The sequence below is a fragment of the Nicotiana tabacum genome, chromosome 7 (assembly GCF_000715075.1).
Source record: "Nicotiana tabacum cultivar K326 chromosome 7, ASM71507v2, whole genome shotgun sequence".
In the NCBI taxonomy this organism is placed as follows: domain Eukaryota; kingdom Viridiplantae; phylum Streptophyta; class Magnoliopsida; order Solanales; family Solanaceae; genus Nicotiana; species Nicotiana tabacum.
Genome location: NC_134086.1, coordinates 52,960,818 through 53,032,906, shown reverse-complemented (window position 1 = coordinate 53,032,906; position 72,089 = coordinate 52,960,818).

Genomic DNA, 72,089 nt, shown 5'->3' with positions numbered 1-72,089 from the left:
AATTGGGATGATGCCAACTGACCTTTGTACCCTCGAAGTTATTTTAGAACCGATAACTGTGGCTAGGTGCATTGCACATAAAGTGAGATTATCTTATATTAAATTCCCTAATGCTAACGTGTTGGCTTCATTTTGTTATATTCATAGCAGAAGGGTGGTTGGTTTGTGGTTTTAAAGTGGTAACTCTTCTCTGCAACATAAAGTCAAAAGGTAATGGCAGACAACAACAGAACTGAGTTGGTTGATATCGGCACTCGAAAGCAGTTGGTTGAACAGGACAATGAGTTGGTTGAAGAGGTAAATTTGTTAAAACAACACATGGCTGACATGTATCAGGCTTGGATGACTGGGAAGGCGCCACCCCCGCCACCACCTAGCTTCCTAGATGCTGCCCTTACCCAAACTCCGGACACAATGCCAGATGATCCTCCATACTCTCCAGATCCACCTGCTTATCTCCAAGTTCATGATACCCAGTATTACCCCTCAGAGGTTGCCCCCAAGGTTCCCTACTCATACAAACAGGGCCCAAGGGATGAGCCTCATATTGAAAATGAAAGGTTCACAGGAAGAAAAGGAAAAAATGGGGCACCCAGGAGGTTGAAAGGCATAGAACAGTCCTTAAAGAACAAGCAAGGAATGGGAGACTAGGGAAGCATGGCTTACAAAGAACTGTCTGTATCCCCTGACGTTCGCCTGCCCCCGGGGTTTAAAGTGCCAAAATTTAACTTGTATGATGGGTGTGGGGATCCGGTAGCCCACCTGAAGGTTTATTGTAGTGAAATGAGAGGTGTTGGAGAGAAAGATGACTTGATGATGGCGTATTTCAGTGAGAGCCTGACTAGGGCAGCTTTGGACTGGCATGCTCGTCAAGATGTTGGTAAGTGGCCTACATTGGGTGACATGGCTCAAGATTTTGTTCAATACTTTCAATACAAATCATGTGTTACCCCAGATCGCTCCTCCATATATAGAATGGGAAAGAAGCCGGAGGAAAGCTTTAGAGAGTTTGGACTCAGATGGAGGGAGCAGGCTGCTCGAGTCAATACCCCGATTGGCGAAGAAGAAATGGTTGAGCTTTTCCTACAAGCCCAAGGGCCCACCTACTTCAGTCATTTGATCCCGGCCCTGGGGAAGCCCTTCAATGATGTGTTAAAAATGGGGGAGCTAGTAGAAGATGGAATCAAGTCAGGCAAAATCATGAGTTGTTCGAAAAATATTCAGAACATCCCAGTAAGCTTGGGTGGAAGAAGGAGAAACAGAGAAGATGATCCAATGGGCTTTCCCGATCAACACTTCCAGCCTCGACATCGTCCCCGTGGATATCCTTATGCACCATATGATCCTCCCCAATGCCACTTCTCTCCACAGAACTCCCAAAGTCGTACATCACTCTCCCAGTACCCAGCTCCACAAAATGCCTATCTACCCCCACGAGCCTACCGAAAACCCCCTGGATTAGGTTTCTGGCCTAATCAAGCCTTTAAGAATGAGAGGTTATGGAAGAAGAAGACCTTCACTCCATTGGGAGAGTCATATGTCAGTCCGTTCCAGAGGTTACGGAAATTGGACATTGTAGTTTGCACTTGGCATGTTTTGGAGATTGGAATGACGAATGAATTTTGTTCTGCTATCTAAACACTTTATCCTTTGCTACCCCTTTGAGCCTTACTTATTTTCTTTCATACCCCTCTTTCAGAATCAGTAGCAAAGATCAGAAACGCAAGCGTGAAAGATGAGTAAAGGAAAAAGAGAAAAGAAAAAGAATGAAAAGAGAGAGTAGAAAAAGAAGAAGAAAGAGAAAAGAAAAAAGAAAAAAAAGAAAAAAAAGAAGAAAAACAACAACAAAAAGAAAAAGAAGGAAAGAAGAGAAAAGAAAAAGAAATGAAAAATTACAACAAACAAAGTAATTCTTATAACATGAACTATGTTTGACCTGATTCCTTTTAAGGATACGTAGGCAGCCTCACGGTTCGGCCCCATCAAAATAAAAATCCAAAAGTCCCCAAGCAAGAAACTGGGGCAGAAGTTGTGGTTGTTGTAAAAAATCTGATTCTGAAAGTTGTAATGTTGAGCCAATGTGAATTGTTTTGAGCCTTTGATATCCTTTCTTTTTAACCCTATCCAAAAGCCCACGTTACGGTACAAAAAAAGACCTTCCGATCAGTCTTCGAGAGAAGCCAAGTCAAGCAAGGAGAGGTAATTCATATCAGGGACAACACTCTGGTCCAAACGGAAAAATAATGAAAACGAGAGAGTCTTATTGGTGAAAACCCTCACGGGTACCGTAAGGCGACGGGAGTTGAGAGAAATAAAAATGAGAGAGTTTTATTGGTGAAAACCCTCGCGGGCACCGTAAGGAGACAGTAAGTTGAGAGAAAGAACAAAATGAGAGAGACTTGATGGTGAAAACCCTTCGGGCACTACAGGTCGAATAAGGATTGTGAATCAGATTGGATAATTGGAGCATTGAAGCCCAGTTTCACAGTTTAGGGGTATAACACGAGTTGAACATCAGACTTGCTCAATAGAATAGGCCACGTGTGCATGTCATGGTCATTAGAGTTGGTATCCACATCTGATAGGTTTCTACTTTGTAGTTTTCTTGTTAGGGATCATCTCTTTCCTTTGTTCTTTACTCTGTTCCTTTTGTCTTGTTTACTTCCTCTTCTTGAGTTTGTTCAGTCAAAATAAGTGAGAAATGACTTCAAAATTTGCCACCAGTTTTCCAATTTCACAAAACAGGATCTGGCCAGCACATCAAAGTAGCATAATTTAGGAAAGAACGACGTGCACACTGAGTTTGTAACAATCAACATGCTTTAGGATTCATGTGAAATACAAAAGTTTTGGTATATATCAATCATGAACAATGCAACAGATGGAGGGTGTAGGGTAAACGGATCAAAGGTATTTTCTGTGATAAGATTGACAAAGAAAGTAGTTAACCAGGTACAAGCAAGGTCTTCCAAGCAGAAATCAAAGTTATCATGGAAAGTAAAGGAGCAATAGACCTCAAGGCCAAGGCCAGTGGTTTAAGTCAAGAAAGAACAGCATACGCAGTAAGTGGGTGGCAATTGAAGTGCTTTGGGATTCATGTGAGACAAAAATGGTTGGTAAATGTCAGTGCATGAGCAATGCAACAGATAAAGGGTATTGGGTCTGAATGGGGAAGAGGTATTTTATATGATAAAGGTGACGAAGAAAGTGGTCAGTCAATAAACAAGCAAGGTATTTGAGTGGAAATCAAAGTTATCATGGGAAGTGAAGGAGCAATCGCCCTCAAAGTCGAGGCCACAAACCAACCACCATATTTTTAAACTGACAAAATTTTTCTTTGATTTGAAACAGGGGCAGAAAATTTCGATTGTTTCGGAGGAACCCTCCGTAAGGAAAGGCAAGCACCAAACAGGTTTGGCAGTAAATTTTTAGGACCCTACTGGAAAATGGGATCTAGTTTAAAATTCAAAACAATCATGATTAGCAAGATCTAGCATAAGTGCACCCCAAAGGAATATAAGTAGGCTTCAAAGTTTGCATGTTTGAGATAGGATTCAATTAAGAGTTTTCAGGACCCTCCTGAATAATGGGGCCTAGCTTTAGGATTTCCATTGGATAACAAGGTTTAGAGTAAGTTCTGTTGTAGGGTAATATAATTTAGCCGTAAAATTGTCACTTTTAAGATAATACTTGATTTTTGATTTTCAGGACCCTCCTGAATAATGGGACTTAGTTTTAAGATTTCAATTGGATAACAACATTTAGCGTAAGTTCTGCTGTAGGGTAGTATAATTTAGCCGCAAAAGTTGTCACTCTTAAGATAGGACTTGATGTTTGATTTCAGGACCCTCTTGGATAATGGGATGTAGTTTTAAGACCTTCTTAGACAACAAGATTCAGCGGGAGTCACACCTTCAGAAGATATAATTTAGAATTTTAAGCCATCATTTAACTAGAAGTTTTTAGGACCCTCCTGGATAATGGGATTTATCTTTCAAATTCATAGAAATATTTGGTAAGATGATTCAATTAACACTCACAGATGCGCCCAGCACCAAACTGGGGCAGAAGTTTTCTTTGTTTTTGTCTATTTTATGGCAATCAGGCGCTCACCTAAAAAATAAGGGAATACATTTCAAGTTCAGCAATCAGGCGCCCACCTGAAAAATAAGGGAATACATTTCAAGTTCAGCAATCAGGCGCCTACCTGGACAGGGGAATACATTTCAAATTTTTGGCAATCAGGCGCCCACATGGAGAACAATGGAATACATTTCAAGTTCAGCAATCAGGCGCCCACCTGGAGAACAAGGGAATACATTTCAAATTCAGCAATCAGGCGCCCACCTAGAGAACAAAGGAATACATTTCAAGTTCAGCAATCAGGCGCCCACCTGGAGAACAAGGGAATACATTTCAAGTTTCAGCAATCAGGCGCCCACTTGGAGAACAAGGGAATACATTTTTCAAGTTTTGGTATTCAGGCATCCACCTGGAGAACAAGGGAATATATTTCAAGTTTTGGTAATCAGGCGCCCACCTGTAAAACAAGGGAATACATTTCAAGTTTGGTAATCAGGCACCCACCTTGAGAATAAGGGAATACATTTCAAGTTTGGTAATCAGGCGCCAACCTGGAGAATAAGGGAATACATTTTTTCAAGTTTTGGTAATCAGGCGCCCACATGGAAAACAAGGGAATACATTTCAAATTCAACAACCAGGCGCCCACCTGGAGAACATGGGAATACATTCAAGTTTCAGCAAACGGGTGTCCACCTGGAGAAAGGGAAACATCTCAGATTACAATTCAAGGCGGCAACAAGGGGATGCCACAAGGATAATACAAGTCAACAAGGCAACAGGAACCACAAGGGCAAGTGTGAAGATATAGATAGGATTTGTACTGCATAGATCATAGTCTAGGCTAGTTTTTATTTATTTTATCATGGTGTAATAAGGGGGTTCAGTAAGCAGTAGCAGCAGCAACAACAGTGAAATCACAGCTTCATGGTTGTCCCAGCTACCAGACATTCCTGAACTATACTGACCTGATTCCTTTCTAGCCAGGGATATGTAGGCAACCTCGGAAGCAGGGTGCGGTCAACTCTTTCAAAAATGCTTCCTACGGAGTATTCAAATGGGCAAAAATCGCTCGTATCCGCTAACTTTATCTTTTCCCGAAAACTCTGCATGTTTCCGAGTAAAGAGGGGCAACCATGAGCACATGATTTTTGCCCTATATGAACTACTCCCATAATTTCAAAACAAAATAATTTCTTTTCATTATTTGCAATTTTATGGATTTTCATGGCATTTTATGTTAAATGTTTGCATCTGTCTGTGCATGTCTATTTTATTTAACTAATGAAAAATACAAAAATACGTACATTGGCATTTAGGATTTAGTTTGACATTTTGGGATTAATTAATTAATTAAGTTGCTTTATAAAAAAAGAAAATCACAAAAATAGTTTATTTTGCGCATTTGAATTTCGTCGCTTGCTTTAATTCGGGAATTAAATAGTTGTGATAATTATTTAGAGTTAATTAATTTAATTTGATAAGGATTATTTGATTAGGGATTACTTTAGTTTTTATTTTTAAATTTTAATTTAAAAAGAATTTTGGAAATTTGAATTGAAAAGGAAAAAAGGGAATAAAATAAGACAAGAATCAGATCTGGGCCATTAATTCGAAGCCCAAAACGATACCCATCACCCTTACTCGGCCCAAAACCACCTGGACCCGGTCCAGGCTCCCCCTTAAATCAAAACGACGTTGTTTCGTTAAGCTTTGATCTGAGCCGTTGATCGTTCCTAATCCAACGGATGGGAACTGGGTTCCCGTTAATATTTATAGGTCCAAATCTCCCCCCTAGCTAAGTCATCTCTCTCACAACCGGAGACCAAACCTAAACCTAATAGCCACCACCCTTTCCCACCGTCCTCCGGTGGTGGCGCCATCTCCAAACACCACCAAAATCATACCCTATAGCCTCCTCACTCCCCTCTTTCCAAATTCATACGCCATTACCCTCGAATATTGCCCTAGTTCCTCGAATCTTAGATCAGAAACGAATCTCAGAAATCCCAAGTCAAGCTTTGGCAAAATTTCGTGTCGAATTCGATTTTATTCGTTTGTTATTCGTAAGAGCGCACGATTAACATCAGATTTGGTCGGAAAATCCGAGGATTTGAAGACCCAGGCCCCCTCTTTCATTTTCTGAGCTTTTTTTTAGGTATTCTTCTTTTCTTCTTTTGGTTTAATTTGTTCTTCGTTTGTTTTTCGATTTTCTATTTCTTCTCCTCTTCTTGAATCATTCTTCATTTGTTCCGGAGTTTATTTATTGATTTATGAGTAATTGGAGTTTTTTTCTTAATTAGTATAGTTAGGCTGTAATTAGATTAGTTTTAAAAATGTTAGTTTGGTTAAGTGCAGTTAGTAAATCATTTAGGCTAAAGTTTTAATTGTCCTGTGTTATTTGGTGTTTACAACTTGTTAATTAGATAATTGCTAGTTGGGACGAATAGATTTTTGATCTTGAGGGTTGGGTTTTAGGTCTATTCCGGCTCATTTGGGGCTGAACAGTGGGGTCAAATTGACCCATGGCCCATTCGGTCTGTCTAGTATATTAACAGGGGTTCAGGGGCAACTTGGGAAGTCTAGGTGGGGGTAGTCTGGGTAATTGGCATAGAGAATCTTTTGGTAACTGCTTTAGAAGCTTCTAGAAAGCTGGGTGGGGGGTTTAAGTTTATTTTCAGATGTTTAACTAAGGCTATCTAGGCAAAAAAAAAATTGGAAAAGGGCCTAATGGCAAAGCTGAACTTTTCTAGGCTGACCTACTTCCTTGCCTATAAGGGCATGTTTCCTTGCCTTTCAAGGCAGAGTGATTTGAGGAGTTGAAAATTCAGAAAACAAAAACAGCTAAAAATTCCAATATAATCACCGTTCCATTGCATTTCATTTGTGAATGTTAAAGTCCTCAATTTTTTTGAAACAAATTCTGATTCACCTGGGGTTGGAATTGGCTTGAGTTTAATTTAAAAGTTTGGTTCAAAGTCTTCTAGACTCTCGTTCAATTGAAATTATTTTCTCTGGAGTACTGCACAACATTTATGGGTTGGAAACTGGTTCACTAGTTATTTCTGCTGCTGCCTTATACCAAATTACTGCTGATCCTTCACCTTCTGTTTCTTTCCATCTTGAGGTACATGTTTCTACACTTTACTTAATGTAGAATTTGGACTTGGGAATTAAAAATGGAAATCAAGGGCTGTGATTCATAGCCATAACATCTGTGGTCATAGTTAGCTCTTTTGGTTTTATCTTCAAATTCTGTCTCTTGTTTTTTAAATATGTAACTGGAAAATTGATATTCAGTGCATCATATGTTGGTTGCCAAATTGGATGAAGCCTTTGGGATGCAGTCATTATGTGTTGCTCATTTTTGTTTAAGATTTGGATTCAAAAATGTATAAATATGGCGTGATTCAGGCTGTTCTGGATTTTTTAAATGTGTATTAAATGAGTTATCAAGTCTGTTGTAATATGGATCTCTTATGCAAGTCGGGCTGAGGGACAATACTATAGTGTCTGAACTTGATTCGTATGCATGGCTGCTCGCCTACATCAGGAATTTGGACATGTTTCTTGGTTTTCTTTAAGATCCAGTTTAAGTTTGTCTTCAGGCTTAGCTTAGTTTTTGTTTTAGAACCTGAGTTTTTTATATCTTGGTCTGCCATCTTCAGTCAATGTTTTGAGATAGTTAAGGTCTATTTCTAATCTGAGTTTTTATATCTTAGTCTTTCATCACTTGTTTTGGAATTCAAGGGATGCATTTGTGTTCTTGAAGAACTATGATTCAAACAGTGAGTTTATGGTTTGACAAGTTACAAATCTCTCTAAGCTATGTAAAGTTTTTATTGTCGTTGGCAAGGTCATAATTGGGATTCGAACTTCATGTAGTATGTTTATAATTTATCCTATTTGAAATTGGGATGTGAATTCTTATCCTTGTTCAGTATTTAGTCTTTTCTTTTAGAAAATAATGATCATTTGGGTGTGCTGCATTTCTTGGTTCTATGTATACCAACTAGTCATCTACCAATCAGGTTGTTGGGCCCAGTTGACTTTTGGGCCTGGTCCTTGTTAAGATTTTGTTGTTTAATTATTGATATTAATGTTCACAAGCAGGGGCGATCCAACTCCTGAAATCCCAACACCCCTTTCCCTTCCTCTAGTTATCACGTGTCTCGGCCTTTAATCATATTAATTAAATTAGTTGTCGTAATTAATTTGAGATAAGCCATACTAGATAACACAAATAGCTTTTGGCCCTCTAAAATTTAGTCTGAATTTCCCTTATTAAAATTGGAATTGAGGTGCACCATGCCGGATAAAACCATAAAATAACAAATTCTTGTGAGGTAAATTTCCGTCTATTAGTTCTTGTGATTTAGATGTAAATAACAAATGTTTGTAGTTTGCTTTAGGCCCATTTAATATACCACCGTGATTGTGTATACGTTCGCGTAACGTAATTACGATTTTAAAAAGACTAATTCGGAGTATGCATTCGCGCAACTTCGACTAAATTTTCTTAATATTAATAAAGTGTCATTAATTGTGAACACGTTCGTGTGACATAATTTTTGACACGCCAAACAAACGGGTACACGTACGCATGCCTTGTTTCAAGATGTTTTCTTAATTAAAAGAGGTAAAAGCACATAGGTTCTAAATCGAGTAATTAGACAATTTAATAAGCCTAGTATGATCAAAGCGACCGTGCTAGAACCACAGAACTCGGGAGTGCCTAACACCTTCTCCCGGGTTAACAGAATTCCTTACCCAGATTTCTGTGTTCGCAGACCGTAATTAGAGTCAATTTCCTCGATTTGGGATTTTAATCGGTGACTTAGAACACCATAAATTATTCCAAGTGGCGACTCTGATTTTGATAAAAATGATCCCGTTTCGATTGTCACTTAAATTGGAAAAACTCCCTTATACCCCTTTTACGGGGTGTAGGAAAAAGGAGGTGTGACCATGTTCTTCGACGGAGCTGCAAATTTCAAAGGAGTGGGTATTGGAGCGATTTTGGTATCAGAAACAGGTCGACACTACCATGTATCTGTGAAGCTCAGGTTTCCATGCACCAATAACATGGCGGAATATGAGGCTTGCATCATGAGGCTCAATCTGGCCATCGATATGAATATACAATAACTGCTGGTAATCGGTTATTCGGATCTTCTGGTACATCAGGTTCAAGGAGAATGAGCTACAAAGAACACCAAAATACTACTATACTAGCATCACGCACAGGAATTGATGAAAAGATTCACAAAGATAGAATTCAAACATGTGCCCAAAATTCAAATTGAGTTCGCAGATGCACTGACCAATTTGGCATCAATGTATATACGGTGAAATCAGAGGAATCAATTTCTTGCTGATAAGGCATCCTAGAAGATCGCTTCGATGGCTCGAGACCACGGGCTGAGTACCCTCTCTCGAGGTCCATCAACACCCGACCTAGGGATAACGTGGTCATGACCCCAACAGATATATGGAGTTCCCAAAGAGTGCAGTCAGGACCGGCAAAATCTGTCAGGATAGTCTGAAGCTAGTCTGAGCCTGCATCATTAAGTTAGCCATCTGTCCCATCCCGATTTATTTATCATTAATGTATTTTGTACTATGTTGAGATTCCCCTACTATAAAAAGGGGATCCTTGACACTTTGTAGGGGTTCGACTGTTGCTCCATCCGCTTTATAAGAAATATAGAAGAACATTCTCTTTTCTCTCTCATACACTCTCTTGATATTATTGCTTTCATTTACTGTCTTCATATTTGTTCATCATTTATTGCTTATCATTGGCCATAAAGAGCCCTCTTTAATTACCTCATAACTGTTAGCCCTACCATGATTACTCTCAACAGCCCGTGGCCGAGCCCCGGGATCGACCTCGAGGCCCAGAATCGACAAGCCCGAGGTCCTAAGTAACTGGCCTATTAGTTTGGTTATAGCTCCGTCCTTAACTTTGTTTCGTCTCTAAATCTCATATACTTAGCATCAACTGCTTAACAAACTAGCATAAAAATAGATCACATATTTTTAGAGTCCCATCAACAAATTTAATTGTTACTACCATTTTTACGGTAAATAGTTTGGCACCCACCATGAGGCTAAAAGTAATAGTTATTTTCTTGTTGGTTTTACTACATAACGCGAGTTATCTTTAATGCTTTTTCTTGTCCAAGATCTTCGATTTCAGGTCAAAATGTCTAGCTCGGTAAACAGAGATGAAAACAACAATCTTGAGGACTATGGGGAAAATGGTATGGCTGTTCCAGGTGTTGGTGTGCCGCCACAAAACCCTAGGAATGCACTAGAGCCAGTCCCCATGGACGCAATCTCACGCGACGCCCAACAGGTCGATATAAGCTCGCATACCGATAGAAGTGTGCATCAAGGATATCCACAAGAAGCTCAGAAAACCCCCACTAGGGAAGAACGTGAGGTTAGCCTTCATGTTATTTTTGAAATGTTGCAGGCACAACAACTAGCTATTGCTCAACTGCAAAGTCACCAGAAAACTCCCAGCACGGTAGCACTAGGGACGGCTCTTCTAGCCGAATAGGTGCCGGAGAGATTGAGAAATAACAGGCCGATGACCGATCCCGCCATCAGAAAAATGCTTAAGGACCTCACCAAAAGGATCGAATCGGGCTAGAAAATGATAGAAGCCAACGATAAGAAGGTCGACACCTACAACTCCAGGGCCGACCAAATTCCGGGTGCACCACCAGTCCTGAAAGGCGTGGATTCGAAAAAGTTCATACAAAGACCGTTCCTCGAGGAAGCGGCCCCGAAACCTATTCCAAAGAAGTTCAGAATGCCGGAACTCCCAAAATACAACGGGACCTCAGATCCCAATGAGCACGTTACTACATACACTTGTGTAGTAAAGGGCAACGATATAAGGGATGACGAGATTGAGTCCGTCTTACTAAAGAAGTTCGGGGAAACACTCTCGAAGGAGGCCATGATGTGGTATCATAACCTAGCTCCTAACTCCATAGATTCATTTGCTATGCTAGCAGACTCCTTCATAAAAGCACAAGCCGGTGCCATCAAAGTAGCAACGAGGAAATCCAACATGTTCCAAATCAAGCAGAGAGAGAACGAAATGCTGCGAGAGTTTGTATCTCGCATCCAAATGGAATAGATGGAGCTACTGCCAGTCTCCGACGACTGGGCAGTGCAGGCTTTCACTCAAGGTCTGAACAAATGAAGCTCGGCGGATTCAAAACAGTTGAAACAGAATTTGATCGAATATCCCGCTGTGACCTGGTCGGACGTCCACAATCGATACCAGTCGAAGATCAAGGCCGAAGATGACCAGCTGGGAGCCCCCTCGGGCTCAGTATATCCAAGCAGGTTTCCGACGAAGGAACCAAAGCCGAACAAAGAAGGTACCAGCCATACACCGAATACAGGAGGAATGCCCCGAGGCACAATCCACCTCGCAATGACCAAAGGATAGACCGAGGACAAGATCCTCGGGGACCCATCAGCAAAGCCAGATTTGATAGGAATGCGGGGCCAATAGGGGCATCTCACTTATCAGAATACAACTTCAACATTGATGTATCGGACATAATGTTCGCAATCAGTAAAATCAGAGATGCCAGGTGGCCCAAGCCTGTACAATCAGACCCTTCACAAAGGAATCATAACTTAGTGTACGAGTTTCACAACACGCACGGCCACAGGACCAAGGATTGCCACCAACTCCGAGAGGAGGTAGCTCGACTACTTAACAAAGGTCACCTCCGGGAATTCCTCAGCGATTGAGCCAAAAATCAGTTCCAAGAAAGAGAGGCAGACAAGAAGAATCAAATAAATGAGTCACGACATGTCATCCACATGATCTTGGGAGGTGTCGATGCCCCCAGGAAACCGTGATGAGAAGGACAAAAATATCCATCACCAGAGAAAAGAGAACCCGGGGGTACATACCCGATGATGCCCTCACTTTCAGTGAAGAGGACACCGAGACCTTGTCTCATCCTCACAATGACACACTGGTAATCTCTTTCTTTGTAAATTCTTTTCGATTAAAACGTGTACGCGTGGATCCAGGTAGCTCGACCAACATCATCAGGTCGAGGGTGATAGAGAAGCTCAGACTGCTTGAACAAATCATGCCCGCCACTCGAGTCCTCAACGGATTCAACATGGCAAGTGAAATGACGAAAGGAGAAATCACCCTCCCAGTCACCGTGGCTGGCACAACCCAAAAAGCTAAATTCCATGTCACCGAAGGAGACATGAGGTACAACGCCTTGCGCGGACGGCCGTAGATACACTGCATGAGAGCATTACCATCCACTATCCACCAAATGATGAAATTCCAAACAAAGGATGGAATTAGAACCGTCTACGGGGAAGAACATGCGGCAAGGGAAATGTTCGCGGTGCACAATGTGGTACCAACATCAATACCTCCGCTCGCAAAAGAGCCAAAGGGTAATCAAGGCACACCTTCGATTAAACCCAATCGAACAAAGTAAAGGACCATACCGTGTCCTCATATCGAGTAATTAGGACATGTCGGTCCTCGAAACATCGCCGACACATCCCACACTAAGGTATAACTATCTACCTTTTTATTTCATATTTTAGACTAACCCTTATGCAAGCGCCCGATCGAAGTAGTCAGAGCGCTAACCTAGCTCGAACACCTTAAGGTTTTAAAGCATCCGTTGCACTCTTTTCCTTCGACCGAGTTTTTATCCCAAAAAGGGTTTTACCGACAAGGTTTTTAACGAGGCAACATCTGCATGCTACCTAAGGGAAACTCAACAAGTGTCCGAGGCTTCCTTTGCAATCAACCTCGAACATTGAGGGGCATACCCCTACCCCCCCTCCCGAAGGTCATCCATTCAAAAAAGCTAAGAAGCACCAAAAGGGGTCCCAGTAGGAAAACGTGTACCGGGCCAAACTCAAACGAACCATGTCCGTATAGCCGGAGCCCCCGACGAAGAATACATGTGCACTTTGTACCAAATAATTGAAGAATATCTTCTATCAAGGCATCTCACACTCCAAAGGAACCTCAACACCTTCGTAACTTCTCCGCTAAAAACGTCCCGAACACTCGGGGACTGGCGTCAACAATTCAACACCTGAACGACCCCAGGGTCGGGATCTCCAAACCATAAGCCCTCGATGAGGTAATACATAATCTACAAATAATGGCTCCCGAGTCGAGAAACCCTCGATGACTCAGGGACTGCCTTCAAGCGTCATCTCCATCGACTTATCAAAACCTGAGGTCATAAGACCTCGAGAGGGCAGACTCGGTTTTGTAAGACCTACATAAGGCAGCACCTAAACCTGTAAGACCTCAAAGGCATGTAAAACTGTAAGACCTCAATGGCATGTAAAACCTATAAGACCTTAACGGTATGTAAAACTATAAGACCTCAATGGCATGTAAAACTTGTTAGACCTCACTAAAGGCATAGATCCGATCCCAAAGTTTTGGTTGTATATTGTACTTTTAAGACCCTTAAAAAGGCATACCCTCAATATAGATGCCGAAACTACTTCACTTGGGACTCAAAGGCTCCGGCCAAACACAAGTGACTCCGGTCACACGGCTGTACCAGCTGAACTAACGTGACTCGGGGATGCCCGACCATCGCTACAAGGCGTAAGAGCCATTGTCGCCAGCCCACACAAGCCTTCAAATTACTCCGAATCTACTTCGGAAAGAACTGGTTAAACAGGCTACCCTCGGTATAGACAAAAGAGATTCAACCATGTCAGCTCCAAATCATAGGCTTCGAGCTACTTAGCCTCCAAGCCAAACATCCCGAGGTGCTCGAACATCGCCGCAAGTTACTCGAAATCGAGGTTCTTCCCGAACCGATGATGAGTAAGGCAAAAATTACTTCAAAAGTCCTTAACGAGAGGAAAATAAAACCTACATAAATGGTCGCATAGACCAAGCGCATAAAGGCCATTGTTGCTAGCCTAATGAGCCTCAGGGCCTTACACACAAAAGGACGCATCGACCTAAATCATAAGAGCAACTATCGCCAGCTTGAAATTGAAAACTTGAGGATCATAATGAGCTCGAGTCATAACCCAATTCGGAGACCGGACCCAAAATAGTTAACTAAATATGCCTGAGAGCAAGGCGTAAAAGCCATTGTCGCCAGCCCACATACATTAGAAGGTCACATCGGCCTAAGGCATAAGAGCCATTGTCGCCAGCCCACATACACTAGAAGGTCGCATCGGTCCACGATGTAGGAGCCATTGTCACCAGCCTTCATTAAAAGGTCATATCAACCAAAAGCGTAAGAGCCATTGTTGCCAGCCTAAAGTTCGGCCATTCGAAGACCAAATAAGCTCGAGTCGATGCCCGACTCAAGGACTGCGCCCAAAGCAAATGGCCTAATTATGCCTAAGAGCGAAAGTGCATAAGAGCCTACGGGCCAGTCCAATGTGCCCCAGGGCCATATCATGACTCTAAGGATTCCTACCAACTCGAAGACCAGCCCGATGGCCATATTCAAGATAGTAAGTGATACAAAGGAAATAAAGCTGCAAGGTTTTCTTTTATACACATGTGCGAAAAAGCGCAATCTCCATCTACAAACATGCTTCGAAAATGCTACATACAGATGGAAAAATCTATGCCCCCGAGGGCTATGGCCTACCGGCCTCATCTTCTCTTTCTTCGGCATCGGGAAAAAGCAACCGAGCATCACGCTCGTCCGCCCTTGCTAGCGCCTATTCCTCCGAGAGGGCAAATCCCCTAGCACAGATCTCTTCGAGGGTCTTTCTTCGAAATTTGCAGCGAACATATTCTTCAACCCTCTATTCATGGTTGCAGATCCTTCTCGGCTCATCTTGAGAATCAGCAAAGTCCTTTGAATAGATCTCCATCTCTCGGTCAGCCTTAGTCCGGCTCATCGCAGCTTCTGCCCGAGCATCAACGATCTCAGCCTTGACCTTCGAAAGCTCGGACTCAAGCTTCGCAATCATATCTGTCTGAACCGAAGCATTGTCACAGGCTAAGCGGAGTTGAGCTTCAAAAGTAGGAACTTTAGCCAGGGCATCCTTCCCCTCTAAAGCCTGAGCTCTCAGCTCATCATATTCACGCCTGGCCCGACCAACTTCATCTCGATGGCGCTCTAGGGCCTCCGTCTTTTTTTTTTGCAACTGAAATAAACTAAGTATTAGCCTCAGGAACCAGGAGGCGAGGTGCACACTCACCCAGGAAAGAAAATTACCTGCTCCTTCAGACAGTTCTCGTAGTTGAAGCTCCGACCCACCTCATACTGCAAGTGCACCAACTCAACTTCCTTTTCCTTACAAAGGAGCCTAAGGGATCTCTCCTCATCCAGAGCTTTCCGTAGCCTGGCTTCATAATGAAGTAGCCTAGACTTAAGCTTGTCGAACACCTACAAAAGAAAGCCCAATAAGAAAGGAAAGGCGCGAAGCTTGAGAGACCTATGCAGAAACTCACCATAAAGTGAAGCCGTTGGGCTTCCTTGAAGGCCGAGCGCACACCTGCCAAGCCAGTTCCTTTATCCCTGAAAGAGTCAACTCCGGTCGAAGCACGATTGCTCGGTGTACGCGACCTTAGGTTTTTAGTATCTCTCGAAGTATTATCGATGGAAAACGAAGGCGACAGCGACGGAGAAACCCTCTTTCCAGAACCGGGAGTCGCGGACATGATAGGCTTGGATGATGCTTCTGTTCCGAAGCCCCGATCTCGCTCTGCCTTACTTTGAGCGCCATCTCCCTGTGAAAGAACCTCTTGTTCATTGATACTGTTCTTCAGCCCGAATGTAGGCAACCCTTCCACGTCTTCGAAGGAGCATGACCTTGCCTCGAAAGGTTCTCCAATGACTACAATAGTAAGATTAATACGCGTAAAGGGGATATGCTTCTCCACATGAAATAAGGGAAAGGAAAGAATATCATATCACTCACCATGGTATTTTGCTTCCCATTTGCCCCGGGACAAAGCTTGCCACTTGCTCTCCTCACAGGTTGAGTAGGTCACCAATTCTCGGACCCAATCCAGCAGATCAGGAACGTCGCTCGACGCCCATAAAATCGCTGCGTTAAAAGAAAAGAAGACACAGTTACGAAACCGGGCTTTCATCATAGATAGAACTGAGAAAGCATGAGATGTACCACTTACGATTATAATTCCATTCCTCAGAGAATGGCATAAGCTCCACGAGGATAATGTCAGTGGTCCGCACTCTGACAAAATGAATCATCCATCCCTGATCTCCATCTTCCTCATCATTAACGATAAAGGGCGTGGTTGATCGACATTGCAAGGTTAGCATACCTCGATGGTAAAAGTGCCAGTACCACCTAATAAGATGACTGAGCGAAAATTCAAGCCCCGTAAAAAATCTCACCATCAACATCGTTCGCCAAAACGATAGATGGGCCTGTGCCAAGGTAACCCGATACTCTAAGCAAAAGTTGAGCACAACCCTATCAAGGGTGCCCAGTGTGAAAGGGTACGTGTACACATTCAAGAACCCATCGGTATGATCCGTGATGCCCTCACCCGGGAAAAATGCCTGTAACATCACTTTCTCCCCCCATCCACAGTCTTTTTAATTAACTCAATATGCTCTTCTCCTATCAATAAAGTGGTCTTCAAGGCGCACTCTCATTGGTCCTGAAGGCCGTAGGCGTAGCTCTCCCCTTCCTTTCGAGCAGACACCGACATAGCAACCATGGCGGTGACTAAATTAGAGAACTAAAAAGCAGGAATATGTGCAGACGCGTTAGTGATGAAGTGTCGAAAGGATGGCGCAGAAAAAGAAGGGCAACTTCTTAAAATGGTGGAATACCTGAAAAAGAAGAAACAACTCTATTTATATATGGGAAAAACGACAACGATTCGCCTGCCACAAAGTCGGTTAAGAACATTGACCAATAACACCTCCTCAAGTCCCGAGGTGGTACCCAATCTCGAGGACCTCCATCAGAACAAGGTTAGGCTCCAAGAAGCCAGTAACACCTTTTCCAGTCCCGAGGTGGTACCCGACCTCCAGGACCCTCATCAAACAGAAGTCAGGCTTTAAGAAGACGACGACATTATCGCCAATCCTGAGGTGGTACCCGATCTCGAGGACCTTCATCAAGAAGAAGTTAGGCTCCAGGAAGCCGATGACGCCTTCGCCAACACCGAGGTGGTACCCGACCTCGAGGATCTCCATCAAAGGAAAGTTAAGCTCCAAGGAGCCGACAACATCGCCAGTCCCGAGGTGGTACCTGACCTCGAGGACCTATATCAGGACAAGGCTAGGCTCCAGGAAGTCGATGACGCCTTTTCTAGCACCGAGGTGGTACCCAACCTCGAGGATCTCCATCAAAGGGAAGGTTAGGCTCTAGGAAGCCAATGGCATCATTACGAGACTCGAGGTGGTACCCAACCTTGGGGGGTGGTTTGTCAAAAGGGAATCAGGCTCCAAAGAAATAAGCATTTAAACTCCACCTGTATAGGCTTGGCCCCCGGGTACCGTCTAAGATCGGAAAAACCCTCTTTGAAGATCTATCTACTCTGCCTTAAGGCTATTTACACTAACCCCAAAGCGAGTTTCTAAGTGGAGTGAATTTGAACGAACCTCCACTCGGGGAATGCCCTTGAGAGATCAAAGGCAGTCCCTGTCCACAAGTCTCCAAGCAAATTTCTTCTCAAAGGTTACCATGGACTTTAAGTAATATATCATGGTTTCAAGGCCTAAAACGTTACTTTCATTCTATTCGAAGTCAAGGTCCCAGCGACTCGAGTTCATCGGCCCAATCCAGGTTCGATCCAAGGGATCACAAAAGGTTCCACGCAAGGCCATATTAATTGACTGAAGGCCAGAAAGAATACTCACACCCGGGTTTGATATTGGCAACATCAGACAGAGTCATGCATTCGGAGTCTCCGCAAACATAAAAGAATATAGCAAGCATTGAAGACAAATTGGAGAAATATCTTTGTATTCATGAACATTCGATTACAAAAGCCCATGAAGGGTACTTACATATGATTACAAAAGCCCACGAAGGGTCCTTACATAGAAACAAAGAAGCAGGAAGGTGTACATATAGTGAAAGCCTAGGGGCCTAGACTGTTCTCAAAGGTGTGTCCTCAACAACAACATTTTCGGGCATCATCTCCTCAGTGACGCGTCCTCAAAGACAATATCTTCCAAGCACAATCACCTGAATAGTTTTATCTCGGTTCCCCAGAATGGCATCTTCAAAAGGGTAGACAGCGAAGAGGAAAGCGATGGAGAAGAGCAAAGTGACGCGGAAGAGGCATGAAGAAACGAAGAAGTGATTGGGTAAAAAATCTGGCTAGTATGGATTTTTCTAGGCTATTATTGTAAATCCACTTCTCGAGATGTTGCCCCGGTGCGGGATGCAATAGTTAGTAGGTGGTACCACCTCACCCCATGGAAAGCAGAGGGAGTGAGGCACCACACCAGGCACCGCGGTGTATAATCCGAGCCCCCTCTTGAGAAGCGGTGTATAATCCAAATATTTCATCGGGTCAGAGGAAATTGTCCCTCTCCTTTGTAAAAGTACCGCCATACAATCTTGAGGCCATGGGCCTCAAACATGTGAACAACAAAGAATAAAGATAACGAGAAATGAGGAAAGGATAGGTATGGGAAGATACTTGGGTAAAAGGTTGATCCTAGGAGGCCCCCATTTATAGAAAGGGGGCAACCGATAACGACATTATCGCCCTCGAAAAATGTAATGACAGGTGCATTCAATGTATCCCTAGGAGCTGAATCGACAGTAATATTATGGCCCTAAAGAATGAGAAAACGCAACACGTTGAATGGTCCTGGAAAAGCCAAACGACGAAAAATTTCGGTAATCATGGAGGCTTGCATCATCAGTATGACATCATCACGGGAAGCCCAAAGAGTGGGATGTCAAAATCGTTTCTTGTCGATCCTCTCTAAGAAATGTGGAGACTATCTGTATACAGTTAAATCGGAGGAACCAATTTCTCATTGATAAGGCATCTCGGAAGATCGTTTCGATGGCTCGAGACCACGGGCCGAGTACCCTCCCTTGAGGTCCATCGACACCTAACCTAGGGATAACGTGGTCACGACCCCAATAGATATGGGGAGTTCCCAAAGCGTGCAGTCAGGACCGATAAAATCTGTCAGGCTAGTCTGAGCCTGCATCATGAAGTTAGCGAGTTGTCCCATCCTGATTTCTTTATCATTAATGTATTTTATACTATGTTAGGATTCTCCTCCTATAAAAAGGGGATCCTTGACACTTTGTAGAGGTTCAGCTGTTGCTCCAACCACTTCATAAGAAATATAGGAGAACATTCTCTTTGCTCTCTCATACACTCTCTTGATATTATTGCTTTCATTTAGTGTCTTCATATTTGTTCATCATTTATTACTTATCATTGGCCATAAAGAGCCCTTCTTAATTACCGCATAACTATTAGCCCTAACCCGATTACCCTCAACAGCTCGTGGCCAAGCCCCAGGATCGCCCTCGAGGTCCAGAATCGACAAACCCGAAGTCCCAAGTAACTGGCCTATCGGTTTAGTTATAGCTCCCTCCTTAACTGTGTTTCGTCTCTAAATCTCATATACTTAGCATCAACTGCTTAACAAACTAGCATAAAAATAGATCACGTATTTTTACAGTCCCATCAACAAATTTAATTGTTATTACCATTTTCACGGTAAACACAATGATACAACATCCAGACAAGAATTTCATTGATCCCGTCCTGATGAGGATCCATAATCAACCGGCTTACTGTGCTCATGTTGAAGAGGAAACGGATGGAAAGCCTTGGTTCGACGACATCAAGGTATATTTGGCAAAAGGAGAATACCTAAAACAGGCAAATCACACTCAGAAACGCACGATGCGGAGGCTATCCAATCACTTCTTCCTAAGCGGAGGGGCCCTGTATAGAAGAACTCCTGATTTAGAATTGTTAAGGTGTGTTGATGCAAAGGAAGCTTTCAGACTGCTTGAAGAAATACATGCCGTAACTTGTGGACCACATATGAATGGTTTTGTTCTAGCCAAGAAAATAATTAGAGTTGGTTATTTTTGGATGACCATGGAGACGGATAGCATCCGATATGTACAGAAATACCACCAATGTCAGGTACATGCAGACATGATAAGGGTACCACCCAATGAGCTCAACGCAACAAGTGCACCTTGGCCTTTTGCTGCTTGGGGAATGGACGTCATCGGTCTAATCGAGCCCACTACTTCAAACGGGCATAGGTTCATTTTAGTGGCCATTGACTACTTTACAAAATGGGTAAAGGCTTCATCCTACAAAGCTGTGACCAAGAAAGTCGTCAGAGACTTTATCAAGGATCGTATTATTTGTTGATTCGGAGTTCCCGAGTCCATTATCACTAATAATACTGCCAATCTCAACAGTGACCTGATGAAAGCCATGTGTGAAACCTTCAAAATCAAGCACAAAAAATCTAAAGCATACATACCTCATAAGAATGGAGCCGTGGAAGCCACCAACAAGAACACCAAGAAGATACTAAGGAAGATGGTAGAAAACCACAAACAATGGCATAAAAATTTACCCTTTGCCCTATTGGGGTACCGCACTATAGTCTGCACATCAACTGGAACAACCCTCTATTTACTGGTTTATGGTACCGAAGTTGTCATCCCAGTCGAGGTAGAGATTCCTTCTTTAAGAATCATATAGGAAGCCAAACTCAACGATGCCGAATGGATAAGGAGTCGCTATGAACAACTGGCCCTTATAGACAGAAAAAGAATGAACACAGTATGTCACAGTCAGCTTTATCAAAACAGAATGTCCAGGGCTTTCAACAAAAGAGTCAAACCAAGGTAATTTGCACCAGGATAATTAGTACTGAAGAAGATCTTCCCGCATCAAGATGAAGCCAAAGGGAAATTCTCTCCTAACTAGCAAGGTCCTTACATGGTTCATCGAGTGCTAACAGGAGGAGCACTCATACTAGCAGACATGGATGGAGAAGTTTGGCGGAAACCCCTATCAATTCAGATACAGTCAAGAGATACTATGTTTAGCCTATTGACATTTCTTTATCTAATGTTATTGAACTACGCTTTCCCTGATTCCCATTTAAGAGGGGATACGTCGACAGCCCTGTGGGTTCGGTCATATCTTAATAAAATTTTCATTTTTCCCCCAGAACCAGAAACTGGGGCAAAATTTTGAGGAAGACCCTTAAAATTCCAGAGCAAGTCCAGCCAACTCCATCATAGGCCAGAAAGTCAGAAATTGGTTAAGAAACTGGGGCGGAATTTTGAAAAGGATTCTCAAAATTCCGGAGAATGGTTAGCAAGTTTCATCGCACGCAAACGGTGAAAGATCATTTATCAAACTGAGGCAGAATTTTGAGGAGGATCCTCAAAATTCTAAAACAAGTAAGCTCCAATGTCCCTGAAACGTGTTACAGTCATTAGTTTATCTAAAATTACTTAATATTTCGTTATGTTTTCTAAAATAACTTTACTTTCATCAATAAGTGCATATTTTCAAAAACTCTATTTTTGTGAAGGCCAAGTGTTACCCAGGGCAACTCAAACAAAGGCCTCCAGAACCAAGCAAAGCAAGTCAAGCAAGCCGACGGAGGCACGGACCGACCTCCCCCTTTACAAAACGCACGACTTTTCTTTGGATGCATGAGCGAAGAATATACATGGCTCAAAGTCACAATCTTCATAACAACTGTGATACTGAAATCTATTACCAGCTAAGAAAACTCTGCTATCACCTGCTATTTATTCTATTTTTGCATGGGACTAAGCTCTGTCTCCATCTGTATGAGGCTAAGCCCTGCCTCCATTTTCATAAGGCTAAGATCTACCTTCCATTTGCATGGGACTAAGCCTTGTCCCGAATCTTGCATAAGACTAGCCTCTGTCTCCATATGCGAGAGGCTAAGCCATGCCTCCATATCTGCATAAGGCTAAGCTTTGCCTTCCATTTGCATAGGACTAAGCCCTGTCCCGAATTTTGCATGAGGCTAAGCTCTATCTCCATTTACATGAGGCTAAGCCTTGCCTCCATATCTGCATAAGGCTAAGCTCTGCCTTCCATTTGAATGGGACTAAGCCCTGTCCCAAATCTTGCATGAGACTAAGCTCTGTCTCCATCTGCATGAGGCTAAACCCTGCCTCTATTTTGCATAAGGCTAAGCACTGCCTACCATTTGCATGGGACTAAGTCCTGTCCCGAACCTTGCATGAGACTAAGATCTGTCTCCATCTTCATGAGGCTAAGCCCTGCCTCCATTTGCATAAGTCTAAGCACTGCCTTCCATTTGCATGGGACTAAGCCCTATCCTGAACCTTGCATGAGACTAAGCTCTGTCTCCATCTGCATGATGCTAATCCCTGCCTCCATCTGTATAAGGCTAAGCATTGCCTCCCATCTTCATGGGACTAAGCCCTGTCCCGAAACTTGCATTAGACTAAGCTCTGTCTCCATCTGCATGAGGCTACGCCCTGCCTCCATTTGCATAAGGCTAAGCTCTGCCTTCCATCTACATGGGACTAAGCCCTGTCCCGAATCTTGCATGAGGCTAAGCTCTATCTCCTATTTGCATAAGGCTAATCATCTACTTTATTTGCCGAGACTAAGCGCTGTGTCTCCGGCACTATCCTATTTGCTCCTCTTTCGGGCTAAGCTCTACCCTCAACCTCACAAGACTAAGCCTTGTCTTGTTAATTTTAGCATCATATTATTGCATCTCATGGGCTAAAATATCGCCAACTTATCCAAAGGCATCATTGTCTAAAGGCATCATCCTTATAGCCGGAAGACACCATGCCATGGCCTGAGGATCTCTCAAATTTGCATATCATTATTCAAAGACGTCGTGGTTTGGAGGCACAATTGTCATGGCCCAAGAACATCATTTCATGGCCTGCGAATCCCCCACTGAATAATTCATGGCCTAGGACATCATGGTCTAAGGACGTCATCCTCAACCGTCCAAAGACAATTTTCATGGTCTGAAGGGAATCTGCATCATGTTTAAATTTATGTACAATTATATACTTGTAGTATCTCTTTACTTGTAGGTGACCCGATAAGCAACCGCTACCCCAACAAGAGCAATCCCGCTCCAGTTCTTTCAAATTATCTCAAATCTGACCGCTCACCATAACCATCTTTCCACCCATTCTAAAGTCTCGTGTCCGTTCTTTTGATGACTTCATCGGTATATTCCGCCGATGAATCCAAAACTATACACGGCCTGACCTGTAAAACCAAGGATATGTAGGCAGCTCAGGAACCAGCATGCGGCCTAAATCTCTCAAACCATCTGGCTCGATCAAAATTGGCCGTCATATCTTTACCCGACAACTCTTTCAGCCTTTCCGGGTAAAGAGGGGCAGCTGTTGATACCCAATTTTTCCCTATAATACTTTTCAAATGTATATATACCTTCAAAACTATGCATTAGCATCAATTGATATTTTTCCATAATTTCTATATTTTTTAAATTAATTTATCCCAGTATTTTATTTATATAAATAATTACAAATTGCATCACAAAGGACTTTATAATAATTTCACGGTTTAATTTTACTATTTATATTCATATTGAGCTCAAATTATTTCGCAAATAGCCGCATCTACATTTTTTGGTTACAATTGCAGTAACTTTGCAATTATAGCCCATGCATGCATTATTGCATTATTTTACCAGAAAATAGCTTATTCTATTTTTAAAATATCGAGTAATTATTTTAAAGCATTTCCATGCATGAAAATTATTTTTTTATAATCAGTTAATTATTTTATAAAATATATTTTATCAATTATTTGGGTATTTAACAAATAACTATTTTTATTTCAGACCTAACCATTTTTACCAGCCCAAAACCCCCTTTAATATTAACCCAAAAGCCAGCCCAACCCCCTTAGGCCCAATATGCCTACCTGACCTAATAACCCCTCTTCAATCATGGCCATTGATCTAAACCACATTCACCCTTACCTTAATTAACACTAACCTACCCCAAACCTTTTTCATTCTCTAAAAAACCCACCGTCATCGTCTCCCCTCATCTCCCAACTCTCTCTCAATCTAACCCTAACCCTAGTCGCCGTCACCGGCATAAACCTCCCTCCTATGATGCTTCTATGTCTTCTCCGACCACTCCTGGCCTTTTACGCTCCATGGCTCTTCGACTTCATGAGTCCTTGAGAAGATCTCAAGGAACTCCAACTGGTTCTGGTTTGAAACTTTGTTTACCGGAGGTCTCGGGCCATTTTTCATTCGTAAGTAAGGATCTCTCCTTGTTTTATTACGAATTTATGGGTTCTTGACCTATTCTATTCACCTCTGCTATTTTTGTGAAAACCTAGTTTGATATTGTCGGTTCTTCTCAGATCTTTATAGATCTGAGGTGATTCGAATGTTATTAAGTGTTTTCCTTAAAACATCTCTTGTTTTAATTGATTATTTTGATTTTTAATCACTCTTTCTAAACTAGGGTTCATCTCAAACTTTTCTTCAACGATTTTTCTAAGTTCTCAGTGTTTAGTTAATTGTTTCTTCATCATCTTAACTTATTTTCACATGAATGTTCAAACCCTAGTTGATTTTGTGTGATATACTGGTTTCTTCGCTTTTGTTTCGATACTTTGTTATTTCTGTGATACAGGTTATATAAATTTACTCCGTTCTGGGATTAAATGTTTTCCTTGTTAAATCCAATATTTCTTTGAACCTGTTTTCTTACTGAATTCTGTATTTCTGTGAAGCTTTACTTATTTAATTTCTATTTATGGAATATGAGTAATTCTTTCCCAAAAATCAGTATTCTTTTGAAGGTTTTACTGACTATTTCCTATTATTTTGCCCTGTTAAAATCTGTATGCACAGATCTTATTTATTCCCTTATTTGTGACTTTAATTGATCACACTTGCCTTAATAAGTTATCCGTATGGTTTTGGGATTCTTACTGATTCCCTATTTGGTATGATTTGGATTCCTTACCCTAATTAACCCCTTTTTGCTGTGACCGTTAAGTGATTACCCCCAATTAAGGGGTCCATTCCGGACTCCCTTACATGAATTGATTCTATGATTATTTGATTTCCCCCTAATTGACTGATTTCTGATTCTCTTTACCTTATTTGCTCTACTTCCTAAGTGCTATATAAACTCTCATTCTGACTTCTTTAAACATAGACAGTAGTTCAAAAATACACATACACACTCAAACTTTCTCTCATCTCTCTTTCTGCTACTTGTGCTCATTGCTCGTGTAGCCAGCTGAAATCCAAGGCTAGATTGTGGAACTTTACCTGCTTTACTTTCTGCACTTTGCTTCCTTGACTGCTATGTTCTTATTTTAATATCATTCCGAAACTCAAATCTAGTGCTCTATAGTTGTTAAATCCATGCCTATTTTCTCACTAATTTAACTGATTATGTACTTAGTTGTTCTTCCTGTTTACTGCTTTGATCAGTATGCTTAAGTTTTACCCCCTCTTTTTCAGTGTTTTAATCAGCATGTCTAGGTTTCAATATTCTTGTTTGCTATTTTATCCAGCATGTTTGCTTGAGCTCTTGTCTGTTTCCTTCAACTAGCATGCTCATTTTAAGTAGTTCAGGCTCTTAATTTATCTGATTAACCACAATTGGTATGACTAATTCTGTGTGGTAGACCCTTCTCCTCAATATGAAAATTTCTGCATTCTGTCTCTATGCTATAATGTCTATTAACTTTAGCTTTAAGTATAATTTCCTTGTTAATATTTTGAATCAGTAGTTTGTAATCTAATTCTATGAATTTGGTCACTGGTTCCCTGTTTGTTCTGCGTACTTATTGATCAATATGCTTCCCCTCTTATCCATGTTCATGTGTTTCTGATTTAAGATCCCTATGTTCCCAACCCCCCTAATCCCTGTTTGTAAACTTGTTTGTCTTCACTTAGAATCAAGTAATAAATGGCTTTGAATCTGGGCATCTAAGTTTTGTGATTATGTGGTTGTTTGTTCAATCTTTGTTCTTCTCAAAATTGCATCCAAAACTGTTTTCACTTTTAACATTTTCTTAAAACTGTTTCCATTCCTGATATATCTTTTCCCTCCTAAAATTTTTACCTCTATACTGTTTTTACTAAGTTCTTCCAACTATGTCAAAGATTCTCACTTCTACTCTTAGATTATCTAAGTTCTGCCTCTCCAGTGTGTGTACTGCCTAGGTATACATGAGATTCTTCCAAACTCTGGCACACTAAGGCTGGCCCTTCCAGACCGCACATAACTACTTCTCTATATATAAGGACCTTGGTGTGAGCATTTCCCGGGGTTCATGAGGCCCTTGGGAACTTTGACGCACCAGGATACCACATTGGATATGATGGACTATGACATCTTGGACTGTTTTGAAGGCCTGGTACTTCCAGGTTCCCTTTGGGCCTATTTCAGGCTCCATATAGCATAACTTATATTTATTATGTAATTTATTTATTTATGGTCTGTAATGATAATCATTGAAAACAGTTATTGGGAAAATTAGTAAAAGGGAGGGATTCTTATATGATTTTTGTGGGAAACCGGGTAGAAATCATGCCTTTAGGTCTATATTATGTTTGCTTGCATAAAAAAAATGCTTTAGGTTTATACTTTGTTTACCTGCATTAGAAATCAGGCTTTAGGTTTATACTATATTTACCTGCCTTAGAAACCATGCTTTTAGGATCACTTGACATACTAGACACCATGTTATAGGCTCACTACCTCATTTGTTACAAAATTCTATTTTTGTATAATAATGATCATCTAGTAATCCTGTTATTAAGTTACTGCTATAATTCTGCCTAACAAAAACGTCCATTCTTTTTGTGCATTAGAGTTCCTGCCTTAGGACAATATTTGCTTTTAAACCATGTCTACCTCGCCTAAATCAATAACTATCTTGTTTATAAAAAATGCTTAAAAACAATCCCAACACTTAGATGTCATAGAGATAAGTGTGTATAAACAAGTTCTGTAATGTAATATTCAGCACCTAGAACAGCATGCCTATAGGACTTAATAAGTTCAAACTGTTTTAAACTGATTCCCAGAATTCTTATTGCATTTAGACAACATGTTTATAGGGTATTACAGATCCACGCCTAGGCAAGCCTATAGGTAATCAAGGTCTAATAAAAACTGTGAAACTATGCTTTGCTTATTTGTGACGGCCCAGATTCAACAGGTTCTAAAATCAGTAGGCAAACTGATTAGGTCTCTATCGCTTCCCCTTAACACAATGCTGCATATTCTCTGCTTGTCATGTTCACCTAGATATCCTGTTCTAGGACCTTTTTGAAATATCTGAAATCTGTTGTTTGAGACGTGCTAATTGTCTGTGTATTTGTGGAGGTAAACATGAGCCCCCTTAATTGTTTCTTACTTGACAGTCCTATTTGTTCTTTATTGTCGCTTAGATTTTCCCTTTTAAACACCTTAGTAGAGTCTAGAGCTGCTGAAAATTAAAGGTCCTAAACACCTCCGGGACCACAAGGAAGGGACGGGTAATGCACGCATAGAGTTCGTCTAATTAAAACCGCTTATATAACCACTAAGGGGAGTGCAATTGGGTAGTAAAGGGATATGATGACATGTGCGCTAATGCCACATGTAACCGCTCTAGTTGAGGAAGGTTTACCGGGTATTGTACAAATGTGATCCTGTAGGCTAAAAAAACTAGGACCCCTTTGACCCCTTTGTTTTAAATGTAATACCAACTTTTCTAATTTGCTTTATGTGTTTATAAGACTAATTCACATAATTTGAGTTCGTGCGGGACCCACCATTGTGGATCGCGAGGGCTTCCTAACACCTTCCCCTTAAGGTTATTTCAAGCCCTTACCCAATCTCTAGTAATGCAAATCGGTTTATGAGTTACTTGCTTTAGGTTCCCTAAAACACCTTAATCTGTTAGGTGGCGACTCTTCAAATTCAAATACCCAATTCCCAAAAGGAAATGAGTTATTCCTAATAAATATCGAAACCCGGACTCCGCGAGGAAAAAGGAGGCGCGATAGCCTCCCTAAGACGGAACGTAGGAAAAAAACCCCACTAGACTCTGCAACACCCATAGTACGGAGGATACAGTGGCACTCCTCAAGATAACCCTTGGCATCCTCTAACGCCAAGCCACTGAAAGTAGGAGGGTGGTACTTCTTGTACCTCTCGAGTCTGAGCTGCTCCTCCTCAGAAACTGCTGCCCTAACCTTGGGTTGAACTTGGGCTACCGACTGCACTCTTATGACCTCCAGAACCTACTCGACCTGGACACGCGCTCTAAGGTACAAGCGGCGCGAGTCTGTGCTCCTCCCTTGGCCTGAGATATGGCAGGAGCAAGTGGTATCAACCCCGCCTGAGCCAAAGTGCTGAACATACTCAGAAACTGGGTGAGGGTCTCCTAAAGAGCTGGTGCAATAACAGGCGTCTCAGTTGCCTGCGCTCCAACTGGAGCTACTGGTGGCTCCTCTGCAGCAGCATGTGCAGGTGCTCTGCCTGCACCATGTGGACATCCTCGGCCTCTACCCCGGCCCCGACCTCTCACGGCTCTATTAGGGGCGCGGGTGTCTGGTCGTCTGATCCGGTCGTACGTGTCCTCACCATCTGTGAGAGAATAGAAAGACAGAAGTTTAGAATTGTGAAGTCACAATTTCGCACGGTAAGGAATCAAAGAAGTCAAGCTTTTTCCTAACAGTTCCATAGCCTCCCGAAGATAAGTACAAACGTCTCTGTACCGATTCGCGAGACTCTACTAAACCAACTTGTGACTCATAATACCTATGAACCTAGAGCTCTGATACAACCTTGTCACGACCCAAATTTCCCTCAGTAAGACTAGGTAAGCCTAACAAATATTCCGAATAAATGACATAATAACTTAATTATCAAACATCAACAACTATATAAATGAAGACTACAGCTCAACATGAACAAATCCCAAAATCCGGTGAAATACAAGTCACAAGCACTAGACACAGTGTGGACCGTTCCTATACATCACTATCTATAAGATAAAAAGGAATAAGAAAAAGAATGGGAAGGAACGGGACTCCAAGGCCTGCGGACGATGGCACGTATACCTTGAATCTTCGAACTGAGCTCGCCTCACTGTGCTTGTACTAGTAGGAGGTACTCAGATCTGCACAAAATAATATGCAGAAGCGTAGCATGTGTACACCACAACGGTACTCAGTAAGTGCCAAGCCTAACCTCGATAGAGTAGTGACGAGGTCAGGTTCGGGCCCTACTGAAAAATAATAAGAGACAAGACAGAAGATATAATAAGGTGAAAGGGAAGTGAAACAATAAGAATTCAAGGAAGGTAATAGTACAAAATCAAAGAAAAACAACTACAATACGAAAAGAACAGGAATCTTACAAGTTAAGGAAACAACAACAACAACAAATAGAGGAAAAATAAATAGGGGCGCTCCTGAGGTAACGCCTTGTAGTCTCAAAAGTAAATATCTCACAATTTTTCCTTATATCACACAGGTATATCCATAATCACAACGGCATGGAAAAAACCTCGTGTAAACAATAACAATCCGCATGGCAGAAACCTCGTGCCATAATAACAACTCGCACAACACAAACCTCGTGCCACAATAACAATCCGCACGATAGAAACCTCGTGCCACAATAACAACCCACACAGCAGAAACCTCATGCAACAACCAAACAATCATCTCAACGATAATCACGAAAACCAAATCATAACAACTGAAACAATGACACTTCAAGGATATCAATTTCAAGTAAAAAATCACATAGTTAAATAATGAATATGGAATCAAGAAAGCAAGTAATTCAACTAAGCATGTAGCATAAGTTGCAATTAAGAGATAAGACAAGTAGACATGTGAAATTAGGCTAAAACTACACGTGCTAAAGTAACTCAGTTAAGGCATAAAAAGGAAACTACTAGCAAAAACTGGAATTCCAACACTTAGCCCGACACACTCGTCACCTTACGTACACGGCCTTCACATATAGCAAATTACTGTAACAACATCAAATCCTAAGGAAAATTTCCGCCCATAAGGTTAGACAAGTCAGTTACCTCAAACCACGCTCAATCAATCAATAAAAGGCCTTTCGCTCGACTTTCCCACTCCGAATGACTCAAGTATAGCCAAAAATAAATTACATACTATAAATATAACTATAGAAAACTAATCAAAATAATGAAATTATGATTTTAGCAAGAATTAGAAAAATCATCCCTAAAAGTCAACCCAGGCCCGCATCTCGGAACCCGACCAAAATTATAAAATCCGAACACCTATGCAATATCGAGTCCAAGCATAAAAGAACTATTCAAATCCGACCTCATTTAGCCTTTCAAAACCCAAAATTTTTGTCTAAGAACTTTTATACTTTTTCCCCAAAATTTTCAACCCAAATCCTTAATTAGATGAAGAAATCAAAGATAAATTAGTGGGAATTAATAAAAAACGAGTCAAGAATCCTACCCAAATATTTTTTCTGAAAATCCCTCAAAATCTCGCCTCAATTCAAGCTCTCAAAGTCCCAAAGTAAAAAATTAAACCAAACCCTCGATTTTGAAATTTAAGTTCTTATGCCCAGTAATTACACTACGCGATCGCGGAATACCTCTCGCGATCGTGAAAAGAAAGCAAGGCTGCCCCTAATGTAGCCTACGCGAACGCGGTTGACTCCACGCGAATGCAAACAAATGAGTACCCAGACCTACGCTATCGCAAACTCACCCACGTGATCGCAAAGCAGAATTGCGCGTGAATTCGTGCACCCAAACGTCTACGCAAACGCGACTTACACCACGCCTTCACAACTCGCTGTGAACCAACCTTCCGTGTTTGCGCCCCATTCTCTGCGAACGCGTAGAGTAAAACACCACCCTCCCTCCCGCCCGAAAATCCTTTCACGATCGCGTTCCTACCCAAGCGATCGCATTGAATGAAACCAGACCTGAGAAAAACCTGCAACTTCAGCTTATTCTAAATGATCCGAATTACGCCGAACATGGTACAAATCGCACCCGAGGCCCCCGGGACCTCAACCAAACATACCAACAAGTTCGAAAATATCATACGAACTTAATCGAGCCTTCAAATCACATCAAACAGTGCTAAAACTACGAATTGCGCATCAATTCAAGCCTAATAAACTTTTGAACTTTTAACTTCTACATCTGATGCCGAAACCTACCAAATAAAGTTCGATTGACCTCAGTTTTTGCACATAAGTCCTGAATGATATTTATGGACCTGTTCTAACTTCCGGAATCAAAATCCGACCGTGATATTTAAAAGTTCACTACCAATCAAACTTTTCAAAAATCTTTCAACTTTTCAACTTCCACCAATTAACGCCTAAATGACCTGCAGACCTCCAAATCGACATCCGGACACGCTCCTAAGACCAAAATCACTATACTGAGTTATTGGAACAGACGAAACTCCATTCTGGAGTCATCTTCACCCAAGTAAATCTACGGTAAACTCTTACAACTTACACTTCAAACTTAGGGACTATGTATCTCGTTTCACTCCGAAACTTTTTCGAACCTGACACCGAGCACCCCGACAAGTCAAGTAACCACAAAATGAAACAAAGGGAGCAATAAATAAGGTATCGGGGCGAATACTCTCAAAACAGCCGGCCAGCTCGTTACATGTACTATTTTAATTCTACAAATAAATAATCTCATATTACATGAATTTTTATTATTTAATACTTAGACTAATATTTTAGAATTTGAAATCAGCTTTAAATTTATCTCTTTGTATTTTAACTTTTGTATCTTATAAATCAACAACACCAACAAATATTCTTTCGCGTATTTGACATAAAACTTAACTCACATGAATATTGTTACTACATTTTTTTAATCTAACATTAAATATATAAACTATATTTTACTCCTACAATATTAATTTTTCTTAGCAATTTGCATATATTTTTTCGACTCTAGTTTACATGTATTTGCGTTTGATTTTGTTTGCAGCATATTTGGCATTTTAATAAATGCATTATAACAAACTTAACTAAATTGTTCATTGTTGCAAGTCCAATTATTATTTGATGTAATAAATAAATATTTGCATCATTTTAACGTTCATAATGTACTAGCAGAGGGTTACTTTCCAACACACTTTCAGGCAGGGGAATAGGATTGCCTACCAGCTAGCAAAGGGGGTCCTAGAAAGGGACAGCCAAGCTCAGGGATTGGCAGGAAGAAGTAAAGCAGTGAAGTCCACTAAAAAGTTCATGTCGTACCACCTTTTGATGTAACAGATTTTGTTGAAAGTGATAAACTTGAATCTAATTGTCACGAAAAACTTCTATTTAATGAAGCTTGTAATAGGCTAGCAAGCTTAGGAAACAAATGCATCCTCCGAGATGCAAGTCATGTCGACTATTTACTAGATGTTCCTTAGTTATTAATATATCTATTTCCTATTTGCTCAGAAAAACGTCCATTACAATGTTATAAAATTTATTTTTGTATGCTAATTTTAATTGGTTGATGCGGCAAATACATATGTCGGTCTCACACTGGACAAATTATAATTGAAATTACTTTTCTAATATTTAGAACTTTAAATCAATTAAAATTTTAATTATTAAGATTTTTCTTATTGAACTAGGTAGAAGTGCCTAATATTTAGGACTTTAAAATTAAGAAAAAAATACCTTTATTTGAATTGTTAATATCTTACATCTTATTTATGCATATTTCCCAATGAATTACATGGTAGAGGTTTTATAATTTTGTCGAGAGTAAACATTAGCGTCTTGTAAACTATTTCAGTTGTTCTTTCATCTGTTTATTTTCATATTATAAGTATCAGGACTCAAACTTAGCCTGTCGTGATGGCGCCTAACGTGGTATTAAGCAAGCCGACACCTTAAAACCAGGGGCGTACGCAACAATTTTTATAAGCGGTGTCAAGATTTATAAAAGAACGAGAATAATAACATTAATTATCATATTTTTAAACAAAAAATAGTCTTAGTTTGGTGGTTTTATTGAGTTTTAAGCTAGAAAAGGTCCGAGTTCAATTCTACTTCACAATTTTTAACCACAGAGGCTCTCTCAAATGTTTAAAAAAATATGTACTAGTTGAGGTTTGAACCTTTGACCTCTTAGCACAAAATCAAGCACATAACCAACACATTAAGAGATATTTTTTGTCAAATGATGTCATTTTTTTCTATTTATCAGTTTTATGATAGTATTAATACATATACTTGGTAAAAATTTCCAACGAAGCGGTGTCGTGTGACATCGCTTCGCTAAAGGTGCATCCGCCCCTGCTCAAAACATTTCCAACACTTTTAAATGAAAAACGAAATAACACATGTTTAAATCATTAAAGTTCTCATAAACTGGGTAGAAAGTCAAATCTTAAAATGGAAGTTCCCAGAATCAAGGTGTCACTGGGTACATGAGCGTATATATAACATTAGTCTGAAACTACTGTCTATGAAAGGCTGAAACAAAATACATAAAGCTGAAAGATAGGGAAGGAGAGTCAATGTCCGCGAATGCCGGGCAGCTACCTTGAAATCTCCAAATGATCAAGCTGCTCAGAAAATCAACAACATCTGTGTCCGAAAACACCTGGATCTGCACAAGAAGTGCAGGGTGTAGCGTGAGTACAACCAACTCAATAAGTAACAAGAATAACTATTGGACTGAAAGTAGTGACGAGCTTCACGGATATAGTTCAATTACAAAAAATATAATACAGAAAAAATAGGCATGCTTTCAAGTTCGACATTTAAAGCCAAAATAGTTAATTCAGGTCAAGTTCAATTGAAACAGGATATAGTATCTCTCAAAGACTAAATGATAGTGATATATGTCAGCTGAAGTACAACAGTAATGAAATCAAGTATATAATCTCAGAGTGACATTCACTCAGTTTTCCCATTCATTCCAACCTCACAGTCACTCATTCCACACAGTCTCTCAATTCTCCCAGTCGCTCGGCACTCATGCTGGAGACTCACACTCTGTAGTTACTTGCACTCACTGGGGTGTGTACAGACTCCGGAGGGGATCCTTCAGCCCAAGCGCTATAATAAGCCAATCATGGCATACATCAATAAAACATGATGTGGCGTGCAGCCCGATCCCATCATAAATCAATATATATATAAAGACAATATGGCCTGCTCTCTCTAGTTTCTCGGACTCTCAATAATCATGATAATCAACCCAAACAACGATTATAAAATGTATCAATAAAGAACAACATAGACTGAGATATAATATGTAAGTAAAACTGTGACTGAGTTCAAAATAGCAACTTAGCTGATAATTCAACATGTAACACGACCTCTGTGGGTCCCTACAGTACCAACACATATCCTAAACATGATTTCTAACATGACTTACATTTCAATTTCTATAACATATGGAGAATATATGGATAACAACTGATTATTCAACTATATAGTTCTATGGCATTGACCCAGTCACAATTCCTACGGTGTATGCCCACACACTTGTCACATAGCATGTGTGTCACCTCAACACCAATCACACGACACGTAATATGGGGTTTTATACCCTCAAAACCAAATTAAAAACTGTTACTTACCTCAAACCATGCAAATTCCTACTCCAACACGCCGTTGCCTCGTGAATCGACCTCCAAATGCCTCGAATCTAGTCACAAACAGTTTAATATAATCAACACGAGCTAAAGGAATCAATTCCATAGGAAAATACTTAGCTTTTAATCAAAAGTCAAAAAGTCAACTCAAAAGTGGTCCCCGAGCCTACGTTTCAGAATAGGGTAAAAGTCATAAAATCCGAACACTCATTCAATCACGAGTCTAACCATACCAAATCTACCAAAATCTAATACCACATCGACACCCAATTCCTCAATTTAAAACCTCCAAATCCCTAGCCTCAACTCCCAAGATTACACCTCAAAATGACACATTTTAGGTGGGAAAATCAACGGGAAAACATAATTATTGAATGAATTTAATCACAAGTGTCTTACTTCAAGAATCCTTTTGAAATCCCTCTCAAAATTGTCAAAGCATGGGCTTGAAATGTCCAAAATTGAAGAAAATCTCGGGAAAACACCGCCAAGTGCTTCCGCACCTGCCGGCTAAATATCCGCACCCGGGGAATTGCTTTTGCGGAAAATCCTCCGCTTCTGCGGTAGTCACTTAATTCCACAGGGTCCGCACCTGCGCTCCAGGTTCCGCACCTGCGGAAGCGCTTCTGCGGCCCATGATCCGCTTCTGCGAAAATAGCCTATGCCTCTTTTCTCCGCATCTGAGGAGCCTTGCTCTCACCTGCGGGCTCGCAAATGCGGATTACACCTCGCACCTGCCTCCTACTCTAGGCCATTCAGCTCCGCACCTGTGTCATCGTACCTATGGCCAAGAACCTCGTAGGTGCGATCATACCAGAAGCCTCCCAGTTCAGCAATGTACTAAGTCTCATTTTCGATCCGTTAACCATCCAAAATCAACCCGAGGCCCCCTGGACCTCAACCAAATAGACTAACAAGTCCTAAAATATGATACGAACTTAGTCGATATCTCAAATCATATCAAACAACAACAAAACACGAATCACACCCCAATTCAAACCTAATGAAAACTAAGGAATTCCGACTTCTACAAACGATACCGAAACCTATCAAATCATGTCTGATTGATCTCAAATTTTGCACACAAGTCACAAATGACACCACGGACCTACTCCAACTCCCGGAACCCCAATCCAATCACGGAAACCATAAAGTCCACTCCCGGTCAAACTTCTAAATTTTCAACTTTCGCCATTTCAAGCCCTATTCAACTACGGACCTCCAAATCACTATACGAACAAACTCCTAAGTCCAAAATCACCCGACGGAGTTAACGGAACCATCAAAACTTCATTTCGGAGTCATTTACACATAAGCCAACATCCGGTAAACCATTTCAACGTAAGCTTTCAACCTTGAGATGTCTCTCAACTCATTCCGAAACCTTTCCGGACCCAAATCAACTACTCCGGCAAGCCATATAACAACTGTAAAGCATAAAATGAACACTAAATGGGGGAATGGGGCTACAACTCTCAAAACGACCGGCCGGATCGTTACAATGTGAGTCCTAAATTTTTCGTATTACATATTTGTCATCGACTCTATTTAAAAGTAAGGTTGAACATGAAATTTTTTTCAGACTAGAAGAATTATCTACAAAGCTATTCATTTGATCTATATGTAATGTTTACAAAAGAATTTGCATCCTTATTCCGATCGAGTTACTGGAAAGAAAAGTCTCCCAGCTCAACCCCATGTCCCTTTCTATTCTATTTATCGGCTAGCTAAAAATGGAACAGATCTAGGATGTAATATTGTGCTATTGTATCCCTTGGTTTTGTTATTTATTAGGCGGGCATGAATTTATACACTAAGTTTTTATTCTCTTTATTTTTATTAGTCTATTTTTTATATGTAAGAAGCTATATGCGATTATTATAAGATATATAAAAATTTCTTTTTCATACTGTGTTAACTAAGATGAAGGGCAAATGAAAGGCCACAGATAAGACTTTATATAAAATAAAATTTGATGCATTCCTCTATAGAATTTGGATGCATGCTTATTTGCTTTGGACAGAGAAAAAGTACCTCCACAACGAGGAAGAGTAGATTAATGGATTCTATTTCTCGATATTCTTTTTAATCTATTGCAAACAATTCGTATAGTATCTGTTATTGATTAAAGAATAGACTTTGCATTTTGCTCGCAAAAAATAGATCATATTTGTATTTTCTAGAAAGAACTTAATAATGTTTAGCTTTTCAAGATTGTTTAGATAAACTTTTAAATCTTCGAGGGTTATATGTTCTAACTTAAAGGAAGAATAAAAATTTATGAAAATTAAAATTATAAAATTATAAAATTATAAAACTAAAAAAATGTTAAAAGTCAAATATATTGAATGAGATGATTGAGAACTTCTATCGGACAGAGTTTTGTCCTTTATTGATTAATTAGCTAAATAGGATAACGAATAGTCATTTCCAAAATGTATACTTTTATTCAACTTTTATTTTATAACTCAAAAAATAATTTTGAAAATAAAATATATGTAATTCTCTTAAGATTTTATATTCAGTAAGATAGATGCACGTGCAACGCGCATATCCTAAGACTAGTCCTATATTAAAAGCATGAAGCCCCTTAACTAAATGTCGTTCGCCTTTTTTAGCCTTTAAAAATAAATTTCACATTGAACAAAATCGTAATTAAATTATTATTTTCATATTTAGTACTTTGAAACAAGTAAAATTATACTTATTAAATCTTTCCTTATTTAACTATATAGAAATTTTCATGATTTAGGACTTTAAAATTCATTGAGTTTTACCTTATATAAAATCCTTTACCTCAATTAAGTTATGTAATAAAATTAAAATATCTTACATTTTTAAAAAACAATTCTTTTTGGTTACTTATGAGACATAACGGTGTGGTTGAATGTCACGACCCCAAATTCAATCTTAGGATGTTGTGATGACACCTTTTCTCTAAGACTAGATAAACCTGACCACAAGAGAATATGACAGAAATAATGACTAAAAACATATAATAAAGATCATAGGTCTCATAATAATCTTAATACTGAAGCTCAGTTACAATATTCCCAAAACCCGGTGAGATTGAGTCATAAGCTCTACAGAAATGTGCTAAAAAATCTCTAATACAACACTGTTTTATAATAAGATAAGAAATAATAAGGAAACGACGGAAGGTGACTCCAAGGTCTGTGGACGTCAGACAGGTGTACCTCGAAGTACCTAGAAGTAGCTGAATGATCATTATCGTCTGGCACGAGCAGATGTATCTGGATCTGCATAAAAATATACAGAATCATAGCATGACTACGCCAAAATGATACCGAGTAAGTATCACGCCTAACCTCGGTAGAATAGTGAAGAGGCTATATCAAGGCACCTACAAGGCCAAGAAAAACTAAACATAGTATAGCACCTACAAGGACAAGAAAAACTAAACATAATATAGTGTTGTCACGACCCAAAATCCACTAGTCGTGATGGCACCCGACCCAACCCGCTAGGTAAGACAACTAACAGTCAACATATTCCAAATGAGATTAATGAGAAATAAGTGATGACATAACTGAACTTTGATGCAACAACTCAAGGACTGGTAATACAAGTCATGAGCCACTAAGACTTAGATTTACAAAACTGAAATGAAATAGTTACAACATTTGTTTGGAATGTACATGAACAAAATTCAAATCTAAAGCTACCAAGGATGTTACACCCCGCAATATTACGTCAATATTATGTTCCGCAGTATTATATTACGACAATATTATGCTCTGTAGTAATATGTTACGATGATGTCACCCTCTACTGTAATATATTACGATGATGTTACGTCCAGCAGTATTAAGTTACGACGGTGTTCTACCCAGCAATATTATATTACGGTGATGTTACGCTTCGCAGTAAAAAAGTTACGACAGTGTTGTACCCTGTAGTATTACATTACGGTGATGTTATGCTTCGCAGTAATAAGTTACGACAGTGTTACGCCCTGCAGTATTGTACGTTGAATTTGTCGTAAGGTAATTGACATCAGTCCAAGGAAAAGATTATTTGGGGATTATAAGGATCATAAGTGATGTGTAAATTCGTGAAGGTAAGCGGGTAAGTAAAATCAAAGAAAATGAATTTTGTCAAAGTTTGGTATTTTGGGATAAAATACGGCCCGAGCTAAAATACCCGGTATTTATGGACTAGTGCCATACAATGTACTACATGGCCATAATAGTAAGGTGTATAAGGTATGTAAAAAGTGAGTAATATTTTAAGTAAGTGAGAATAATTCTCAATTTTACGGGTAATTGATTAATTACCGGGTAACGAAATATTAACCGATTAACTAAAAAGTGGATAAAAATTAACAAATCACCCCAAGAGAATGTGGCAGCCCACACCCCGATTAGCTAAGTTATAAGTCTTATCAAGAAGACTTTAGTAATCATTTTCTTTATCCAAACATTATGCTTTGATTTTAAAAAAAAGGAACTTATTTGCTAAAGATTCAAAGTGAATCAAGCACATTCTTTCCAAAACTTGAAGAATAAAAACATTTTCTTTTCTTAATTTCAAACCAAAAGGGACGTTATTCCTTCCAAACAAAGAACCAGAAAACGTTTTCTTTGAAATTGAAAACATTACTTCATACCAAGATCTTTAGGAACAAGAAATAAATTTCGTCCGTGAATTTCTAAGGAGCAGGAGCAAAATTTCATTCAACCAACAAAGGTTTTCCAATAAAATATTATACGAGGTTTTTCCTACTCCAAGCATGTTAAGGCCCTCCCTTTTTTCTTTTGGCATGGTCAAAATTTTACTGAAGAAACGAGCAAATACATAGTTTCTATAAATTACTCTATTCATAGAAATAGTAGGGGTGTCTATATTCTTGATTCCCCATGAAAAGTATTATTATTTTCTATTTATGGGTCTCAGAATAATACGTAGTTGGAAAAATTTATCCGGAAAGAATGAGATTATTACATATTTTTCATGCATTTCATACATGTACAATGGCCCATGACCAGATGGCGTTATATACGTGTGCATATATAAATATATGTATATGGGATATGGGAAAAGGTTACGGCGTTATATACGCACCACCACCATATCAGTTGGTATATGATTATGATGTTACCAACAGTGGCTGAAATATGATTCAAATGACGTTATATACCCGTATATATGTATGTATATATATGAGAAAGGTTATGGCGTTATATACGCACCACCACCTGTTCAGGTGATATACGATGATGATTTTGCCCACAGTGGACAATATGATATGGTGGGATACCCTCAGAGGCTGATGATATTATGAAACATGTACCTATGCACGACATGATATTCATACGCATACGCATGACGCTACAAGTAATTTATGATTTACAAAGTTATTCAGACTTATAGGTTTAGTCATGTACTCTATATCTCTTCCATGTCTCTTATGTACTTATTTATGTGCCTTACATACTTTGTAAATTATTCGTACTGACGTTCCTTTTGCCTTGGGATGCTGCGTTTCATGCCCGCAGGTCCCGATAGACAGGTCGAGAGCCCTCCAAGTAGGCTATCAGCTTAGTGGAAGATGTTGATGTGCTCCATTTGCTTTGGAGTTGCTTGTTTGGTTAGTATGATTTAGACGTGTATTGTTTGGTATGGCGAGACTCTATCCGACCTTTATGACATTTATGTACTCTTAGAGTCTTGTAGACATATGTCGTATACGTGAAAGATTGTACGACCTTGTCGGCCTATGTTTTGAGTTTATAAATGATTATGTTGGCCTATTTGGCCGGTATTCCACGTGTATATGATGACGTAATAAGAAAGATACGCTACGTTGGTACTCGGTCGAGTAAGGTACCGGGTGCCCGTCGCGGTCCATCGGTTTGGGTCGTGACAAAAGTGGTATCAGAGCAGTTTTAACCTAGGGAGTCTACAAGCTGTGTTTAGTAGAGTCTTGTTTATGAGTGTGTCGTGCACCACACTTATAAGCAGGAGGCTATAGGGCATTTAAGATTGTCACTCTTTCTTCTTACTCTAGATCATATGGTAGAGCTCAATCATAGGAATTCAAATTCCTAAATCCTATTCGTAATAAGATGATACCTATATCCGGAAAGAAGGTTGGAAAGAGAGATTGTTATGGAAAAGCTGAGTCAGAGGAATTGGATTTTTGTATGATGCCTACGATAAGTAAATGTGAGGTCTTTAGCAGATCATGGGTGTACTAAAAGTGTAAGGTTCTTGATAAGGAGCTTTAAGGAAAGAATACTTATCCACTCTTACGGTAAAAAGGAATAACGGAATTGGAAGTTAGACACAAGTTTCAGCAGTTAAAAGAAGCAAGGTGAAGAAGGGTACGAGGTACCCAGTTAATAAAGATTATCATTATTTACCATTCAGGAAGGGAAATATAAGCATTTTGAGTTACCTTCAATTGTAACAGATGTACGTACAATCGGCCACACCTATCTCAGTCATGCCCTATGGGAGCTAACAGATATGGTTTAAGAGAAAGATGTGATAGCAGGATCCGGCTGGGGTTAGAGTAACCCAAAATGATGGATAGATGGTTTGCACTAATTTACATATCGGAAGGATATTAAAAAGGTGATATTAGATCTCCTTGTGAGATACATAGATGGTGCACTCCAAAATAGTACATCTAGACATGAGTACTACAAAGACATGCATTGGAAGCATGAAAAGGATAAATATTATCTTAGTATGGCTCCCGTCCCTAGTAGAGAGATAATGCTAGGCAACCCAAAGAGCCAGTGGATGGTGCAAAGGAGAGCTAAAAGCAAAAGAATATCTTATTGAAGTTTTCAGAATAAAGTGATAGACAGAAATGTTCGCAGGAAATAAAGAGAGAGCTAATGAACATTAAAAGTAAGATGTGATACATAGATGACAACGGTAGGCCAAAAAGATGATAGTATTCCAGAGTCGATAGTCAAGTGAAGGAAAAGACGAGAAGTGACAGTCCTTGAGATAACAAAAGAGTATAGGCCATAAAGTCATATCCTCATTTCGAGAAACAAGTTCTTGATGCTAACGTGATTCAGAAGAAAACGTTAGACCCTAAAGTAATAGAAGTCAGCATGGACTGGTGGAAAGAGATAAACTAAACATGAATTAGGGACTGAGGTATTTGATAGTGGTTGGCATCATGAGAACTTCATATTGCGTTCCGGCGATAATACAATAGACCATAGAGGAAGATTCATGAGAAACTCAGAGAATGGTTATTCAGGAAGACGCTTCCCTAAAGCAAGCAATGTGAGCAAAGTTAAGCTTAAGGGATTGTATGTGCCAGTTACACTAAGTATCACCCTCGTGAGTGAGGAATTTTGTTATCCTTGGTACAGAAGGATTGCCGCAAGGCGAGTAAGGATCATCGATGATGTGAAAAGACACCAAAGATGAAGAGGTAGCACATCTATAGGTAGAACCTCGTGGCTTCAACTTTTAGTACTCCCCTAAAGGGGGAATATGGAGTTATGTGGTGTTAAGTCAGAATTAAGTGGTTCTAGTAGCTACGAAATGGTAAAGGAAGAATGCAATATAAATAAGAAAGGGATAATATTGCACTATTCAAAGCCTACAAATAGGCTACAATCCCAGAACATTATGCAAACACGACGTCAAGGAAAAGAAGTGAGGCGTTCCTGCCCGAAATGTTATGGATAAAGAAGGAGCCAGTGCGAGACGTAAGTTAAGACAAAGGAAATAACCCAAGAAATATTCTGTTGAATATTTATATGAGAATGGTCCAACGAGTAGTTAGCAGTTGATTAAGGAAGAGCCTACTTACGGCTAGACAGGAGGTTATAGACGAATCAACAGATCGTGCAAAATAAACATAGTAAAACCCAATATAGTGAATTCAGCTTCGCAGTAATGTTATTGTAATACTTGAAATATATTCAGATAGGAGTCAGGGTAGTTAAAGGTACCATATGAATGTTACGGTAATAAAAGAAAATGCCACTAGGGAGACAGTCAAAATATCAGTTCAGAAGCAACCCTACAAGCACAAGGGCATGGCGGTAAGCAACTACAGATAATTATAGGCAAGGAAGGACATCAAAAGGTCCATAATAAGCTCACAACTTTACAGGAATCAAGGGTTCTCCCTAAGTACTATAACGAAAGACTAGCTCAAGAAATAAGGAAAAAGGCTTTAACCTAAGCACAATGACCTAAAAAGGAAAGGGTCATGTAACAACAGTATCACAACAACATTGTAAGCACTCGAAATGAAAGTGGCCCCTACCGTGGATAATGAACGGGAAGAAAAATTAAAAGTAATATTCTAAGGTCATATAAGTTGCACGAAAACTCTAGCATGCGTGGAAACTAAGATAAGCCAAGTATGCACGCAACAAGGGGACAGAAAGACCAGGAAAGGTAATAACTTACATTGAAGAAAGCTAAGAAGGAACAAAAGAAATTATTCGATCAATGATCTCGAGTTGGTGACGTTATGAACGCACTTAAGAGTTTGGAGTTTTATACCTGCATCATATATAGCCGTAGAATATTCTAGTATACGTTAAATCAAAGAAATGAGCCCAGGTCATAGATGAAGGATTGAATTGTTAAAGGATTTTATCATAAATATCCCTCAACGCCTATGAAAGGCTAAAGTAATAACTAATACCACGAGCCGCAGGTTGGAAGATATCTTAAGCTTACACAGAGGCTGATCAGAAAGAAGAGGAGACTAAAGAGTTATATTGACTAAGCAAAACAGGAGGGACCAAGAGAATTATAGATCTCAGGATCACTCTCAAGTAGAAGAGGTATAAGAAAGATAGTACAGAAGCCATTATTTATAATAGATCTATGATGAAGCCAACTGAAGAGTACCAGCCTCATAATAAGTCAGTACAAAGCTCCCACCGGATTGTGTATGCACCAGAGGTGTAAGAATTATAATAGAGCTTCAAGTTATGGACGTGAATTATACCTATGTAGAAGGGAGGTCATGAAAGAGATAGAAGATATGATGCGAGATTTTAAGTTAAGTAAGGTAAAGGTGAACAACATACGAGATACTCAAAGGAAGAATATGTGAATAGTCCATACTTCGGATAGAAGGCTAGAAGTGATGGGATTCAATATCCAGGAATGATAGCGGCATAGTCAGTGTCATATCTCATAGCCTAGGGGTTTAGGTATCGAGGAGGCTAATTAAGACAGTAAAGAAGAGTTAGAGACGATGTGATGTCTCGCTTGATGTCCCAGAATGACATAAGGGAATCTATGATGCAAGCAAGTTAAAAGGTTGCAAGTAATATAAATAGAGTTGTGTAGGTCGCAAGTCATTGTATGGTAAAGCGACAAGGTTCTAGAAGACAAGAGTAACGATACGAAAGGGCGAGTGAGAAGGTAACGAAAATGGACAAGTCCTCCGAATTAAGCCCATGAAAATAATAAGAACAAATGGTTTCTCTAAATTATACAAAGCTCGGTATAGCCTAAATGAACTCAAAAGAGTCTAAGACTAATAACATTTAGAATGCCACCCTTGTAATAGAATAAAGGTGTAATTGTGATAGATAAAAGATGAATTTTGGGCCTTCGATTGAGTAATGATTCAACGAAGAAGAGAAATGGATCTTATGAATTGACAGGATTAAACTACCCATGCAAGTTGAATCGCATTGGGATGTTGTAAGGTATGGTTATGAAAGCAGGGTATCGCCTCCGATGGGTCAATCTAATCATTTCAGACGTTCCCCAATAAAACGTGAATCCTAGCAGCAATATTACATAAAAGGTTAAGTTATCAATGGTATATTGTAGATCAATATTGAGGTAAATCAACAATGGATTGACAAAAGTTATAAAGTATGAGATAAGATTAGGCCATCATTCTAAAGATGAACAGTAATGAGGAAGCATTAAAGGACTTAAATTTATACATATGGAATGAGCAACGAGAGTAAGATGAGATTTGGTAGAAGACCTCAACAATGATAAATTAAAGTAAGAGTTATGGCAGTAAATTCATACGGATGGTTAAACGGACCTATGTGATGAGATATAACAATATTTGTGAATTCAATCAAGTACCGAGCGAAGAACTTCAGTATACTCATAAATGCCCAAAGGGACATCTTACCAAGCTCTACATATGAAGCATAGAGATTGGGCACACTTACAAGATCAAAACTATACAGGCTGCATGATGAAAGGTAGCAACAGTTACGAGATTGGAAGGATTCTGGATAAAAGTTGTGGTGTGAGAAGGAGGACTAAGGGGGGATGCCCTAGACTTTTGAATTATTCACAGAACAGTCGCCTAGATGGCAAGGAAAGTTTTAAGTATTAGGAAGATATAAGTTAAGAAAATGATAAGAGCATTAGTCAACATTCGAGGACGAATGTTCCAAAGGGGGGGAATAATGTTACACCCCGCAATATTACGTCAATATTACGTCCCACAGTATTATATTACGACAGTGTTTACTTTGCAGTAATATGTTACGATGATGTTACCCTCTGCAGTAATATATTACGATGATGTTACGTCCAACAGTATTAAGTTACGACGATGTTTAACCCAGCAGTATTACATTACGGTGATGTTACGCTTCGCAATAATAAGTTACGGATAGTGTTGCACCCTGTAGTATTACATTACGGTGATGTCACGCTTCGCAGTAATAAGTTACGACAGTGTTGCACCCTGCAGTATTGTACGTTGAATTTGTCGTAAGGTAATTGACATCGTCCAAGGAAAAGATTATTTGGAGATTATAAGGATCATAAGTGATGAGTAAATTCGTGAAGGTAAGAGGTTAAGTAAAATCAAAGAAAACGAATTTTGTCAAAGTTTGGCATTTTGGGATAAAATACGGCCCGACCTAAAATTCGTGGTATTTATGGACTAGTGCCATACAATGTATTACATGGACATGATAGTAAGGTGTAAAAAATATGTGAAAAATGAGTAATATTTTAAGTAAGTGGGAATAATTCTCAATTTTGTGGGTAATTGATTAATTACCGGGTAACAAAATATTACCCAATTAACTAAAAAGTAGATAAAAATTAACAAATCACCCCAAGAGAACGTGGCAGCCCCCACCCCTTTGTTTAAGGTGACTCATTAATTCACCTTTACATGTGTCTTAAAAGAAAAAAGTTTCAAAAAGGGCTAAGTTATAAGTCTTATCAAGAAGACTTTAGTAAGCATTATCTTTATCCAAACATTATGCTTTGATTTAAAAAAAAGGATCTTATCTGCTAAAGATTCAAAGTGAATCAAGCACATTCTTTCCAAGATTTGAAGAATCAGAACATTTTCCTTTCTTAATTTCAAACCAAAAGGGACGTTATTCCTTCCAAATAAAGAACCATAAAATGTTTTCTTTGAAATTGAAAACATTATTTCGTACCAAGTTCTTTAGGAACAAGAAACAAATTTCGTTCGTGAATTTCTAAGGAACACGAGCAAAATTTCGTTCAACGAACAAAGGTTTTCCAACAAAATATTATACGGGGTTTTCCTTACTCCAGGTATGTTAAGGCCCTCCCTTCTTTCTTTTGGTATGGTCCAAATTATACTAAAGAAACGAGCAGATACACAGTTTCTATAAATTACTCTATTTATAGAAATAGTAGGGGTGTCTATATTCTAGATTCCCCAAGAAAAGTATTATTATTTTCTGTTCATGGGTCTCAGAATAATACGCAGTTGGAAAAATTTATCTGGAAAGAATATTGAGATTATTACGTATTTTTCATGCATTTCATACATGTACATTGACCCATGACCAGATGGCGTTATATACGCGTATATATGTAAATATATGTATATGGGATATGGAAAAAGGTTACGGCGTTATATACGCACCACCACCTGATCAGCTGGTATATGATGATGATGTTGCCCACAATGGCTAAAATATGATTCAAATGGCATTATATACGCGTATATATGTATGTATATATATGTATATGGGATATCAGAAAGGTTATGATGTTACATACGCACCACCACCTGATCAGCTGGTATCGATGATGATTTTGCCCACAATGGCCGATATGATATGATGGGATTTCCTCAGAGGCTGATGATATTATGAAACATGTACCTATGCACGACATGACATTCATACGCATATGCATGACGCTAAAAGTAATTTATGATTTACAAAGTTATTCAGACTTGCAGGTTAAGTCATGTACTCTATATTTCTTCCATGTCTCTTATGTACTTAGTTCTGTGCCTTACATACTCGGTACATTATTCGTACTGACATCCCTTTTGCCTGGGGATGCTGCGTTTCATGCCTGCAGGTCCCGATAGACAGGTCGAGAGCCCTCCAAGTAGGCTATCAGCTCAGCGGAAGATGTTGATGTGCTCCATTTACTTAAGAGTTTCTCGTTTGGTTAGTATGATTTAGACGTGTATTGTTTGGTATGGCGGGACTCTATCCGACCTTTATGACATTTATGTACTTTTAGAGTCTTATAGATATATGTCGTATACGTGAAAGATTGTACGGCCTTGTCGGCCTATGTTTTGAGTTTATAAATGATTATGTTGGCCTATTTGGCCCGTATGTCACGTGTATATGATGATGCAATAAGAAAGATATTATGGACCTACTCCAACTTCCGAAATCGGAATCCGACCCCGATATCAAAAATTCCACTTCTGGTCAATTTCCCAAAAACCTTCAAATTTCTTACTTCCGCCAAATGACCCCAAAATGACACATGGACCTCCGAATCCACTTATGAACGCGCTCCGAACACCAGAATCACTATACATAGCTATTCCCAGACTCGGAATCCAAAACGGACATCGATAACATCGAAATATACCTCAACCCAAATTTATGAAATTCTTCCAAAATGCCAATTTCCATAATAGGTGCCGAAATGCTCCCAGGTCATCCAAAATCCGATCCAGACATACGCCCAAATCCAAAATTATCATACGAACCTATTGGAACCTTCAAATCCCAATTCTGAGGTCGTTTACTCAAAAAATACACTTTAGTCAATTCCTCCAACTTAAGACTTCCGAATTTAGAATTTCATTTCAAAATCAACTCCAAGCTTCCCGAAATTCAATTCCGACCATGCGTATAAGTCATAATACCTTAAGTGAAGCTGCTCATGGCCTCAAACCATCGAGCGACGCGCTTGAGCTCAAAATGATCGGTCAGGTTGTTACATTCTCTCCCACTTTAACATACATTCGTCCTCGAATGTGCTAAGAACTTCTCTGGAGTTGTTTGAAATCACTAGTTAACACCTCGTGCACTCACCCGTGCTATCACAACTTAGTTGAGCACATTAGCTCGAGCTAATCTGAAGATATTCCCATTTTTACTCAGCTGAATGAGCTTTTAGAGCCCAATTCCAACATTCAGAATTCTCCGCCAGGCCCGGTTCCATCATATGAACATTGTATCAACCTATATGTGACACATCAATACATGACTGCATACCTTTGCTGAATCCACACTATGCACTGGATAACTCACATTACCATAATAACATCCCCTGATAACAATAGCCGAAATTTCATGAATCCGATGCTCACAATGCACCTCATGGCATATATAAGTCTTGCTCCAACTCTTGCAATATTGCCATGACAGAAGAGATGTGTAGAAATTCATAACCAACTACCAAGCCAACAAATCATTGAATCTCTCCTCTTGACAAGAATCATCACCTTATTTTGAACCAGATAATGGTATTTGCTCTTTAATATACTACATATAATCCGATCGTACTGATCCCAGATCCAATAATCTCGTCTCTCCCAGTATAAGCTACTCAGGCAATAAACCACCCAGACACGATCAAAAGTCTCATGTGATGCCACAATATGCCAACAAGCCCATCTCGAATGTGATACATAAGGAAAACGAACTCTAGAAAGGACTACTCAACCCGCCTAACTAACTAGACAATCGAAAAGGTGTTATGAACCTTCCTCAGAAAATAGAAAACAAAACACACGAATATAGATTTAGGGGACTGTACTCAACATCACACTCCTACGGCATGTAAGTTGATCCAAACAACATACCCATGTCAGCGTGCCACCCAATCCACACATAAAGTCTATATAAGGAGATACTTACCGAGCTAGAATGCTCATTATTACAAATACCCGAATATCGGCCACAAGCACGCTAAGTGCATAATACTATCCCTGGGGAGACAGATAGTGCCATACGCTACAAAAGTCAAGCACAACTAAGGTGCGATATATGATCTAAATCTCAAGAGCCATCCTGCTCACATAACATCATCGCTACGCGAAACCTCAACATATATGAAATTTATCAAGCCGTTTCCAATTCACACGACACAATATAGTATTACATGAAATAGGCGACGATGAAATGACATCCAACGTCCGAATACTCCTCCATAAGGAGCGCAACGCTGAAATGAACACATCCACCCTGATATAGAGCCCATGTTCATATTTAAATCCATGCACGGACCTCAAGCCGATTCTGATCGCACCGAACTAGGCTAATAAACTTTCAAGGGTCCATAATAACCCCTTTCTCCCATAACACACAAGAACAACCATCATAATTGGAACAAACTTCCACAGTCCACGACCAAATGAACCGAGCGCTCTCCAGGCATACGTTCTCAAATTAGCGATATTACCATAATCTTCCTACTTGGTTTCAATTCCTCAATCAATCAAGTGACTACACGTCATACATATATAATCTTCCTATTGGATATGCTCCCATGACCTTCCGCACGAGGTAACAAGTCTGCACATCCATACCACCGACCGCACTAAAGCTGTAAACCAAATCAAGAATCCACAAATCAATACACAAGGCCTCGTACACATGACATCGACCTTAGGTGATGCCGAAGACAATACCATCTTACTTTAAACATCTAAATCCTTTTCCTGCTCATCTGAGCTCATGACATCCTTGTCAAAACCGAACTGCATTCTTGAATCCTCAACTTTTGAATCCCATGCTACTTGATGCACTTAATCATGCCAATGCTGAAAAGTACAAGAATTTCATCATAACTCATGAACCACTAATAGGGTAAACACTTCATCATATAGAAACCTTCTACTTAACTCATTTGAAGAGAACCATTGTAACACGTGACTAAATTCTCATATCCGCAGAAAATTCCAACCTCAAGTAGTGGTCTAAACCACCATAACTCTTCCTTGATCCATCTACACATAACATGCCATAATACTTGAATTCCTCCAAATAAAATCAATTACAACAGCTATCAAGCCTCGTACGTACCACCACAAATCACATGCATAACTCAACGCGCCGAAGGAACTGATCATTGCCACCATCATGCCAATTCAACCATTGTTAGTCGACCCGTATTTTCCCAATTTATTCTTAACTTGCCTTAGAAATAATAATAGCTCCATTCATTACATCACGAACCTAAATCCACACTCATCCCGAATGACCTTATTTCACGAGACCACGCTGTCCCAAATCCTATGAAACATCTCATACCCTTCTTGTGCGCTTATTCACATCTTCAACTGGTACACCCATTATGATAATTCCTCTATGATTCTGAGTTATTTTCTCCCATTTCTCCAATGCTACACCACAAACCGAAGATAACATAAAACACTCCAAACCCCTTTCATAATCTGTTGCAAAAGCTCGATACTTAACCATTCTACGGACTCGAAATTCTTAGGCACCACACTTTAATCTTCGAATCCACTAGGACCGTTGTTGAGAGTTACCCACTCTGACTTTGTCCCGAATAAAAAATCAAACATCAAAGCCCCGCCAGCACATGAATAGCCTCTCACCGAAGCATACGACTGAATCACCTTCCTTGCAAATTGCCTCTGTACTAAGCGTAAATCACGAACCTTCCCAGAGCCTGAACATGAGTCAGTAAGGCTAATTATAACACGCATTCCTCAAATCCTTTGCTTAATTTACTACAGATGTCCTCTTCCCTTAGTTGTATTAACCTACCAATACGCTGATAACTAGAAATCTCACAAATAGACGACCATACAACCAACCGTAGGTGGTGGAACTCTCCCACTTAGCTTGAAGCTACCATTTCATAACTCTAGAACCCACCAAAATTCCTTATCCCCTATTGACATGATCTTGCACAATCGACCTACAAAATTCCCCGAAGTCATGTTGTATCTTGCTTCATATCAAGCAAGCTCCTTTTTGTCGTATTCCACCTTCCTCCGTATAGTAGCCAATATTCCATATTAAGCTCGTAGACCTAGTCACTGTCCATCATGATTCCCAAATCACTCTAAACTTTCTTCAAGGCGTGTAGTCATCCTACCACAGAACACATTTGCTACTCTGCCACTCTCCCACTTTGGTCACACTCCCTTCTTAGAAACTACTGGACTCCTGTTTCTCACACTTAGCTTTCTAGAAACTTAACCACCGCAAGACACCCGCTCACCTACCCTTCCTCATCCTTCGCTACCTAGTTGTTGCCTCAAATCATTTCTATCTCCGTAGCACTTGAACCAATAGATCGCTACTAACTTTAAACCTTTTCAAAGATCATCTTCCTCGAGCCCATCAACATTAAAAACATCCATCTGATTTCAAAATTTTTACACTCCGCTATCTTTGACAACCGCTTCTCTGGCACCATGTCACAGATCAAATTCTACCACGCTCGAAAATACCAAGTCTTATTGCTCCATCAACCCATACCTGAACCTTCATAGGCCAATTGCATTTCCTCCGCCGAAAATAAAATACTGAACCTCTGAGCCATGCACTGAGTAAACCCCTTTCCAAGTCATTAATTGTTCCGACGTATATACAAGCATCCTACCATTACACAGACACTGTGCGATAGCAATGCACAAATCGTCATGATTATCAAAGCCAAATCTCGAACCTTAGGTAATACTGATATTGATCTAAAACGGCAGAACGACCATTTACAAGGCGACGACAATCGCCAAAAGCAAATATTCACGGAGGAACATCATGCACCACATCTGTAGTACCATTACAATACCTAAAATTCCTGATTTATAACAAGCGCTTCACGTCGCATAAGATTGAATAAGAAGGAAAGGAAGGCATAAGCATCAAAGGAAACAAATCGCACGATGAGGAATCAAGAAGGGAAGTTCTCCTACAGTCCTGTAGCCTCTCAAAGTTAAGTACAGACGTATCCGTATCACAAGGCTTTACTAGACTTGCTCATGACTTGTGAGACCTAAATGAACCTAGTGCTCTGATACGATATTGTCATGACCCAAAATTCGTTAAAAGTCGTGATGGCGTCGGACACCACTATCAAGCAAGCCAACACCAAATAGTTAATTTAATCCTCATTTTAATATTTTTGAAACCATAAATGTCCTTCTAATTAGCTACTAAAAGATTAACTTTACAGAAAAATAACAATATTTTCCAATTTCAATATTGATTCCATGATCCTCCCAGGACCCGGTGTCACAAGTGCATGAGTGTTTACTAAAGAATAAAATAGAATACAATAATTATGCGAAATACAAATTTGGACAGAAAGGAAAATACCAATACTATGAAGGAGACTCTGTTGGCTGCGGATCACACATAAGATGCAGCTCGCCTCAAATCCCCATATCAGCTACACTGCTGCATTGACAAGACCACAAAATGTGTATATATATGCCTATTCAACAAAATGTACAACAAGTGTAGTATGAGTACGAAAACAACGCGTACCCTGTAAGTATCCAGTCTAACCTCGATGAAGTAGTGACGAGAGACCGACTTTGACACTTACTAGTGGTCCGAATATAATAATGTGAGATTCTAATTAAGCATGATTTATAGAGATAATAATAAAACTTGGAACAAGAAATAATTAGACAATTCTTTCATCATATTAAAGAACCCCAAGCACTTCCTTCATTTAAACATTTGATTTCTCAAACAACGTATTTATACAAATTATAAAAGGGTTTCCAGTTCTATTATCACACATAAATGCACCGATGATGTTAGACCCGATCCAACATATATGTAAATTGTGCACTACCGAGGGTCGAACGACACGAACCATAGATGCATCTATAGATTTTCCTACTCACGAATCATACATGTGACATAGTCCCCACTCGCGAATCATACATGCAACACAGTCAAATATAAATTTAAAAAAATACCCCGCTCGTGAATCATACCTGCAGCGCGGCCAAATATAAATTTAACCTTTAAATCATATCTCTTTCTTAATTCATTTTAAAATAATGGAAATTCAGCTTGAAACTTTTTAAGGAAATTACCCACCCCTGAAACATATGTGTGATGTGGCTACACATAGATTTCTTAAGATATTATAATATTTCTTAATTCTTTTCGAAATCTCGAAGTTCAAATGAAATCTTTTAAATCTTAAATTCTTCAAATTTCAACTCTTTCAAGGAAATTATTACTCAACCTCAATCTTGTTTCTTCTCAGGCAACCGACAAACATAAATCGACAATGATATCAACAAGGCATAATGTAAACCTAGACTACCAAGGCATATGCATAATTAGTATCTACATACGGACTCTCGTCACCTCGTGTGTATATAGTCCCCAAAAATTAAAAGTACATATTAATTTATTTCACCTATGTGGTTAATTCCCTCTTACAAGGTTATAAAGGAGACTTACCGCGTCGCAAGACCTACTTTCCGTCCAAGGATGAGTTCAAACCCCCAAATCGGTGCCGAGCAATAAAAAACTATTCAAATGGTGTATAAACAAATCAATATACGCTCTAAAGTTCATATTCCAACTATTAAGGTGATTACCTAACTCTAAATGCAAGATTCCTAAAATTTACCCCGGGCCCACGTGCCTGGAGTACGGAAATGTTCGAAGATAAACTTTACTCATAGCCCCACGAACTCAAATATTAATTTGTTTCAAATTCCATGCCCAAATTCGTGGTTAAAATCCAAAAATATCAATTTCTAGGTTTTTACCAAAACCCCAAGTTTTCAATAATTTTCCATGAATTTCCATGTTTAAAATATATATATAATCCAAGTATTTACCTTGCAATATGTGGGAATCACTTACCTTGACATGGATGATGAAAATGGAGCTAAATAATCGCTCCTAGGTCCGTTCCCATGGAGAAAATGATATGAAATGAGCCAAACCCATTTTTTCAAACTTATACACTGCCCAGACGACCCTTCTTCGTTGCGAGCCCCCATCGCGTTCGCAATGGACAAAATTCTCAAAAGCCATTTCCAAACTCTTCTCAGACAACCTCTAGTATAATAGCCATAACATTTTGTACAAAACTCTAAATGACAAATGGTTTAATATTTTGAAAACTAGACACCAAGATCTACAACTTTTATGTTTTGGTCATCTTCAATTCCTTATATATTTTGAGATATAAGGTGCCAAAGTTAGCCCTGTGCAATACAAATTTCATCTTCATCTTCCCGGACAGCCTGTAGTGTAACAACCATAATTTTTGTACACAATTCCAAATGCTAAATGCTTTACCTTTCTGAAAACTAGACACAAAGGGTTACAACATTTACTTTTTGGATCACGTCCAAAATCCTTATAGATTGTGAGATCTGAGCCTCCGAATTCAGACCTACATAACAAAGATTGTTTTCTTCGCGAACGTGAGAATCTCTTCACGAACGCGAAGAACAAAATCCTAGAAGCCAAATTCTTCTTTACGAATGTGATAGGATCTCCGCGAACGCGAAGAACAACACCAGACACCAGCATTAGCTATTGCAAAACAGCCCGAAATGATCCGAAACCACCCTGAAACACACCCAAGGCCCCCGGGGCCCCGTCCAGTCACACAAACTAGGCCCATAACATAGCACATACCTGATTGAGGCCTCAAATCACATCAAACAACATCAAAATCATGAATCACACCCCAATTCAAGCTTAATGAACTTTATAACTTCAAACTTTTACATTCGATGTCGAAACCTATCAAATCACGTCCGATTGACCTCAAATTTTGCACACAAGTCACATTCGACATTACGGACCTACTCCAACTTCCGTAATCGGAATCCGACTCCAATATATAAAAGTCCACTTCCGGTCAGACTTCTCAAAAACCTTCAAATTTCTAACTTTTGCCAAATGACCCCAAAATGACCTATGGACCTCCGAATCCACTTACGGATGTGATCCAAACACCAAAATTACTATACGAAGCTATTTCCAGACTCGGAATCCCAAAGGGACATTGATAACATTGAAATACACCTCAACCCAAATTTATGAAATTCTTCCAAAATGCCAATTTCCATAATAGGCGCTGAAACGCTCTCGGGTCATCCAAAATCCAATCCGGACATACGCCCAAATCTAAAATCATCATATGAACCTGTTGGAACCTTCAAATCCCGATTCTGAGGTTGTTTACTCAAAAATCACACTTTAGTCAATTCCTCCAACTTAAAGCTTCCAAATTTAGAAATTTCTTTCCAGATCAACTCCAAACTTCCCGAAATTAAAATTTCAACCACACATACTAGTCATAATACCTGAAGTGAAGCTGCTAATGACCTCAAACCGTCAAGTGATGTGCTAGAGCTCAAAATGACCGGTCAAGTCATTACATTTTCGACAACCCATTTGAATACGATCCAACCATACTAATTTCACTCAAATCTGACTCCGAATCGATGCTCAAAATTCAAAAATTAACTTTAGAAAAGTTTAGACAAAATCCTCAATATCTCTTTTAGATTCACCATTTAAATACCAAAATAAAAGATGGAATCATGTAACATTAACCGAGTCAAAAATACTTATCTCAATCTAAATCTGACTTCAAATCGTCCTTTAAATCCATTAATTTCACCCCCTTAAGTTTTTGGGAAAATCAACAAATCTCCAATCAAAACATGGATCAATTCATAATTGAACTAGTATAATAATGTTAGTATACAAAATTTGAGGTTGGATACTGACCTCCATGAAAACCGAGAAGAACGCCTCGGGAAACACCTCAAACGGAGCTCTAGAACTCAAGATATGATCAAAATAGTAAATAAATGCAGTTTGATTTTTTAATACACATGGAATTTCGCTTCCGCGCCCAAAAATCCGCACCTGTGTTATGCCAGCTGTAATTTCTTAATTTGCAGACCATTTTTCGCACTTGCGGACCCAACTTCTCATCTGAGAAGCACTAACACCAACTTTCTTCTCTGACACTAAAATGGGCAAAACTCGCTCACACAATGTCCGAATTCGACGATTCTTGTTGCTATGGCTCTGTAATTTCAATTGGAATATAATGCTGTAATGAAAACAGAATTCAGAGCTCATTTTATTAATGTGGTACCATTTATGCTTGAAAACGCAACATCAAAATATAAAAAATGAGTGCAACATAACCCAAACTAATCTGAAACTCACCCGAGCCTCTTGAGACCCCGTTCGAGCATACCATCAAGTCCCAAAACATAATAAGGACCTGCTTGAGGCCTCAAATCCCATATAAAAACATCAAATCGATGAATCGCACCTCAAATCAAACTTAATGAACTTTTGAACTTTCAACTTTCAAAACTCGTGTCAAACCTTATCAAATCAACTCGGAATGACCTCAAATTTTGCACACAAGCCCCAAAAGACATAACAGAGTTATTCCAATTTTTGAAACCGCAATTTGAACCCGATATCATCATAGTCAACTTCCGGCCAAACCTATGAACTCTCTAAACCTTCAAATTGCCAACTTTTACCAAATAGTGCCGAAACCTTCTAGGAACATCTAAATGAAAATACGGGCATACGCCCAAGTTCAAAATCACTATCCAGACTTAACAAAATCATCAAAGCTCCGATCCGAGGTCAAATACACAAAAGCCAAACTTGGTCAACTCTTCCAACTTAAAGCTTCTTAGTTGAGAATCTTTCTTCCAAATCAATCTCGGATCACCTGAAAACCAAAACCGATGATTCACACAAGTCACATTACATCATATGAAGCTAATAAAGACTTCAAATAGCTTAACGGAATGTAAGGGCTCAAAACGATCGGTTCGATCATTACATTCTCCCCCACTTAAACATATTTTCGTCCTCGAACGTGCCAAAAGTCATTCCAAAGCAATCAAATCAATGTGTAAACTTATCATGCACATGACCATGAGTTATCCTACATCACCCCAATCCATATAAGCCCGACAACACAACCTAATTGAAGGTCCTTTCTTCCACCTTAGCCCATAAACCTTAAAATCAAATCCCCAATCTCCAAAATCCATTACAAGACCCGATTATCACATCTATCCACTAAATAAGTCTGAACAAGCCGAATAGAGCCATAACCACAACACAAAAAGGTAATTACATCATATACCACATAGCTAAGATACTCATATCAATTACTTCCGACCACAATAGCTGCTCAATGACGAATTCAGTACCGGTAACAAACCTCATATCAAATAAAACCTTGTTCTAACCCCTCATACACTGCTAATGATGAAATAAACACGCATAAACTCATAACCACTCATCAAATCAACAAGTCGTGGAGCTCTTTCATCCGACAAGAACTATATCCAAATTCTAAACTGATTAGTGACATTATTCTTCCAAACCTACCATAATTAAATCTGATAGCACCTATTCTAGGTCTAATGACCTCATCTCATCAAAGACAAGCTGCTCTACTGACATGCTACCCTAATACAACATAAAGCCACAAACTGTGCAATCTATGCACCCATAAGAAACAACTCAAATGTACCCAAAAGTTGAAAATGACTCAAACAAGAGAACCGTTCCGCAAGCTCAACAGATACCACCACAAGCACAATGCTATGAACCCATCACATAAGGGAGAAATGAAACACCCAAAATCAATACAAAGGATCATATCCCAACATAACTCCGCCTCTAGTGCGTGACCCAATCCAAACACCGGTCCACATAAAATACCTCGAGTCATAATGCTCAAAATCATCAACCTCACGCAAATGAACATCAATTACACAAAGTGCATGACCATAACCATGGAGAAACGATTAGTATGATATACCACCAACAGGAAACACCATAGCCAAGTTGCAATCAACCATTCAACATCCCAAGAATCCTCTCGCTTGAATTTCGACATAAGGCCTAAACAAAAATACATCATGTGTGTAGCTAACCAACCGATCACAACCTATCGTAGCACAAAAGAGTAACACATAGAACACATCAGAATGCGAACAACTAAAATCTAATTGAATGACACGTCCCTCAACAATAGTAGTGCTGAGTCACAGATTCGACCTGGTGTAGAATGCACATCCTCATTAGGGCTATCGGTGGCTTCAAAATCAATTCCAATCCTTCCGAAAGGAGTAGATAATCTTTCTAAAGATCCACTGGAACCTATCCATAACACATACCATCAGCTGACTATCTTGGCTATATCTTTGCAGTCCACAACCAAAAAACAATCTTCCTTTGAGGCTCCTAGTCTCTAAACCACAAAAATACAAAAGAATCACTAGATCTGATCCCTTTTTCACCCTCAAATGACTGACACATCCTTCATACATAATCATTCCATGAGAAATACTTCCATAATTGTTCCATGAAATATAGCAAAATTCGAACATCAGTAGTCGATCAACTAGGCGAGTACCACAATACCAATGAAGCATCCGTAAGTCAAAACACAAGGCACTTTCTAAAATGCACAGTCTTCTTAGGTGATACCAGATAGTGCCAGCATTCTACTAAATATCTGAAACTGTCAATGCCGTATACAACTCATAACCTTTTTTTTGAAACTGAACTGTACACTTGCACATACAAATCTCAATCTCACACGACGCACCACCTCGATCAGATTATCATATGAAAACATGAGAACCTTATTAGCAAATCTGAGTCGCAAGCAGAATACATACTCAATTAGCTAGAAACCTTCCACTCGATCCCATTCAAGAGAAAATCACAACGCTCAACAAAATCCCCATGCCTATAACATAATGCCAATTCCAAGCCTTGGTAGAAATTATCGAGAACTCTATGAAACCCATTTGAACATAATGAAGCCAATAGAACTAAATTCCTCTAACTCAACCAAGTCACGCAGGTTGTCAAACCGCAAGAGTATTGCCACAAAACATCAGTAAAGCCTTGCTACATCATAAAAACCAAAAGAATCAATCATACCATTACCATACTAATCCAACTAACTGTAAGGCCCCGAAAAAAATTTGGCTAAGTAATTTAAGATTTCGTGGTTCCAAGGTAGGCATATTATTTTATTTTGTGTGCAAATGAGGATTATTAATATGATGGATATCAATTGGATATAGTAATAAATGTATAAGTCATATTATAAGTGATTTGGGGTCTAAGAAGAGGCCCAAGTCTAAGTCAAGTTGAAAAATTACGTGATAGGCTAAAGTTTCAAATGAGTACGGACAAGACCAAATTTTGGGCGAGCATATCTACATATAAATAAGCTTTTATGTTATGAAGAAACTATCAAATGAAATATCTTTGAGTCTAGTTTCTAACACTTCAAACCGTTTGTCATTTGGACACTCCTACAATATGTTATGACCAAATTACCAAAAGCTAGCAAAATACTATTCTACGGCCAATTGTGCGACCATAGAATGATTCTGCGAACCGAAAAACTGGTCTGTGAACCGCAAAATGGTCACAAACCTGCCCAGTGCAGACCACTTCTAGGCACCGATTTTGTGATCCATTCCTCGACCCGCATACCCATTTTCAGAGGCTTCATTTTCCTATTTCCATAACCCAACCCATTTTGAAAAATAGGCTTGGGGCTTATTTTGGGGTAATTTTATGAGGGTTTTAGAGAGAGGTAAGAGAATTTTAGAGAGAGAAGTAGGAAGCCTAATATTCTAGTCATTCAATCTTGTATCAATCGTCAAGAATCAAGGAAACCAATCACAACATCTTCATCTAGAAGGTAAGGTTCTATCACTAGACTTTAATTTCGAGTTTGGAGTATAAGATGGGTGATTGGGGTATGATTCTTGGGTTTAATAGCATTATGTATACATGCATGTACAAATAAGATTTGTGAGAAGATTGTCAAACACAAATAAGTAAAGTTTGGGTTGAAGAATGAAGGAAATATTGTAAAAGAGCTTTAAAACCAAGATGCACAACTAGTGTTTGATAAAATGCTCAAATGAGCTGAAGCCATGAATATCTTCCTAATATGTGTTTGATTTTGTTATGTCTCAAAATAGATTGGGATTGCTAGAATTTTTCGGAACGTTGTAGTAACTTAAGAAAAGCTTAAAGAAGGTATGTTGGCTAAACTTTCTCTCTTGGAATTGAATTCCATAATGTTTTCTATAAGTTCAAAGAATGGTTTGATTATTAAAACTGTATGGTTGTGAACCGTATTTTTGATGAAAACTAGTATATCAATTGGGTGAGAAAAACTCGATATGTTTAAGACTCATAATTGCTCCTATGTGTACCTAAAGTCTTGATTGAAAATGTCTTGGATAATAATCTATAATGATGATCGAAAATGAAATAAGTGAATTGGGGATATAGGTTGCGGCAAACGTGCCAAGAATTTAAGTTATGACGTGACTAGTAGTTTCATTAAGATGAGGGAAGGTGATGAACAATACGAAATGAGCCTCGACTCAACTATTCAAAAAAATGATTTCGAAGATAGAATTGCCTAAAAGTTTTTGTACTCAATTCATGACCATAAGTGGATATATACAACTGATGCTTTGCTTTATAAATATATCAGGTGTGATTCGAGATCCTACATACTCATGTGTTTAAATTGTACATTGTTATTTCTGTGAAGGAGTATTGCAAGACTAAATGGTGTATTATTTATGATTTTGATGTGAGTCTCTATTGATTGTTGGTATGACCCATTCCTTGGGAAGAAATCTTTTATGTTTAAATTTTCCATTATAAATGAATTTGAGGTATGTTGGCCAACCCCCTTCTTATTAGAATCGAATCTCCCGGTGTCATCTAATTGGTGTAAGTCTCAAATTGATCATCATAGAATGGGCTATTCCGAATGTGTTTATGTTGAAGAACACCTGTTGAATAATTATTCTAATGCTTTATCATGTCATTTTGCCCTTTAAAGATGTATTCCAAATATGAAATGTGTGTTAAGAACTATCAAGACTTCATGTCAAGATGAATTAAGGTGGTTATGCCAAAATGAAAACCCTCTATGTACTTAGGATTCCCAAATTGCTCATATGTGCACTATTGCCCGAAATTATAGGCCTTAATATTGTTGATGATGATAATAATGTTGAATGTAAAAAGGGAAACAGGAATTGTGAAATTCGTTCAAGTGCCAAGAATGACTTTATAAATGAGGCCACTCATGCCAATGTATTAGAAATATGGTAAAGAAACATGAAGTGAGATGATTGATTGAAAGGTTGATGTCTCAAAAACGATGGCCTAGCCGATCGGGCCATGATCGAATGCCATGTCGTACACATGGTGGTAACTCTATTGGAAATTGTAATTGGAATTGCAGCTGTGGTTGATGTCTCTTATGAGATCACCTAGCTGATCGGGCCATGATCAGATGCCATGCCATACACATGGTGGTAACTGCACTGGAAATAGTAATTGGAATTGTGGATATGGTTGATGTCTCATATGATATGGCCTAGCCGATCGAGCCGTGATCGAAAGCCATATTGTACACATGGTGGTAGATGTGCTGGAAATAGTAATTGGAATTGTGGATATGGTTGACGTCTCAAATGAGATGAACTAGCCGATCGGGTCAAGATCGGACTCCATGTAAGAACACGGTGGTATTGTGGATTGTGGCACATTCGCACTAAAGATCACCCAACCCAATAACGTGGAAATTGACTTAAAAATATATGTGATCCTTAACTTGATGTTTTAGTGCTATTTGAAGCTCATATTACATTGTTGACAATTAACCTTGTATTACTATTCATTCTATTGAGATAGTGTTTAGTTTACATACTAGTGCTATTCGACGGCACTAACATCCCTTTTGCTAGGGGCGCTGTATCTTAAATTGATACAGGTGGTTTCAAAGCAGGCGACATCGATCAGTGATAGCAGTATACACTTTTCAGTTGACTTGGTGAGCCCCACTTCATCTCGGGGTCCTATATCTTTTGTTTCTCATGTACTTTGTAATTATTACTCTTCAGTTGTACTTAGAGACTCCATAGACAAGTTGTGGGTGGTGGTTGATGTGGGGAGTCAAAACTAGAAATGTTGGTATTAACAAGCATGTTTTTCATTAAAACTATAAACTTGTAATATTTTGGAAATTATGAATGAAGTTGCTAATTGAAATGAATTGGAAGTCACTAGTGAAATATTCTCCGAATTTTATTAATGGAGTACATCTCCTCTTTATTCATGAATTAGTTTGGGTAGAAAGAAATCTAACAGGCTTGCTCGGTCGGGTTTACTTGGTTCAGCATCGGCCGCGCTCCTTGGTTTCGGGGCGTGACAAACTTGGTATTAGAGCCTAAGGTTTTAACGTGTCCTAGGATGTCTCGAAGCCGTGTCTAGTAGAGTCATTCTTATCGGTGTGTTGTCGACCACATCTATAAGGGAGAGGTTATTTGGGCATTTAGGAATTTCTCACTTATTTGATACTCTTTATCGTGCGATAGAGTTCAATATATGAAGCTAATATCCTCGTTATGTCTCATTTTCCATATGAGTAACCCACGAGTTTGAGTCAACGAGGAGGGATTGAAATAACCAGTTGATAGGGGCAGTGTTCATGTTCCCAGTAATGTCACTAGATCATGTGGTGAGAGAACCTAAGGAACGAAAGAGGGTTGTTGGTACTGATAAGCCAGAATGTTTGATTTGTAAGAGGCACCACTTGGTTTATGTTGTGTCACCTTTGAAATATGTTATGGTTTTGGAAAGAGATGGCACGAGAAGAACAAATGCTCTAAGTTGTGTACACCTATCCCAATCTGCCCAATATGCGGGAAGGCACACTTTGCATCAAGTGTGAGTATGCTCAATAACGAATTAGGGGCGGAAGGCTTAGGAAATTACAAAGGCCTACACAAAAACCCGATATAGAGATTGATACTGTCACGACCCTAACCCCGGTTGTGATGGCACCTCTCGTGAAGACAAGGCCAGCCAGTTCAACCCAACTAAACTTTTAAAGCAGTAATCAACATAAAAATAGTCTAAACATGATTTAAACAATACTGAATATCGGAAATATCGATAACAATGCGGAAAGTCCAACCCGATACAACCCTTATCGGGGTGTCACAAGTTACGAGTATCTCTAAACCATAATACTAGTCTGCTAAAGTCATAAACTACTACAAGTGTTTGAAAGGAAACAGAAATGATAGAGAAGTAGAGACACGGGGCTGCGGACATCAACATCTACCTCGTAGTCTCTGAAAACTGCCTGGAACTGGAGAAATTAGCACTCAGGAGCGGTACCAGCTACGCCTAAATCTGCACACAAGGTGCAGGGAGTAAAGTGAGTACTCCAACTCAGTGAGTAACAAATGTAAATAGCGACTGAAAGAAAGAAAACACGTAAAACACAAGGCATTCTATACTGAAGCAGTAAAAATCACTTAAAAATAGTAAAACAGTGAATAGTAAAGTAAATCCCTTTTAAACAAGTAAAACAAGTAATTGACAGGTAAGTAAACAAATAGAAGTTCGCCCCTCGGGCACAGTATCAACAAATCCGCCTCTCGAGCAATATTTCAGAACAGTACCAACCCCTCGGGCTCAATCTCAGAACAATATCAGCCCCTCGGGCTCGTTCTCACATCACAATGGGTACCCGCGCTCACTGTGGGTGCACAGACTCCGGAAGGGGCCCCTTATGGCCCAAAGGCAATATCAAGCCATCTCATGGCATCAAATCTAGGCCCTCGGCCTCATATCAATCAAGCCACCTCATGGCATATATATGCATCTCAGGCCCTCGGCCTCATATCAGTATCAGTGTATCCTCACAACTAGGCCCTCGACCTTACTCAGTCCAAAAATCATCACAAGCCCCTCGGACAATAGTAAAACAGTATTTCTCAGCCCAAAACATCATTTAAAAATATCATTTAAGTCTCAAAACTGAGTAAAAATGGTTGAGTAGTAAAACAGTGGAAAATAACATGACGGAGTTCAAGTAATAAGTCAAAACAATGAGGAAATAGAAATAAACATCCCCTAAGGATTCAAATAGTTGGCACGAAGCCCAAATATGGCAATCAGCAAAAATCATGATGATAGCAAATAAGTTTCAGTCAAATACGAGACAAAATCATCAATCGGGAGGGACCAAGTCACAATCCCCAATAGTGCACGACCCCACACTCGACATCAAGCATGTGTCACACCTCAATATAGCACTACGATGCGCAAATCCGGGGTTTCAAACCCTCAGAGCATCATTTACAATCATTACCCACATCGAACCGGCTAAATCTCTAACTAGTGACGCCTTTGCCCCTGGAATTGGCATCCACGCTCGTCGAATCTATCCAAAACCAGAACGAATACGTCACAATATGCTAAGGGAACAAAGCCCAAGGGAAAACAATCGAAAAATACCAAAAATCCTAAAATTGTCCAAAACCTGAGCCCTAGGCCCACTTCTCGAAATTCAGAATTTTTCACAACAACTGGTTCCATATCTCCCCACGAGTTCATACACATCCACAACATCAAAATCAGAGTCCAAATGACCCCTCAAATCCCCATTTAAAGCCCTCTTAGACTCAAGCCCTAACCCTCAATTTTTAGCCTTTTAATTCCCTTAATTTCAGTCTTAATCCATAAAATATTACCATAGAAGTGTGTTTTAGGTCCAAAATCCTTACCTTAACGAAGTTCCCTTGAAATCTCCATTCAAAATCATCCAAAAGTTCCCAAGCCGAGGTCCAAAAATGGTGAAATAACCCAATTTCGCAAAATGGTCAAACTTATATGTTCTGCCTAGGCATACCTGCATCTACGGTCCAAAATCCGCTTCTGCGGTACTGCATTTGCGGTTAACACTCCGCTTCTACAGAAATCACTAAAGCCGGCCACTGCCGCATCTGCGATCCTTCTTCCACATTTGCGATTCCGCAGATGCAGCCCCCACAACCGCATTTGCGATTTCCTGACAATCCCTTCCAAAACCGCTTCTGTGGCTTCTCCCTCGCATCTGCGGCGACGCACATGCGGGCCCCAAACTGCAGTTGAGAAAACACAAGAAGCAACAAATTTTCTACAGTCTCCCAAGTTTCAAATCTTTCCGTTAACTATCCGAAATCCCCCCGGGGTCCCCGGGGACCTCAACCAAAAGTACACACATAACCCAATACCTTATTCAAACTTGTCCCAATCATCAAAATACCTCAAACAACATCAAATCTACCAAATCACATCGGATTCAAGCCTAAGTTTCAAAAATCTTCTAAATTACGCTTTTGATAAAAAACCCAACCAAACCACGTCCGAATGACATAAAATTTACACATATATCCCAAATGACACGACAATGCTAATGCAACTCTCGGAATTCCATACCGACCCCTATATCAAAATCTCGCCTAACAACCGGAAATCGCCAAAATATCAACTTTGCCAATTCAAGCCTAATTCTACTCCGAACCTCCAAAACCCATTCCGATCAGGCTCCTAAGTCACAAATCACTTCCCAAAGCTAACCGAATCATCGAAAGTCACTTCCGAGCCTTCTAACACATAAGTCAACATCCGGTTGATGTTTTCAACTTAAGCTTTCTTAATAGATACTAAGTATCTCAAACTTCACCAAACTCATTCCAGACTCGATCTGACCAACTCGATACCACAAAAACACGGATAACAAAGCATAAAGAAGCTGAAATGGGGAAAACAGAGCGGTAACTCATGAGACGACCAACGGGGTCGTCACATCCTCCCCAACTTAAACAAATGTTTGTCTTCGAACGAGTCAAAAAACATACCTAAAGCCTCGAATAGGTGAGGATATCTGCTCTATATCTCCCGCTCGGTCTCCCAGAATACTGGCAGTACAAAGCAACCTCTGAGACTTATCCAAAACGCCCTGGGCATCCTCGCCCTCTGCGCCACTGAAAGTCGGAGGCTGTAATCTACCAAACCTCTCCAATATACGCTGCTCATCCTCCGGCATGACTGGAACCACATAGTCCTGAGCAGCTGCGACCTGCTGGGTGGGAGCACCCCCAACATTTGAAGTCTCTGCATTACCTGCCAGGCATGTGAGCGGTGGGAGTCTAATTGCCTCCCCCGGCCTGTGAAGTAGCTGTGGCTGTAGTGGCTGAAACCGCCTGAGCCAAGCCAGTGCAAATTGATAAGATCTGTGCCAAGGCCTCCTGAAGACCCGGAATCACGATGGGCACAGCTGGTGCCTGAACTGGTGCTGCTAGAGCATCCATAGCTAGAGCCTGATCCTAAGCTGGGGCAGCTGGTGGATCAACAGGTGCTACCCTCGCTGCTCTGCCTCTGCCACAACTACGACCGCGTCCTCGGCCTCTAGTGATCTCAGTTGGTGGCACTGGTGGTCGTCCACCTCGCCTAGTAGCGCATGTCCTCACCATATGTGAGAGAATGAAATAACAGAAGTTTAGTACTAGGATCAACAAGTTCGCACGACAAGAATTTCAAGAATATGAAGTTTTTCCTAAAGGTTCTGCAACCTCTCGAGGATAAATATAGACGTGTCCGTACCGATCCACGAGACTCTACTAAACCTGCTCATGACTCATGAGACCTATGTAACCTAGGCTCTGATACCAACTTGTCACGACCCTAACCCCGAACCCCGTCGTGATGGCGCCTCTCGCGAAGACAAGGCCAGCCAGTTCAACCCAACTCAACTTTTAAAGCATTTAATCAACATAAAAATAGTCTAAACATGATTTAAACAATACTGAATAGCAGAAATATCAATAATAATGCGGAAAGTCCAACCCGACACAGCCCTAACCGGGGTGTCACAAGTCACGAGTATCTCTAAACCATAATACTAGTATGCTAAAGTAATGAACTACTACAAGTGTTTGAAAGGAAATAAAAATGATAGAGAAGTAGAGACACGTGGCTGCGGACGTCAACATATACCTCGTAGTCTACGAAAACCACCTGGAACTAGAGAAATCAACACTCAGGAGCGGTACCAGCTATGCCTAAATCTGCACACAGGGTGTAGGGAGTAAAGTGAGTACTCTAACTCAGTGAGTAACAAATGTAAATAACGACTGAAAGTAAGAAAACACGTAAAACACAAGGCATTCTATACTGAAGTAGTAAAAATCACTTAAAAATAGTAAAATAGTGAAGAGTCAAGTAAATCCCTTTTCATCAAGTAAAACAAGTGATTGATAGGTAAGTAAACAAATAGAAGTTCGCCCCTCGGGTACAGTATCAGCAAATTCGCCCCTCGGGCAACATCTCAGAACAGTACCAGCCCCTCGGGCTCAATCTTAGAAAAATATTAGCCCCTCGGGCTCGATATCACATTATAATGGGTACCCGCGCCCACTGCGGGTGCACAGACTCCGAGAGGGGCCCCTTACGACCCAAGCGCAATATCAAGCCATCTCATGGAATCAAATCTAGGCCCTCGACCTCATATCAATCAAGGCACCTCGTGGCATATATATGTATCTCAGGCCCTCGCCCTCATATTAGTATCAGTGTATCCTCACAACTAGGCCCTCGACCTTACTCAGTCCAAAAATCATCACAAGCCCCTCGGGCAATAGTAAAACAGTATTTCTCAGCCCAAAACATCATTTAAAAATATCATTTAAGTCTCAAAACTGAGTAAAAATGGCTGAGTAGTAAAATAGTGGAAAATAACATGACTGAGTTCAAGTAATAAGTTAAAACAGTGGGGAAATAGTAATAAACATCCCCGAAGGGTTCAAATAGTTGGCACGAAGCCCAAATATGGCAATCAGCCCAAATCATGATGATAGCAAATAAGTTTCAGTCAAATACGCGGTAAAATCATCAATCGGGATGGACCAAGTCACAATCTCCTATAGTGCACGACCCCATGCTCGTCATCAAGCCTGTGTCTCACCTAAATATAGCGCTACGATGTGCAAATCCGGGGTTTCAAACCCTCAGAGCATCATTTACAATCATTACTCACCTCGAACCGGCTAAATCTCTAACTCGCGATGCCTTTTCCCCTCGAATCGGCCTCCAGCACGTCGAATCTATCCAAATCAGATAGAATAAATCAGAATATGCTAAGGGAACAAAGCCCAAGCGAAAACAATCGAAAAATACCAAAATTCCCAAAATTGTCCAAAACCCGAGCCCCGGTCCCACTTATCGAAATTCAGAATGAGGATTATTAATATGATGGATATAAATTATTTCATGGTAAGGCAAATTAGCCAAGTAATTAGCTAAGTAATATTTCGTGGTAAGGCAAATTATTAATATGATGGTAAGGCCCTGGAAAAAAATTAGCTAAGTAATTTAAGATTTCGTGGTTCCAAGGTAGGCAAATTATTTTATTTTGTGTGCAAATGAGGATTATTAATATGATGGATATAAATTGGATATGGTAATAAGTGTATAAGTTATATTATAAGTGATTTGGGGTCTAAGGAGAGGCCTAAGTCTAAGTCAAGTTGAAAAATTACATGATAGGCTAAAATTTCAATTAAGTACGAACAAGACCGAACTTTGGATGTGCATATCTACATATATATAAGCTATTATGTGATAAACAACCTAAATATCTTTGAGTCTAGTTTCTAACTCTTCAAACCATTCGTCATTTGGACAATCCAACAAAAAGTTATGACCAAATTACCAAAAGGTGGCAAAATGCGATTCTGCGGCCAATTGTGCGACCGCAGAATGATTCTGTGAACCGCAAAACTGGTCTGCAAATCGCAAAATGGTTACAGACCTTCCCAGTGCAAACCACTTCTGGGCACCACTTTTGTGATCCATTTCGCGACCCGCATAACCCAAGGACTGGTAGTACAAGTTATGAGCCACTAAGACTTACAAAATTGAAATAAAATAATTACAACATCTATTTCGAATGTACATAAACAGAATTTGAATCTAAAGCTACCAAGGACAAGTGATAGTCATAACTGGAATGCGGGTACATCTTCAATGCTAGCTCCCGCCATACACAATAACATCAACTCCAAGATCTGTACGTAAGGTACAGAAGTGTAGTATGAGTACAACTGACCCCATGTACTCAATAAGTACTCTAACTAATCTCGGCGAGGTAATAGTAGAAAGAATTATAAATGATACTAACCTGTACAATTTATAAATTCAACAAGTATAAAACATATATATGATCAAATCAGGAAAATTACAGGTAAAACCACCTTGGTGTTCACAATTCTTTATATTAAAGTATTCTACTCATTCAACAATCCACCATATAAAGAAGATATGAAAGTAATTTAGGCAAACGATCAAGGATATTACAAGTAAAGATGAAATGTAATAACCAAATATCAGCCCGTTGCGGTGCATAACCCGATCCAAATAACAATAAGCCAATAAGTCCTTATGTGGCATGCAACCCGATCCAAAATAACCATGACTAGCTCTCCTAGAGCTCACATCAACCAGAAACCCATCAGTTTCTCACAATCCGCGTGTAGACAATCAAGAGAGAAACATGAGAGGGTGACCCTAGGGGGATGGATCCATATCCACATGCAAGCACGACCAATTCAATGTGCTATCAGCCCAGCGTGGTCACAGGCTCAATATCATAATCCGCTCGGCATATTCACATGCTCAATAATGGATCCGCCCGGTGTGGTCACAGGCTATATCACAATCCGCCCCGCATAGACACATACATAACAGTACAATCTGCCCGGCATGGTCACAAGCATAATAATACAATTCGCCCGGTGTGTTCACAGGTAAAACAATACAATTCGACCGGCGTGGTCACAAGCACAACAACACAATCCGTCCAGTGTGGTCACGTGCATAACAATACAATCCGTCCGGCGTGGTCACATACATCCAGTCTAAGTCATCTTGCACATAAGTAAATATACAATAATACATGTATATGTGATGAATGAATATCAATTTTCATGCTCCTGGATTGGTATAATGACATGCTAAAGTGTAGACATGTGCCAAGTGTACTATCATAGCTCAAATCGATAATTTCATCAAGAAATATCAATTATCAGATTCATTCAGGGAATTAGCCTCTATGCAATCCTTAAACATGTATCAAATAGTTCACAACAAGGTTACAAGTATACCCTGGTGGTCACACATGGGCTCAAACCCCACATATATGCGTACCCATAGCCCGTAGCTATCAAAAATAATTCAGGCAACTGGTGCCTCAACCAAGTTTAGATAAGATACTTACCTCAAACATGCCAAAACAAATACTGAACAAGCCAAACAACACTCTAGAAATGCCATCCCACACGAATAAACCTTTTAAGGGCTCGACACTAGCCAAAAGAAACTCAAATACATCAAATAATGCAAAAGGAAACAAACCCAAACGATCAAGGTCGAATCTTTACTCAATTACTCAAAGTCAACAAAAAAGTCAAACCCGATCCCGCACCTCGGAACCCTACCCAACTAAAAAGTTCCGACAACCCATTTGAATACGAGTCCAACCATACTAATTTTACTCAAATCCGACTCAGAATTGATGTTCAAAATTCAAAATTTGACTTTAGGAAAGTTTAGACAAAACCCCCAATTTCTATTTAAGATTAACCATTTAAATATCAAAATAAAATATGGAATCATTTAAAATAATCAAAACCGAGTCAAAAATACTTATCTCAATCCAAATCCGACTTCAAAACGACCTCTAAATCCATAAATTTCATCCCCTTAAGTTTTTGGGATTAAGCCCATAAATCTTCAATTAAAGCATGGATTAATTCATAATTGAACTAGTAGAATAATGTTGAAATACACATTTGAGGTTGGATACTGACCACCATGAAAAAACGAGAAGAACGCCTTAAAAATCACCTCAAAAGGAGCACTAAAACTCAAGATATGCCCAAAATATTAAATAAATGCAGTCTGAGTTTTTAATACACACGGAATTTCGCTTCTGCGCCCAAATATCTGCACCAATATTCTACTAGCTATAATTTTCACATTTGCAGACCATTTTTTGCACTTACTGAGTCGCAGATGTGAACCCAACTTCGCATCTGCGAAGCACCAACACCAACTTTCTTCTCTGACACTAAAATAGGCATAACTCCCTCATACGATGTCCGAATTAGACGATTCGTTTTTCTATGGCTCTGTAATTATGATATGAATCTAATGCCTCAATCAAAATAGAATTTAGAGCTCTTTAGCTTAATGTGATATTGAAAAAGCGATGTCGAACATAAAAAACGAGAACATCACAACCCAAACAAATTCAAAACTCACCCGAGCCCCTCGAGACCCCGTCCGAACATACCAATAAGTCCAAAACATAATACAGACCTGATTACAACAACAACAACAACAATGACCCAGTATAATCCCACAAGTGGGGTCTGGGGAGGGTAATATGTACGCATACTTTACCCCTACCCCGAAGGGTAGAGAGGCTGTTTCCAGGAGACCCTCGGCTCAAAAAAGCAATAGGAGGTGATATATTGGTACCATAAAAATGCTTGATAAAAATAACAACAATACAAAAGACATGAAATATGAAATACAATATACGAAATACGAAATACGAAATACAAAATACGAAATACGAAATACGAAATACGAAATACGAAATAGATGGCTGGTATAGTACAACTAGAAGGTAAAGCCCTGCATCAATAGACGACCAATGACATTCCTAGTCTACCTCCTAACTAGATAGTCTCACTCTATTGTGCTGTAGAAGAATTCACACTCTCCCCTAACCTACAACCTTAATGCTCGACCTCCATAATTCCCTATTAAGGGTCATGTCCTCAGTAATCCTAAGTCGTGTCATGTCCTGTCTGATCACCTCTCCCCAATACTTCTTAGGTCTTCCTCTACCTCTCCGCGTGCCCACTACAGCCAGTCGCTCACACCTCCTCACCGGTGCATCAATGCTCCTCCTCTGAATGTGCCCGAACCATCTGAGTCTTACTTCCCGCATCTTGTCCTCCATGGGGGCCACACCCACCTTCTCTCGAATATCTTCATTCCTAATCTTATCCATCCTTGTATGCCCGCACATCCACCTCAACATCCTCATCTCTGCTACTTTCATCTTCTGGATGTGTGAGTTCTTTACCGGCCAACATTCAGTTCCATACAACATGGCAGGCCTAACCACAGCTCTATAAAACTTACCTTTTAGTAA